Source organism: Episyrphus balteatus, chromosome 3, assembly GCF_945859705.1.
Source record: "Episyrphus balteatus chromosome 3, idEpiBalt1.1, whole genome shotgun sequence".
Classification (NCBI taxonomy): domain Eukaryota; kingdom Metazoa; phylum Arthropoda; class Insecta; order Diptera; family Syrphidae; genus Episyrphus; species Episyrphus balteatus.
The window spans coordinates 74,357,780-74,429,868 of record NC_079136.1 but is presented as its reverse complement, the minus strand read 5'-3'; the positions used below and the strand labels follow the sequence as shown (position 1 = coordinate 74,429,868).

At 30.2% G+C, this 72,089-nt stretch overlaps 3 protein-coding genes and 2 long non-coding RNA genes across 7 annotated transcripts; 1 reads left to right on the top strand and 4 right to left on the bottom strand.

Moving 5' to 3' along the window:
* Positions 1-34,627: 34,627 nt before the first annotated feature.
* LOC129916890 (MICOS complex subunit Mic60) lies at positions 34,628-46,319 on the bottom strand. 2 transcript variants are annotated; one of them, XM_055997088.1, is made up of 12 exons: positions 46,126-46,319; positions 42,397-42,521; positions 42,138-42,319; positions 42,038-42,081; positions 41,791-41,981; positions 39,477-39,625; positions 39,251-39,417; positions 38,664-39,192; positions 38,576-38,596; positions 35,366-35,524; positions 35,020-35,308; positions 34,628-34,962 (listed from the first exon to the last, which is right to left on the bottom strand). In XM_055997088.1, exons 1-12 carry the CDS (start codon positions 46,168-46,170, stop codon positions 34,785-34,787), a joined length of 2,079 nt encoding a protein of 692 aa, XP_055853063.1. In that variant the 5' UTR covers positions 46,171-46,319; the 3' UTR covers positions 34,628-34,784. The 2 variants fall into 2 exon arrangements, with proteins under 2 accessions (XP_055853063.1, XP_055853064.1); XM_055997089.1 differs by lacking the exon at positions 38,576-38,596 and having other exon boundaries at positions 46,126-46,316.
* LOC129916902 (uncharacterized) lies at positions 36,799-38,299 on the bottom strand. Its single transcript, XM_055997113.1, has 3 exons — positions 37,924-38,299; positions 37,415-37,863; positions 36,799-37,307 (listed from the first exon to the last, which is right to left on the bottom strand). Exons 1-3 carry the CDS (start codon positions 38,031-38,033, stop codon positions 36,835-36,837), a joined length of 1,032 nt encoding a protein of 343 aa, XP_055853088.1. The 5' UTR covers positions 38,034-38,299; the 3' UTR covers positions 36,799-36,834.
* A 3,848-nt stretch (positions 46,320-50,167) lies between the features above and the next one.
* Positions 50,168-51,556, top strand: LOC129916913 (uncharacterized). Its single transcript, XR_008772561.1, has 4 exons — positions 50,168-50,362; positions 50,444-50,514; positions 50,566-51,115; positions 51,200-51,556. It is a non-coding gene; the product is annotated as an uncharacterized LOC129916913 (long non-coding RNA).
* A 371-nt stretch (positions 51,557-51,927) lies between these two features.
* Positions 51,928-53,265, bottom strand: LOC129916915 (uncharacterized). Its single transcript, XR_008772562.1, has 5 exons — positions 53,134-53,265; positions 52,824-53,081; positions 52,335-52,767; positions 52,116-52,276; positions 51,928-52,054 (listed from the first exon to the last, which is right to left on the bottom strand). It is a non-coding gene; the product is annotated as an uncharacterized LOC129916915 (long non-coding RNA).
* Positions 53,266-55,325: 2,060 nt separating this feature from the next.
* Positions 55,326-71,068, bottom strand: LOC129916893 (transcription factor cwo). 2 transcript variants are annotated; one of them, XM_055997093.1, is made up of 4 exons: positions 70,662-70,817; positions 63,099-63,294; positions 61,276-61,600; positions 55,326-57,962 (listed from the first exon to the last, which is right to left on the bottom strand). In XM_055997093.1, the coding sequence occupies exons 3-4, from the start codon at positions 61,550-61,552 to the stop codon at positions 57,010-57,012; spliced, it is 1,230 nt and encodes a 409-aa protein (XP_055853068.1). In that variant the 5' UTR covers positions 61,553-61,600; positions 63,099-63,294; positions 70,662-70,817; the 3' UTR covers positions 55,326-57,009. The 2 variants fall into 2 exon arrangements, with proteins under 2 accessions (XP_055853068.1, XP_055853066.1); XM_055997091.1 differs by having other exon boundaries at positions 55,328-57,962; positions 63,099-63,222; positions 70,662-71,068.
* Between the last annotated feature and the right edge of the window lie 1,021 nt (positions 71,069-72,089).

The following is a 72,089-nucleotide window of genomic DNA, read 5'->3' as shown; positions in this document are numbered from 1 at the left end:
TGGCATCCTTACTTTTATAAAACAAATTTAAGCCTTGCTGAAAAAAATAAATAAATTGTGTGCTTTTAGTTCTAAGTTGTATGGAGAACAAAATTTTAAAATGCGTTTTTCTCGAAAGGAGTTGGAATGGACTTGTGCTGTTTGTCCCCTGATCCCTTCAATTGCATTAAAAAATTGAAACTCAGTTGCATCAGTTTTTAAATAAATATCACTTCTTTTCCCAACTAAGTATTCAAAAATTTTAGATGATTTTAATTCAAGCAAAAAGCACTACGAAATTTCGGCAAGTTACGTTAAAAGTTGACGTATTCATTGTTCAATTTTCATTTCAAAATCGTATAACATTGTTGAGAAACAAAAATATTTTTCCGACTTTTTTAATTAGGTAATTTTTCCATATTATTTAATTTTTGTACGCTTTCAGAACTGAATTTGTATTTTTTGCAGTAGTTAAAAGCTGATTTTTTTTAAGATAAAAGAAACTTAATGAAGGCCACATTTATTTTAATTATTATTTATAAAAACATTGGGTTTGTAAAAAACAGCTCTAACGTTTTTTTTAATTTTTTTTTGGAGCTGAATTTTATTTAAAGAGTTGTTTTTTTTTTCATTGAAAAAGAGGTTTTATGTTTTTTTAAGTTTTTAAGAAGTAAAGTGTATGAGTTACTGATGAGACCTTTCTTCACATAATTTGTGAAACAAACAAAATAGACACAGTAATATCACCATTATTATGTTTATGATGAATAATGTTTTGTTTCATTTTTATGAAGTAAGAAAGACAGTACCTACCTAAAATAAAAAAAAACATATATGTATACCTAGTTCTAATAAACTAAAATTTAGTATTAAATAGAACATCCTTGTTTTTTAATACAAAAATATTTCAATAAATTTTGTATTTGATTTAGAAATTAAATGCATTTAATGCATTGAATTTTAATAAAATTCAATTTCAAACTAATTTTTTTCAAAATTTTTATGTGATTAAAAGCTAATTTTGTTTTCAAAGATAAATTTTAACATTTGTTTTTAAGGAAACAAAGAACACCCGATTCAAAAATGTCTTGTCGTTTCCGAGAAATTAATAAAAAAAAAAAAAAACTTTTTTCTAAGAAAACACTTAATTATTTGTTTTACGTGGTTGATTTAGTGTTCATTTCCTTTTATTTAACGATGAGTTTGGATGCATTTTCCGCAAATTCTTCGAATGAAAATTCTTCGAATGACAATTACTCGAATGACAATTCATCGAATAAATTATTAAAAATCAACTGTTCCCATCACAAAGACGTGCCATACCTTTTTGTAAGGCTAGTAACCTTTTCTTTTAGTTTGCATTTAAATAAAAATGCTTTATTAAAATCCTAAGTCCCGAAATGACAAAAAAAAATGTCTTAGTCCAAAAATATGAAAAAAATTTTCTATTTCATATTTCAAGACTAAGAAAATTTTTTCAAATATTAGGACTTACAATAATTTTTTTATATTTTTGGACTTAGAATATTTTTTTGGGAGCGGGTCATAATTCTGCTTGTCAAAATTCTGTACGACAAAATTCTGTGGGGTCAAAATACTGTAATACCATAATTCTGTACGTCATTATACTGTAAATACAAAATTCTGTACGTCAAAATACTGTATGAACAAAATACTGACATGCAAAATTCTGTTTTGTAAAATTCTGTACGGCAAAATACTGTATATCAAAATTCTGTAAAAATGCTGTAAAAAAACATCGTTTTGATAGAATTTTGATGTACAGAATTTTGAAATACAGTATTTTGACCAACCAGAATTTTGCTATACAGAATTTTGACTTTCAGAATTTTGTTCCTACAGCATTTTGCACATACAGAATTTTGACATACAGTATTTTGGCATAGGTACAGTATTTTGAATACAGAATTTTGCAACATACAGAATTTCGACCCCAACCCTATTATATTTTTAGACTTAGAAATATGTATTTTCAAAATTTTTAGTTTGAAAAAAAAAATTCTTAAAACATTTTTATTTACCTAAATGAAAAATAAAAGTAAAAGTTACTAGCTTTACAAAAATATATGGTCATTGAATGAAAATTCTTCGAATAACAGTTCCTCGAATGACAATTCCTCGAATGACAATTTGTCGAAAGCAATTTATCGAATGACAAATTCATCGAATAAATTATTAAAAATCATAGGTTGCCACCACAATGACGTGCCATACCTTTTTGTAAAGCTAGTAAACTTTTTTCGATTATCCCTCCGGTTTAAAAGTTAGGGTGGTTTTTTTGAAACAAGTCAAAAGGCGATTTTCTTATTTTTGTCATATCTTTTTTATTTGAGCTTTTTTTGAAAAAATAGTTCGTAGTAAAAGTTGTAGATCTTTTTACTACCTTCATTTATTATACTGACGTTTTTTCGATTTGACACACTGTTTTCGATCTGTAGGCAATAAACTTCAAAAAAATTGCAATTTTTTATATAGGGACAAAGATTAATAAAGGGTAATTTGCATTTGTCCATTGAAATGTTACATTAACCTTGCATTTTGGGTAGGACAAGATTTTTTTGTTTTGATGTGTAGGAGGGGGGCTAATGTGAGTATACAATCTAGTTTTCGGGGTTGAAAGCCCCCCAATTCGGCCGCCAACCTGGAAAAAGGGTTAAAAACTGTTTTTTTTTTCCATATCTTGGAAACCGTTCGTCTCACAGCAAAATTATTTAGACTTTTTTTATTGAAAATTAGTTTTTCTATAATTTTGATTAGGGGACTTTTTTCTGTAAAATTGAAAATAAAGAAGTTATTCTTCAAAATAGATTACCATTTTCAAGAAAAAAATCTTTGTATAACTTTGTCATCTTTGTCATAACTTTTTTTTAATACTATTATTGAAAAAAAATATTAAGAATGTTTTTGAAGATAAACAAACTGAGTGAATTGAAAAAAAAATAATTTTTAAATAAAAAATTAATTTAAATGAATTAAATACTTTTTCTGAGCTATTGCGGTTAAGAAAAGAACAAATAAATAAAGCTCAGAAAAAGTTTTAATTCATTTAAATAAATTTTGTATTTAAAAATTATTTTTTTTTTAATTCACTCAGTTTGTTTATTTTTTTTTAATTACTTTCAGTAGCCTTTTTTTTGAAATAAAACTTATTTGTGAAAATAAACTGGGCTTTAATAAAAAGCACAAAAAATTAATACTCATTAACGTGTTTTTTTGACTTAAATGATATGAAAGTGTAAAAAACAACTTAAAAAACGAAGAAAATTGTGTTTGATGCAAAATTGTGGAGAAACGGTTGTCCGCAGAAAAAAAAGTTTTGAGACAAACTAAAACTGTAATAAATTCTTGATTGGTAGTAAAAAAAATTTTTCAAATCAAACGTACTTTGGCAAAGATAAAGCCAGATAAGGGAAAAGAGAACAAAAATCATAAAAACCGTGGTAACTCGAAAACGGGACGAAAACGAGAAAATTACCTCTTAAGTTTTTCGACTTAAAATGACCTCAGGAATCCATGGTTTTCGTTTGGGGCGGTGACTGTGGGACACCCTGTATATGTATTTTACAAATGAGTAGAATTAAAGAGGCTGAGAACATACGTTTAGATTTTTTATTCTTACGAGTATTAGAAAGGATTATTTTTTCTGTTAATTTATTAACCCTCACGACAAGAAGATGAACATTTAATTCAATTATAAGTTCAAGTATTTATTTAATTTTGATTAGGGTGTGTAAGCATCAAGACCGAAATCGTAATTCATATTATTTGCAATTTGCCCACGTGCACTGTGGCGTATACGTTCTTTTTTTGTTGACTTTTTTTTATAAACTGCATAATGCAGGTGTAGGAGAGAGAAGACGGTTGATTAATCTAGAAAATTTAGGTTCATACAATCTGCCTATATGTCACGTTATTTTAAAATGTTTTATTTTAAAGTATTTTAATGAGACCGGAAACTACCCCTCTAATGGTACAACTTACCCCATATTTTTTTTTTTTTTTGTTATATTGAAACCTATATCTTGACATATTAATAATAAGTCTTACAGAAAACGGTTTAATGACAAATGTAATTATTGATATAACACAAATTTTGTTTTATTTTTTGCAAATTGGATTTTTTACCTTTTACCATTGCAGAAATTCCAGAGACGTCTATTTTCAACCGATTTCAATGTTCATACTTGTTAAGGTGATATCACAATGCATAAAACATGTGGGTTAAATTTAATACTGTTATTTTTTTCAACTTTGATGTCGAATTTGGACTAAAACATGATATTTTACATTTATTCATATTTTTTTATAAAAAGGATTATAAACTTTTTACAGTATTCGTTTCGGTTCTCATTCCATTTAGCATTCTAAGATACTTAAAAAAAAAATGTGTCAAATTTCCGATTCCGTGAACCAAAATTTAAAAAACAAGTCAATAAAAAAATGTAGTGCATTTGGACAACATTCAAATAATGTGCTTTTGCCTTAATGCTAACACACCATAATCAAAAATAAGGCAAGATTTTCAAGGTTTAAAATTCTGTAGTATTTTTTAAGACAAGCTTTGGAATACGGCAATACATACAAAATAAATTTTTAATATTGCGATTTTTTATAACACAGTTTTCAAATAATTTTTTTATTAATACATATTAATTGTGTTTGTATTCAGAACCTTTTTTTAAATACAAAAACCATTAAAATGATATCAAAAGTATTAATATAATATAAGAAATTAAGATTGAAATTTAATTTTGAGGCACCGAAATTGTAATAGTGGTAAAAATTGAAACTTAAATACTCGTCTTCGTTTTTATAATACAAGAATATTTAATTAGGTTAAAAATTCGTGACATTTTGTGTAGGCAGTTTAAAATCTTAATAGTCACCTTCAGATATTTTTTAATAACTTCGGTTATAATTATAATATCATTAAAAGCAAAAAAAAAAAATTAGAAATCAAGATAAATAAAAAAAAAAGAGAAGACCCTTTACTCATTTTTACCTTTTTTATTAATTTTTTTTTTTTCGATCTGAGACCATTAATTAATTATGTATGGAACTGACACCGGAAAAAAAAATTAATGAGGTGTAGTGCTATAGTTGCTTTACAGGATTGTGTACCTATTCGATAGCCAAAAAATCCCTGAAAATTTCTTTTTTGGATACTAATTTCCAAAGATGTAATGGAAAAAATTCTTTTAATAATTTGTTTATTTGTATTAGTTTTGTTTTGTGGTTTATATTTATTTATTTTCTTGTTTACATGATATTTTAAAAATAAGCAGAATTTACAATTCTAAAGAATTATTTTCAATTTTTTTAATCCTTATTTAAAAGAATTTTGGTATTCTTTTTATTTATTAACACTGACGACAAGATGAAAATTTTCTTCAATTTATTGAGTGAAGTGTTTATTTAATTTCGATTAAAGTGTGTTAGCATCGAGACAAAAGTTTTAATTCCCATTATTTGCACGATGTCCAGATGCACTGTGGCGTATACGTGTTTTTTTATTGTTTTTTTTTACTGCATGATCATGCAATCTGACCATATAATCCTTTTTATGAAAACAGGAATATTTTTCGAGTAGAGATGAGCAGGATAAGAAGTAATAGCTAAAACAAACTCTGTCCCTCTTATTACATTTTTATTTGGTATTGCAACAAAGGCTGTTAACTTGAAAAAAAAACAATGTGTCAATTTGTTTTAGAAGAAAAGCTAGTGTCATTTATTTCAGAATTGTTTTTGTTTTTCTATTTTTATTGTATTTATTAATCAAATATAAATTAGTGTCTTTTTAACAACTTTAATTGTCATTCTTATCGTCTAACTGGTTTGGGTTGTTGCCTAATTTACAGTATTGCGAGAAATCGAGATGAGGTGATTGAGTTTTCATCAATGTTTTTCCTTTTTTTGTACCTATAGTTTTAAAGTTTTTATGCAGTTTACAATGTTGCAATTATTTACTCAGCTAATCTTTGGTGATTTTTTATGTAAGTACCTGCGCCTGATTTCCGAAAAAAATTATTTTGTAACGCTTTCAGTGTCACATTGATACAACATTGAACACCAGAAAATATATTTCGAGTAAGTAATTAATTTCGAATTTTTTGTATTTGATATAATTTATTGTAATATTTTTCATTTTATATTTTTCAGATAGAAAGGATTCTTAAATATCATTATTGCCATCTCACGGGTCTTTTAAACGTGAAACTACCCGAAGTTTCTTGCACTTCAGACTTTTTGATTCAAAAATGTTCTTTGATGTATCAATAGTAAAATAAATGCATTTTTAAAATCCGTTATCTAGCTATGTATTCACTTTTGAGGGATTTATCTTTTAAAAAGGCTTACTTTTACGTGTCTTAACTCATAATAATGGATTTATTTTTCAATTTTCTCAAAACTAGAAGGCATCAATTAAGGTAGTAAATAAACGATCAATTTATGTATTGAAATCCGCAGTCTTGAAAAAAATAGTAAGTATTCAATGGGCAGGTTCAGAAACGTTAGAAACTAAATATTTAAGTAATTTCTCGGTCTCTCATTGGTCAACTGTCAAAAAAAAAATTAAATAAAAATAAAAAAAAGAAAATTTTCCCTAAAAATGTATTAAAGATTTTTTTTGTCAACATGACAGCTTATTTTTACAGAATTACGTTGATAGAATTAAATCTATTTGTTTGAAATACGAGTAAAAAGTGCGTTATCGGTTATAATTAATATAATTTATTTATTAAAAAAAAGTGAAATTTAGTGTCTACCCCATGCGATCTGTAAAATTCTTACGTAAATTTCGAAATTTTACAATAACATCATATCCAACCTAATTTAGTCAATTTACTCAAACTTCCGTTCAGAATATGACGTTGCCTAAATATCTAGTCCCTAATATTTCCTGAACGTGCCCAATGTTTTTTTTTTTATTTTTTTCCAAAAATTTTGAAATTTGAAATCGATTATTTCGAAAACAATAATTGATTTAAAAATTTAAATTAAGTGCTCAATTGGCTTTGAAAATAACATTATTCAATATTCATAACTGTAAGTGTTGTTTTTTTTAAATAATTTTTATTTTAAGACCTTATCAATAGTTTTTTTATTGACAAAAAGTGGACATGTGCCATTTTTCTTCTTGACTATTCATATGTATTTGGGAAATATGTATGTATAATACTCTTTGCCATTTAATTTAGTCACTTTAACAAGGTGTTCGTATGAAACGATCAATATAAATTAATTATAAATGCATGCAATATAAAATTTAATTATCAAAACTTAGGAAATATTTAATAATACTCTAAGATGCATAATAAAGGCTCAACGTATTTTAACCTTTTTAAAAGTATTTTCTCCCTTGAGATATGCGAGTTCAATGAGAAAAAGAAGGACAGCTATGGCGATACTGCATACGAAATTTAAACTCCAAACTTTTGCATAAACTCTAAATCGCACCTTGAAAAGCCTTAGCAAAGACGCTGCCAGGTTTTTGATTAAGGTTTTCAGCAGAATTGAGAATCGACTCGGCTGCAGTTAAACTTACTCATACTCATAAACATCGCACGAAGAGAATTTGAGATATTCTATTTACGTTATGTCAAATGTTTTGTTTTTTCAACCGCACCCTACACAGTCTTCTCTAAACTAGATTATTGCCTCCAAAAACTTTTTATACTTTTTAAAAATAACTCCTAGTCGAATACTTGTAGTTTTGTGTAACAGAACGCGGATCCATCTAGGAATGCATCGCCAACAAAAGTAACTAGGTATGTTTTTTTTTTTTTTTGTATTTGTTAAAGCAGAGGGTGAATAAGGATTTTGCTCTCCCTTAGGCTAGTCGTGGTGTTTGTGATACTTGATAAACTTTTTTCATTAATTTTTACGCACAATATATCTACCCTAACTTTACGCATTTACCATATGCAGTACCGAAACTGCAGTGTCACAATTTGAAAAATTAAAAATATAACCCAAACGGATTGCTTTTGAAATAATCTTAAGTTTCTTTTGTGTTCCTGTTGAAGGCTTTGCGTATAACTCTTTTAATCAAACTCGCATAACATAAATTTGGTGTTTGAAATGCAATCTATATTCGCATCTTATAATGCGTACAGTGGAGTAGTCGAGGAGTAGTGTTTAAAATAAGGAACATGACAACCGTGAAAATGCCGCCCAAGAATAGTTGTTAAAATTAAATAGGCTTACACAAATTCTTGTGGGTTGAACCAAAACATATTTTCGACGATGCGTGCAAAGTTTGTAACTCCATTATACGATATTTAACAGAAGGGCAAAAACAAAATTCATGTTTACGAAGTAAGTCATGTAACTTTTTTTCAAATTTTAATCATGAATAATTTGAATTGTGAAAATAATGGAGTTACACACTTTGAGCACGTCAACGACGATGATGGGCCATATGGGCTTCTAAGAAAGACTCGAGTTAATCCTATTCAAATAATATTGGATAAACCCCAGTCTAAAGTAAGCTGGGGTCTGAAAACTACTATGAATCGTTAAAGAAAAGGACTCGAGGCGTGTCCTGCAATTTTGTCTATCATTCTCTTTCTCCAACTTAATTTTTAAACAGCTTACAATTTTTTTCGAACCGGAACACAGTGTGTCGAGCCCATACAAAAGTTTATCATAAATACTTGCAGCTAAGTTTTTGGAGTTTTAATATCTTTTTTTGTGTTTTTATGGAAGGAATAGAAAAAAAATTACAAATTAACAAATTAAACAACCTATTACTTTTTTTTTAGTATAATTTATGAAATTAACATTTATTGAAGAAGCCACTTGTGAGCAAAATTATTTTTTTTTTATATATAAACAAAAATATACTTTTCGTAAGGTTTTTGGTGTGCTGAACTCGAATCCAAAGTCAGAAAAATTCTATCATATCACGTTTTTGAAATATTCCCGTTAGAAAATCTGAAATGTCGTTTTTTAACAGTTTTTGAGGTTATGTTCTTGAACGTGGTGATTTATTTTAAATAAATTTGTGACAGTTTCTAAAAGAACTAAATGTTTTCTTTTAAAGCCCGTTTAAATATCTTTTTTCTACTTTGAGAAATCTTAAGTTGAAGTCAACTTGTTTTGTTTATCTTCTCTATACAAAAAAATCGTATGTTTATTTGCGTTTCATAGCAAATCTCGAATAGTTTTTTGTCAATCGCTTTCAAATTTTGAAATAACGTTTTATTTGCATTTTCGTAAATTCTTATATCGGCGAGGTTGGTAAATACGCTATAATACACAGTAGAGCTTGACCGGGTCAAGTAATTATATTAAGAATTTAGTATGCAGAAAAATATAATTTTTTTCTTGTTGAAAACAATATTTAAAATATTTTTAATTACATAAACTGCTTTTTGTTACTCGTGTATGGCTAAAAATTATTAAAAACATCGATTTTTTCATTTTTGTGATACCCTTGAAGATGTTTCTCAAAAAATGAATTATTTTGAGTACTTGACTCGTAGCACATAAATGTGAATATCTCTGGTAATCGCAAACAGAAGCAGACGAAACTTTGCCAATATTAAGTATAGACCTAAGGCAAAATAATATAAAAAAAATTATCGATATGATTTTATATGTTTTTTTTTTTAAATTAAGTTTAAAAATTAAATTTTTTTTTTTTTTGCCATTTATCAAAGAAATTTTAATAACTCATATATAATTTTATAAATTTAATTTTTTTTTGTTATACGTCTTACAACAACACTCAAATGAACAAAATAACATTAACAAAATTTTTCAAACAATTACCAAACGTGAAATATACACTCTCAAAGATTCCCATAAATTCCTCAAACTATTTTCGATTTCCGAGGTACTCATGTTTCGGAGCTTATTTTGAATACATAACCTGGATTATTTTCTAAGATAAATATGTTTTCATATGAGTTGACACTTTTAAATTATATTTTAATAGCAAAAATATTAATTTTTAACAAAAAAAAAAGTGATTTATCATCACAGTACACATAATAAGGTAATATATTCCGAACGTTGTCAAAATTTGTTTGTCAAAAATGGGCACCAATCTGTCAGGTCGGCCTTTAATTTTTATATTTCAATCGCAGTAAACAGGAAATTTGTTTTTGTTTTAATTTTTAAAATGTCATTTAAAAATATTATAAATTGAAAAATAACAAATTTTCTTCGTGTTTCATCGCGGAAAATGGTAAATAATTGTTTAAAAATTAGTATATAGTGTGCGTGGTTTATCGGTTTTTGTGCGTTTTTCGTCGGTATTTTAAACAATTAAGAATTCGGTAGCTGACATTGGTCGCCAAAGTGTCATGTTTTGACAATCTGGCGACCAATGTCAGTTCGGAATATATTACCTTTTTATGTGTACTGTGATTTATCATAAGGGGACGACACACTGTGCGGAACCGGAATTCGGAACAGGGAATATTGAATATACATAGATCATGAATTTTTTTTATGATTATGAGTTATGACTGTGTTCAAGTAAATGAGCGATATTCAGGGTTTCCGGTAAAGAATGGATAAGTCTTAAACGGGTGATAGAAAAAAGTTCAATCGCCAGAGGACGACCTACCCTCATCGTTAGATATACCTACCAGTTTGAGAGCTTTATTTTTTATAGGTAGTGTCTTAAGATATATTTTGCACATGGGTTGAGTAGGGACATCCTATCAAGGCATAGCGTTAAGCCACCCTGATTATATGACAAGTCTTAGTTGTAAAAAAAATATTATGTCAGAGAAAATTTAATTTAAAAATTTAAATATTCAGGATTTTTTGAAAATTTAAAATTTTAGTAGTAGTAGGGTAAACAGAGGTGAATTTAAAAAAGTATCAAAAAGCTGTTTTCTTCGAATCCAAAGATATTATAAATATGTATATGAAAGTCACACAAAAAATTTAAAATTGTACAAAATCTGCAACTCGAGATATGGAAGTTTAAAAGTCAAAACCGAGAAATTCGATGTTCGAGAAATAATTCACCAAAAATCAGCATGAATGGGAATTGCCATTTTGTTGGGTATTTCAGCACGAAAATTACCAAAAACACAGAGAAAGTCCAGTAAAAACAGAGATTAACTCTGATGACAGCAGTGGGCAATCCATAACTGTAATGCTGTCATCAGAGTTAATCTCTGTTTTTACTGGACTTTCTCTGTGTTTTTGGTCATTTTCGTGTCGATTTTAAGCCAAAAGAAAATCTGTGCAAGATCGTCAAAAGGAAAATTAATCGAGAAAATGTAAGAACTATAGAAGGAGATATAAAAAGGCTCGGAATGAAATACAATTAACTGTTTTACAATAATGCCTCGTCGGTTAAAGGCCGTGATAGAAAACAAACTTTTTGTCGCTTAATATTGATTATTTTTTAATTTATTTGTAGTTGAAATAAAAATTGTAATTGTTTGTTAAAGTTATTGCTAAAAGTAATACTAAAAGTTTTAAAGTATTTACTAAAACGAAATTGAACAATTTGTTTAACATTACTTTGAGTTGCAAATGTTTTGTCCGATACTGTAGCTAAAAAATCCATTAGGAGACCAAAAATAAACTTAAATTACTCAGATAAGTTTTTCTCCTAAAAACCTTATAGAGTTTTCGAGACAGTTTTGAATAAAAAAAGGTTTTTTTAATAGTAATTTAATAAAATAAAACCAATATTATAGATAGAAACAATTTTACTATAATAAACTGTGCCATTTTCTTCTCATTTTCCCAAATAAGACAAGTGAACCTTTTCTATTGAGAAAGAACTGTTTTTGGGAGCACTGCAATAAATTGTATTAAATTATTTCAATTTAAAAGTTCAAATAACCTCAAGTCCAAAAATCTATAAAGCGTTTCGCCCAGGTACGACAGTGGGCTCATCAGTTAGATCTGTCGTACCCTTACTAAGACGCCTTATTTTGGTCGATGTTTACCGACACTATATAAAACTCACAGCATGAATATAATGTGAATTTTAATATTCTAAGGCCCAATTTATTCACTCTCCATTATATTTAAAGGCTCCATTAAAAATTATAAAACTGTCAAATCGCATACACATTTTAAAATTTCCCTTTTTTAATGGAGACTTTAAATTTAATGGAGTGTGAATAAATTGGGCCTAAGAGAATTTGTTTAAATTCAGACACTTATAGAAATATGTATTTTAATTATTTTTGTTATTTTTTTCTTCGTTATTATGATTTGATTATAGGCTCTATTGTTTTTATTGGTTTTTGGAATGCGAATAAATAAAAAACTTTATCCCACTCTTTCACCCAACGTTTCTCAAGAATTGCTTACTTCTTCAGAGGATTTCGTTCTTTTTTCAATCTGTTATAATAGATAATACATTTTTCAATACATAATATTCGTTAAAATAAATCATTTAACACTTTTTTACTTTATTAAATTATTGTTTGAAAACTTTTGAAACCTTTTTTTTTTCTTATAAATTAGTCAGAAGAAAGCTATTCTTGAATATGCATCATTTGAAAAATTTGGTCTCAAGTTTTTGTAGTTGAAAAATTCGGTACTTTTTATTTTATAAGGTGAACCATGAACCTATTCTATTGACCGGCAAAATGTTTAGACGTATATTAAATATGAAAAGAATCTACTGGAAGGGGCTTCTAACCCTTTTCATTTAAATGTATTTTATGATGTTTTTTGTAGAATTTGTACTAAAACTTTTCGTTTTAACATTGTTTAAATAAATAGAGTATTAAACATGTCATTGCAAAATTAATTTTAATTCAAATCAAAAGGAAATAGTTATAGAAAAAAAAAACTGTACAGTTTTTCATATTGATTTAACATTGTTTTTATTATTTCAATAAATATTTATGTAAGAATCCAGAAGGGTGAGTTTATCTGAAAATATTTTAATCACCTAATAGAAGCCAAAAAAAAAAATATCAAATTCAAAAATGTTGCAAGACTTTTTTGGTCTGTTATTCTCTGAATTTATTTCTGCTGCTGTTTTTATTATAGGTAAACCTTAGCAAAAAAAAAGTAGTTTTATACAACATTTTCACCTGCACATCAGCGCACGATCAAATTCTTGGTCTTCTTGATTAGCTTCTTCTTTTTCTATGTAACATAAATTTCATCAGTAGAATGGAATTTTATTGAAAAATTCATTTTTACTAAACTACACGCAAAAAAAGTGGCATGGCTACTAGAAGAGAAATACATACATACATACATACAAGCCGATGAACATATAACACATCACTATCTAGCCGGGTCCATTGGACTTTGTGAGTTACAATTACGCTGATCACATTTTCTTGTCATTTTTTTGTTGCTATCGTTCGTTTTCTGTTAATGCCCTTGTGCATTATTTAATATATGTAAAACCCATCAAATGGGCGCAGTAACAATTGCAGCCCACTAACTGCAAGCGCGACGCAGCGGCCAACCGATGCACAGTGGTGATTTTGAAAAAATAAATTCTAAAAATTAAATTTGAAATATGGATGAAATTCATTTATTTTTTCATAGATTTATAACTTTTATATGTTTTACCAAAATTTGGGATGTTTATATCAAGGAATATGTGAGATACAGTGCTCTAAAGTTACGCTACCTTCAATTTTGAAAGGAGAAGGGGAATTTTGTATGGAACGCGGATTTTGAGCGGCCAAGAATGATTTTGTCATTTATTGAGTTTAAAGAATTTTATTAAAAATTCAAACTGTTAATTATTTTGTAGCAAAATGGTGTACGAGATAAAAAATACTTTGATAAATACATTTTTCTCAACAGTTAACTAATATTTAAGTGAAAGAATTATTAAAACAAAAATTAGTAATGTACGGAGAAAGCAAAATATTAGTTAAAAGTAGGGGTTTTTAGAAATTTCCTGAAAACTGCATTTGAGCTGTTACTTTTAATAAGTGGTGTAAGTTCATTTAAAAAAAAGCATTAAGTTGATTTTTTTAAGCATATTTAAACGCATTCTCTTTGCCGAATAAAATACTACTATTAATAGATGGGTTAGTTACTCCATTTTTATATTTGATCATAAAATCCTTTAAATTATTGTTTTAGATTGAATAAATTTATTGTTTTTGAAAAGAATGCAAAATGTGACTTATACCTCTTTCAAATATAAAGACTCATTTAATCGAAAACCGTAAAGTTTTGGCAAAAACAAGTTACCGAATTCTGAAAACGCTTAAGTTGATCTTTCAGCATATTTCTTTTGGACCATTACTGATGTTTTCTACGCTGTCCAGCAAAGTATTTGTTAGAGTATGCCACTCCATACTGTTTATATATTAAAATGGCAAAGTACGGTTTTCCTGAGTGGATTCTTAGTTCGATTAAATCTTATTTACAAGCACGTATACAGTTTGTCAACTTTAAGAAAAGTGTAACTTAGCAAATGTATGTATTATCCGGAGGACCACATGGAAGACACATTGGACCACTTTTTCTTATTCTTTTTCTGAGTAATATTTCTAAGAATATTTTGTGTTATAAAATTCTTAAATTCGCTGGCGATTTCAATATTTTTTGACACTTTTACGAACCCAAATGGTTATTTATTTTTACAACACGAAATTGAGAGAGAATTTGAATGGTGCAACACAATTGGAATGGAACTTTTCAAGGAAAAAAATCCAAAGTGATGTCCTATTCCAGGGGCAGGAAATAATTGAATAATTCAATGATTTAGGAGGCTTATTTAGCCTAGTCATAAATAATGTGTTCAAAATTAATATTTGCTATTTGCTCGTCGATATCTCTAAATTTTTCGGGTTATGAAAATGCACCATTTTTAATGAGCATGCTGAACACCAAAACTCGCTTAAGACTAACTTGCAACCCTTCTTATTTTTTATAGGGCTTCAGCCAGAGTTAAAATTCACTTCAATGTTTTCGGGTAGTCTGGAGTTAATGTCGCCATTAATAACAGAATGTATTTGTACAACTATTTTTAGTCCCTAATTCAAGTTGAAAACAGTAGTGAATTTTTATATAGTTTTCGTTGATATTCTTTAAAAAGGGGGACACTTGTCCAATCGTTGTCCTTTGAAAAAAAAAATTTAAAAAGAAAAGTAAATATGTTGGTACTCGTACATTTCTAGTTTCTCAAAACCACCCTCATTTTCACAAGCTTTTAGAAATTTGGCTTTTAAGATTAAAAAAAACCAAAAATGTATATACCTTAGTGCTTTAGAAAAACATTAAAAAATTATATTTAGAAAAGAAAAGTACCTACTCAATCTTTCTACTTTCTTTTACTAATGTGTTTGTTCAGAACAAGAAAATTTGTTTTCTTGAGATTATGTTACGGCCATATTTTTAAGAGAAATAATCTCAACTGAATTATAAAGTCTATGATAACGCAAAAAAAAGACAAAGTTAGGAAAATCCGATCCCTGCTTACCGAACACTTAGAGGAGTTTATTTTTGATTTAAGTATTTGATAGAAAAAGGTTAAAAACTTTGTTCATCAGAAGAGAAATAAAAAAAAAATGTTTAAGGCAAATCATCGGATTTATAATTTTTGCAATGGCTTTTTAGGTTTATAGACCATAGTGTGCGCGTCGATGCGAAGAGCTGTAGTTGTGAAAATCAAAACTACAGCATCGGCCAGCACATCATAAACCAAACCAAAACTTAGAGTAGCATACAGGGCGATTGAAGACCACTTCTTGTAAAAGGCAGTACAACTACAACTCTACACTCCGGTATCGACGACGGACAAAAAACAAGAACAGCACAAAAAATCCCAACTTCATTCGCCATACGAAATAGTTTATCGAAGTTCCTATTTGAGTACTTAAAGAAACGAAAAACAGGAAACTCGGATATATCAGCACCAGATCAAGTCAAACACATTTGGGGACTTGATCGAACATCAAAGTACTGGAAAAGAGACGCAAATCAAAAAGGGGAAAACGGTGGTGTCCACTATGACTATGAATCAAAAGAAATAGCAGCAAAAATGTTTTACAAAAATTTGTCCATTGAAATGTTACATTAATCTTTGCATTTAGGGTTGGAAAAGGTTTTTTTTATGCTTAGGAAAGGATGGTGGTGGATCAGGGTGAGTATAAGGACTAGCATATTTGTTTCCGTGTCCGAAAACAATAGTTTTATTTAGACAATCTCAATGAAAAAACATTCATTTGTGTACCTACTCATTTAAAAATTCTTTTATGTTTAGATTCGGCAATAGTTTATAACTAAAAAGTCAGAGTTTAGTATAGATTAACCGTTTATAAATTATTATTATATAACACCCTTATTTGTATAAGATGCATACAATACAATGAATACAAAGCTATAGCTCTAAGAAATTAAATGTAAATAAAATACACGAATATCTCCAAAGTACTTGCTTATGTATTTCTTAGAATGTTGAAATTTTTATATAAAAAATCATTAATTTAATTTAGAGCCAGTTTGTTCACATCTTTTAAACAAGCATTATTCCATAGAAAAATCCTTGATTTAAAGATAACACTGGTTAAGAAGGTTTTTGCCACAACAACCAAAATATACTTTTCTAGTAGTTTTTGATGTGCTGAACTCGAATCTGAAGTCAGTAAATTGTTATTGGCCTCGGTTTTTTAAATATTACCGTTAGAAAATGTCAAAAAACGTCATTTTGGCTGCTTCCGAGGTTATGTTTTTATGTGGGGTAATACATTATGAATAAATTTGTAACGGTGGCTATAACAACTGATTTTATTCTTTCAAAAAATGTTTAAATCTTTCCGATATCTCTTTTACTGCCCGAGATATTTAAAATTTAAATAGCGGTCTTTGAATCAGAAACAACACTGGCCAACCAAATTAAACTTTTTTTGCCACAAGAACCAAAATATACTTTTCTGAAGGTTTTTGGGTTGCTGAGCTCGAATCCGCAATTAAAAAAAATTTATTAGCCTTAGTTCTTGAAATATTACCGTTACACAGAGAAAAATATGACCCGCTAAAAACTAACAGATTGCCATATTGTTTTACCGTCCATACATTTCATAAGGAAATCTTATTAAAATCAACGATTAATAAGGTTTTTTTAAGGAGATTTCTTATTATTTTTATAGAGAAAATCTTATTAAAATTTGACTGAAAAGTTGATTTTTTTTTGCAACTTAGCACTAGAACAAAAATCGCGATCATTATTTTCATGTCAGGTTGGTTCAGGTGGTAAGGCAACTAATGATTTGAAGTCTCCAGTTCGATTCCCAGTCTGGTCATCGTTTTTTTTATTTTTTTACAGATTTTAAAACAATAAGGAAAACCCGATTGTTTTAATAAGGTTTCCTTCTTGGATGAAAGCCATAGAGAAATCTTATTGTTTTTGTTCTATTTTATGTGGTCTATTTTTCTCTGTGTATAAAATGCAAAATAAAGGTTTTTTTTATAACGGTAATATTTCAAGAACGGAGGCTAATAGAGTTTTTCTGATTGCGGATTCGAGTTCAGTAACCCAAAAACCTTCAGAAAAGTATATTTTGGTTCTTGTGGCAAAAATTCTGTCACCAGTGACTTAATCTTTAAATTAAGTTTAGTTTCTCTTTGGCTTATTTACTGAAACTTAAGATATCTCGAGCAATAAAAGAGATATCGGGAAAATTTAAACAGTTTTTGAAAGTAGAATATCAGTTCTTATAATAACAAATTTGTTTATAATGAACTACCTCACATAAAAACAGAACCTCGAAAACAGCCAAAATGACGTTTTTTAGCATTTTATAACGGTAATATTTCAAAAACGGAGGCCAATCAAATTTTTCTGACTTCAGATTCGGATTCAGCACCCCAAAAAATACTAGAAAAGTATATTTTGGTTCTTGTGGCAAAAAAAAGTCAAATTTTGTTGACCAGTGTAATCGAATGGGAACAAACCGGCCTTTAATTTTAAAGGAAATTTCAATAAAATATAAAATTACTTTTTTTTACAAAAACGTGTTTTTAAAACGTTTTGACGTTTTTACTTGCTCTATAGGGCAAGTATTAGTTTCATGTAGAAACAAAATTTGAGGTTTCAATCAAAACCAACTTTACGATAATATGGAGAAGATCAAAAACGTGGTTTTCGTCATGCCGTCCGTCGGTCTGTGCATCTCTGCGTCTGGGCGTCCATCTGTACATTGAACTAGGGCCTAAACGGATGGATGGATTTGCTTGAAAATTGGTTCAGTTGATTTTTGCGTAATTTTCTAGACCGTTTTTTTTTTAGTTTATTAAAGCATATCTCCCATAATCCGTTTTCGGGGTATTGCAATTTTCTCGAAACGGCTCTAATGATGTCGATACTCTTATTGATTCTAACAAAACTGTGTTTTTAGTATTTCTCAAAAAATTCGGAGAACTGAAATATGGCTTCGCCGTTTTTCAAAAATTGATATTTTTTTTTAAGTTCATAAATTTCATCAAGGAATAAGTCAATTGAATTCAAAATTTACAGACACCATTTCGAAGTGTAAAATGTAAAAAAAAAAAAAATAAAAAAAGTTAAAAAAAAAATTTTAATTTCGATTTTTTTTTTTGATTTTTTTTCTCGACTCTAAACAAAATCTTAAATTTCCAATAGATATTTAAGATAAAGATACTTTGAAATACAAGAGCATGTACGTGCGACCCAGTCGTGCATTTTATTTCTTAATGTGCTTCAAATTATGAACCCTTTCTACTTCAGGCCAACGTTAACTTTATACAGGGTGTCCGGTAAAAAATGGATAAGCCTGAAATGGCTGATAGCTAAACTTATGATTGCACTAAAACCAAATAGAAAAAATTTCTATCGCAACTAGTTTAGAAAATATTATTTTTTTTTTCATTCAGTGTATTTTAAATTTCATCATCTTTCGTTTTCATTTACTACAACCACGAAGGAATGAATTTTATAAATTTCCTTTTTTTATAATTTTCTACAATAATTGACTTAATACATGAGCATTTAAAAATTCATATCTGTTGCACTTTTTCTTTAAAAAAATATTGAAATTTGTTTTTCGATGCAAAATCTAAAAAAAAAAATATTTTATGAAAAATTTGAAACACCTGTGGGCTGTGGTATAAAAAAATCTATAGGAACGTAGGCGGCCAACTTTTTTAAAAATATGCACGTCCAAAGGGTATTGCAGAATGGTAAAAGTTTTTATCAAATCTAGAGGTACTAGGACGTTATTGGTTCCAAAGTGCAAAAAAGCCTTTTAATTTAATAAATTATTTTAACTGTAAAATCTTTAGTTTTTCACATTACTGCCACAAATGCATGGATTCCATCAGTTTTTTTAATCAGTCATATTTTACAATAATTCTTCTAAAACATAACCATTAAAAAAAATGTTATAACCGTTGAATAGTGGCTATTTTCAAACCAGGTTGAAAGTTTAATTATGTCTTCTTGGTTTTAAATGAGACTTCATTATCTGGAACAAGAGCTAAATTTTTTATCATTCTAATCTCTTTCCCAAAGTTAAAAAGTCATCCTTCCACTTCTGAGAAGCATTTTTTGCAGCTGTTAAGTGGTTGGTAATTTCAAAATTTTTTAACTATGGGTGGGCTAACGAAAAAAAGTGATGTGATTTGTTAGTTGAGAAAGGTCTAAAAAGTACTATTACTGAAAAAGAAATCACTTCACACACCATTTTATATTTGTTGTTACTTTTGAAAAAAGTACCTTTTCTAGGTGCTCATTATGGCAATATAAAAAAATCAATGATTTTTACACTTGAAAAAATATTTGTATCCTCCACATTAGAGGATTTACTTTTCCTAAATTATAAATTAAAAAGGTCACTGTGGTGTATGCGTACTATTTTTTTTTCTGTGAGGTGATTAAAAAATAATGCTTAATTTTTAAACTAAGGGTAGGATAGCGAAAATAAAAGTTGGGCTTTCCTGGGCTAACAAGCCACGGTTTTAAACTTCACAGGAAAAAAATCACAATTTTGTAGGTTTGGAAATGAAAAAAGATTTTTTGTTGTATCTTTTGAAAAAATAGTAGAATAAAGAAAAAAAAAGTTTGTCTATCCTGGGCTAAACGAACCACAGAGCAAAACAAACAATTTTTACACTCAATAAAAAAAAATATTTTTTTCTGATTTTTGAGGTGAAAAAAAATAATTCCGTTATAATTTTAGAACTAAGGGTGGGCTAGCCAAAACAAATCTTGGGCTATTTTGGGCTAACCTTGAGCAATCGAAACAGGTTTGAAAAAAAACTATCATTTGAGAGTCCCAACTTCACATAGCCAAGAAGAACCTAACTCAACAAAAATAAAATATACTGATATTTGTATGGAATCAGGTTTATTAAAATGGGTTGGAACTTTAAATGTTAACTCTTGTTCAATCTTATTGAATCAAATTATATTTTTGAAAGTAGGCCATTTTTGAAGATTGGGTACTTTTTAAGGCAAGGCACTTTTTAAGTTAAGGCATTTTCATTATACCTTGAAAAACACCCTAAAATTAACCTAACTTCAAAAAGCCGTACCTCGAAAAATACGTTACCTTAAAAATGCACTACCTTCAAAAATTATTTCAACGACTTTGATCATGGCTTTTAACGCTATTTTAAAAAATAATCTTATCTTTAAAGTGCCCTACCTTAAATTATTTTCAAAATAGGTAGAGAATTTTTCAAATTACGTCCTTTTTGAAGGTAGGCCATCTTTTCAAACTTGGGCATTTGAAGGTAGGGCTACGGCCCTGACTCCGTCACCAAAATTTCAGTCGCGATCTATAGGTAAAGTAGCACTAGAATTGAATAATTAATAATAATAATTGTAATTATTCAATGCTTGTACCTTTTTTTATACAAATGCTACAATTTATTTTAATTTTTACAATTTTGAACAACTATCGAATATCCAAATAATTTTTCAATATTAATGTCGTTTTTTCTATATGTTATACGTCCTAGGACGCACATTTCCTTCCCTCATGCCTTATTGCTCCTAATCGGGCTAGATTGCGTTGGAGGAGAGTGAGCTAGCACATTGCTCCTTAAAGAATCATTTCCAATGATTGTCCGTATTTGCGTAGCACTAGAATAAAAAAAATATGTATTGATAGGCATTGTTCTTTTGTTCGTCCCCCTTTTTGAATACTCTGACTACATATGTATTTCTGGTTCCCTTAGTTGCATTTTTAGGTTTTAATTTTTTTTACCGAATTGTGTTTAGTTTTCCTTTTGTTGTTGCTTTGTTTGATGTTCTATTGGAATCCAAGGCAAAAATTGCTAGGATATGCGTTTCGCAGTTGTGTGAATATGCGTATTACTTTTTTTTCCTTTTTATACGCATAGAAGTTCGTCGAATGCGTATGCAAGACCAGTGACGATAAAAAAAAATATCCCTGGGGCAGGATATGTTTGTATTAGTTTTTTTTTTCTTGGGGCGGGGTGTTTAAATTGCAAATCAAGTAAAGAAAGCTTGGATAAAAGCTTCTATTTAGCCGCATAGTTAAATACTTAGCAAGTACTCTTAGTTTCTGGTAGTTTGTGTTATGAATGCAAAAAAAAAAAAAATTCAGACCAGCCCTCTTCATGGTCATCGTTATGGTAGGGCGGTGCGTTTGCTGCAGTTAGCTTTCAATCTGCATACGCACAAAATTATATTGGGGCGGAATTAAGCAGTTCATTTACATCAACCGCGATTTGTTATTAATGATTCTGATAGAAAATGGTATTTTTACTTATAAAACTATCGTTCAAGACTAATTTAATTTGTTAAGTAGTCTGCATTTGTGCAGAGTTTCCTTTGAAAATAAGATAGGATAGTAAATCAGAGTGAACATTCGTTAAACAAAGGTTAATAAAAACATATTTACTTGCGAAACATAAATTAAATATACGTTTACATAAGGGGTATATTCTGAAAAAAAAAAAGTTGTTTTACAGTTAATGTCTATCAGTTAATGTGTATAATTTATAGGTGATTTAAGAAAACACTTCCTTTGGTATACCTTGACCCAAATTAAGGCTAATTTCTTTCTTAATATATTAATGGGAGAAACATCAATGAGGACTTTATATTAAAAACAAAATACTAGAATCTATATTTTCAAAGTCGGGAATCAATCGAAATCAAAAACCATGAAATGTAAAATTTTTCTTTGGTTTATTGCATATTTAGACCTTATATTTTTAATCAAATGTCCAAAAAGTAGCTTTTCTAAATTGATCTTAAATGTAAGTAAAAAATAAAATCTTACAAATAAGACTTTAATAGAAATTTTAAATGAGTCCTTAAATTTTCTGTAAAAAGATCCGTTGTTGAGGTATTGATAGTGAAAATCAAAAATATGTTTTTTTTTGGTTTGCTGACTAATATTGTAGTCTAAAAAAGTCGTAGCAGAGTCAAATAGTCAAAATTACCTTTCTAAAAATAGTTACCATATCAGATAAATTGTTTGTACATTTTTATGAAGGAAAAAAGGACAAGAAACAAATTTAAATTTTGGGTTTGGATTATTTCTTATTATGCGAATACGGCATTTGAAAAAAAAATATTTTTTAGTAAAATCTATTAACTCAAAAAAATGTACCTTTCTCATGACTTTTGTTTTATTTTTCACTAAACGAAAATTAATAAGAAAAATCACGATTTTTTTTGCTTCTACAATTTTTTAGACTAGTGTATTTTTTTATTCAAATGTTTAAAAAAAAAACCTACTAGAAGTTAAAATGGTCACTGCAGAGCACTACTTAAAAACCATGACCCAAAAAATATGGCTATTGACAAATAGTAGGTATTATATTTTTTTTTCAAATTTAAGGTCAAATTAAGCAAAAGCATAGTAAAACAGAACCCCTTTTCCCCATATTACAAACTTTTTAGTCAGCATGAAAATGCGTACATTAGAACGATTAGGTATCGGCCGATTAAAAAATTTGTCGAGTACACGATTCCCTTGAATTTACCAAGTTTTATAAGGGTCATCAAATTCTTACAAAAAATCATATATTTATTGTATATTTGCAAAAGTCAAGTCTTCAAGTCCTTACAATGCTCCATTTTGTGTAGTTCCCAAAAATCAAGATCATTTTGGAGTATACGATTATACAAATAATTAAATGGTGCCACCAAAGACGCCCGGTTTACAATTTAAAATATGGAAGTTATGCTTTCCAAGCTAGGAAACACAAAACATTTTACAACTCTAGAACTCGCAAAAGGGTTTCACCAATCAATCCATTTAAATTGAATCGAATGCACTTTAAATTGGGCGCAAATCACTCTTTAACTCAATTCAATTAAAAAATTATTCAATTTAAAAAAAATATTACGTATACGCCATAGAACCCCAAAATTTTGTAATTCCATTATTTATACCAATATTTCATTATATGGCATCTCCAAATTAGATAAATTCATTGACAATCATATAATTTTTTGTGTCAGTTCTTAGGGAGGGAGGAGTTATATGGAGTTTGCACCTTTAAAGAATATTCGCGGCATCTCTAAAATATAGTTGTAAATATAATTGTGTACCTCCATTTCTGTTATGTACATATTTCTATTTTTCAAAATCGACAACTTAAAAATAAATAAAAATTATAAAAATTAAAAAGAACAGCAAAATGTCACAGTCCTTCTTTCACTTAACACGGATTTTCCCTTAAGAAATGAAAACGTTCACCAAATTTCGGCCTGTTCCGTTTAATTTTTTTTTCACTCTAGCGAACTTTTTTTTTTATTAAGGGCCAATTTTTCAATAGTCAGTTAAACAGTCATTTAGCACTTATTCCTAAGGATAGAGAAAAAATCAATTTTTCAACAAGCAGATATAGCTTATTCCTTAGAATAAAACTATCTGCTTCTTTCAGAGACGAATAAAAATTATTCTAAGGAATAATCTCAAGAAAAATATTGTGTCAGTTGTCAAAGCTGTTTTGAAAGAATTTTGAAAAAAATACAGTGGAACACAAGAAAAAAAAACAATCATGAATAAAAATGACGTTTAATTTTAAATATTTTTGAATTTGACAATTTTTTTTGATATTCTTTAGAATAAATTATTCTTGATTGAAAAATTCAATGTTTTTATCTGATTGTTTATGAGCCCAATAACTTTATTCGTCGAACAGTTAACTGACTGTTTATTAGAAGATTGAAAAATTGGCTCTAAAAAAAAATAAAATTTAACTGAGATATAAGTATGTCATGTATCCTGGTTTTTCAGTTATTCCAGTTCCTCTGAAGTGAAGTGTTTTAAGAGCAATTGGTAAACAATTACTCGATGATGAAAAAAGTGTTTCAGATAAGTGGGTTTTTCTCTTAGGCCGGTTAGTAAATTTTGGGAGGTATAACCACAATATAAACATCCACTTATCATAAACGTTAAGATCACAATCTCAGCTTGCGATTAAAAAAAATCAAGATATAAGGTACTTAAAAGGGCTATGTTTTGGAGGCTTTTCTGTTAAGCATCATGTTTTTTTTTTTTTTTTGAAACTCTGCAAAAGTTGAGTTCCATTAATAGCACTGTCGCGTCGATATTAAGGTCTTCAGGCTTTACAAATTGACATAGCATCAGTTCATGTAACAGTGTGAAATATCTTGAGCCTATTCTAAATAATACGAAAACTCGCATTTGTAAATCCCTCCTAAATCATATATACAGTTGTGTTCAAAATAATAGTAGTGCCTGCAACAAAATAACATTTGTTATATTTACGGTGCTTCTATGGTTAAAAATTTAATTTCTTTGATGTCAAAGTTTGTAACGGTCAATCACTAATAAAGGTATCGTAATTTTAAAATGAAAAAGAAGGTGCCAAATAATTTTTCATTGATTTTTGGTTTTTCTTTCGAATTTGACCTGTTCAAAATAATAGTAGTTAAAGTTATTTTTTAAGAATTTAAAAGCGGTTTATAACTTAGAATATTTATTTTTGGTTTAAAAGTAAGTACTCATATAATTTGAATAATTTTTCAACAAAAAACGATTTGTTTCGGTTTTAATCTATTTAAAGTTCGAAGAGCAAAACACTGCAGTTCGGATAACGGAAACTTATACGAAAGCTGCTTGAAGAAGGGAAAACCTACTTGGAAATTCAAGTTTATATTAGGATGCTCCCCTACAATGGTAGCCAATGCAATAAAGTCAACGAAAGACCCGAAACGTGCGGTAGAAAAAGAAAAAAGACCGCCGTAGATGACAGGCGTATTGTCCAGACGAGCAAAGTTGAGCCTTCTGCATCGTTGTTTCACATCCAGAAGGCTTTAAGCCTGGATTGCAGTGCAGTGAACATTCGGAGGCGAATGTTAGACACTAATTTGTACGCTTGAAGCCCACGAAAAGTTCCGCTGTTAACAAAGAAATATGTTAAAATACTTAAATTTTCGACCCTCCATGTTTAACTGTTTCCGTCGTATACTTTGGAACATATTCCGTATTGGGTGGACGTCGGACGTATTGTGGAGATCCAGTACCACCAAAGAGGACAAATTTGCTCTCATCAGTAAACAATATGTTACGCCATTACTTTGCTGGGCAGTTTATGTGGTCTTTTACAAACTGGATACGCTTTTTAACATGTTTCGCTGAACTTTTCGTGAGCTTCAAGCGTACAAATTAGAGTCTAACATTCGCCTCCGAATGTTCACTGCACTGCAATCCAGGCTTAAAGCCTTCTGGATGTGAAACAACGATGCAGAAGGCTCAACTTTGCTCGTCTGGACAATACGCCTGTCATCTACGGCGGTCTTTTTTCTTTTTCTACCGCACGTTTGGGGTCTTTCGTTGACTTTATTGCATTGGCTACCATTGTAGGGGAGCATCCTAATATAAACTTGAATTTCCAAGTAGGTTTTCCCTTCTTCAAGCAGCTTTCGTATAAGTTTCCGTTATCCGAACTGCAGTGTTTTGCTCTTCGAACTTTAAATAGATTAAAACCGAAACAAATCGTTGTTTGTTGAAAAATTATTCAAATTATATGAGTACTTACTTTTAAACCAAAAATAAATATTCTAAGTTATAAACCGCTTTTAAATTCTTAAAAAATAACTTTAACTACTATTATTTTGAACAGGTCAAATTCGAAAGAAAAACCAAAAATCAATGAAAAATTATTTGGCACCTTCTTTTTCATTTTAAAATTACGATACATTTATTAGTAATTGACCGTTACAAACTTTGACATCAAAGAAATTAAATTTTTAACCATAGAAGCACCGTAAATAAAACAAATGTTATTTTGTTGCAGGCACTACTATTATTTTGAACACAGCTGTAAACCCGCGAATTGAAGCTGCCTATATTTGGATTCTATAAAAGGACGCACAGTTACAAAACTGCGTGCCTACTTTTTGGTTACACCTACCTCACCTACCAAAATTTTCCGTGGGCGCTCGGTCTATTGTTTTTTAAGCTGCGTCCACATTATGATGATCAACACGATTGATCAATAATGTGGAGTAAAAATAGACGTGTTGCTCAATTTTATTTACCAGAACACAACCCGATTCAAGTCGGTGAGATCAAAGAATGTTGTGATTGTTGCAGCTTTTTGAAAGTTGAATTCAAAAATAACATTTAACATGAAAAATAATACATTCACATTTATTTGAGAAAGTGGATGAGAAGAATGCTGGTCAACAATTTAAAAAACGATGTTGATAGGTTGTTATCGTGCCATAGGCAGTATTTACATTTATGTTTTATTTTAAAGTTAATCAATAATATCTCTATCAGCTCTGGATCGTATAAATTTCAGCTACGTATATTAACGTAAAGAAATTATTAAATGTCCAATATTTACCAGAACAAAGTATGGTGTAAAGTCTTTTAAATCAACTGATACTATTTTATAATTTCTTCATTTAATTTAATTTTAAAACTCAAAAATTCAAACGAAGTTTCTTTAACGTTAGTATTTAACGAATTAAATAAATAAATAGTTTTACATTTAAAATAACATATGTATTAAATTTTTCGGGCACATAATTTCAGGTTGCATCTAGATTTTATAAAGATTCTGGAAAGGTTGGAAACACTACTCAAAACCATTATCATTGTTCTGACTGCAAAAAATTCCAATTCAACGTAAATGACACTAATACGAATAGTTTTGTTTCTAATGAGCCCTGTTCCCCACATTGCTTAAAGGGGGGAAATCCCTCTGGACGACAGCTTTTTCAATAATTTTTTTTTGGAAAACCGAAAGCATTTATTGCAATTTGGAAAAGTATATGATATTATTAACATTATGAAGCATTGATACAATTTTTTTGAAGTACAAACAAAAACAAAATGGCGTCTCTACAGCTCTTTAAAGTTGACGCCTCGACTTTGCGCCGTGCAATGCCCAGGCCCAGAAAATTATTTATAATCAAAAAAGAAATTTTTTTACAATAAAACATATTTATACGCATTGCATGAACCTAAATTTAGTAAAAAAAAGTGTAAAATAAAAATAAGAGACTAAAAAAACGAAAAAACACAATGTTATTTTATAAACAAATTGTTAAAAAAAATATTTATTGTAAAAATTTTATTGAACTTTTAGTTTCATGCAATGACCAATAAATTAAAGAGTAATTTGCAATTTATTTCAAGTCGATAGCTTCATTAGTTTTTGAGTTACGTTGCACGGCGCGGAACAAAACGCGTTTCGCGGAAAAAGCGTTTATAGTTTTCGTTTTCGTACTGTGGTAGGTTCGGAAGTCATGGGTTTCAAGACTATCTAGGGGCTTTTGAGGCTTAATTTAAGGCTTAGACCACTGAAAATAGTTTCTTCGGTTGATAAATGAATTTTTAAGGCAAAAAAAATATAATGCAAAAATAAAAATTTCCAGAGGGATTTCCCCCCTTAAGGTAGATTTTGTCAAGACCTTCAAATACCTTGGAGTCTAACTTGATAGTAAAATGAACTGGTTTGATCATACTCACGCGCTCAAAATTAATTTACTGTGTTGTTCGAGACAATTTTATACTCTTTGTTTTGTATTGCTCACAGAAGTTACTAGTTATGATCTACTATGGCATAGTTCATTCTAAAATTCAGTATGGAATATCTTGTTGGGTTGGTTCTTATCAAAATAAGATTAATCCTATTCCTATTCTTCAAAAACATATTGTACGAATTATTTGTAAAAAAAATCGCTTTCATAGCAGCTTCATGTTATTTGAGGAATTAAGGGCGAATTTGTTCACTAGAAGTTGAACATAACTTGAGGATTTTTATCTTCAACTTCCCAATTTGCTTTTGTTCACTGAAAGTTGACGTTTTTAACTTTCGATTTTCAACTCGAGAGTTTGTCAACTTCCAGTTTTCTCAACTTCCCGAAAAAGTAGAAGTTAGGCAACCAAACTTGAGAGTTTGCTTCAAAATAATATTTTTTTTTAATTTTTCTGTCAAAATTTTGTTTGGCAGTTATTGTGTTAACGAATGAAGAACAAATTCATTAAAAAAATAAAACATAAAACATGGAAAGAATTGCATTGTATATTTTATTGTGTATTTTTATTAAACCTTTAAATTAAAGCATTCTGTTTTAGACAACACCAATTTTTCTGGTGTTATGGATCTTGAAGTATATGATTTTGTAGTTTTTTCTTGAATTTTTTTAAGTTTCTGTTTAAGATCACTCCCGATGGAACAAAGGCTTGAATAATTTCACTTCTTTCCAATTCCATACACTTCAATTATTCCGCATTTATGTAGGTATATTATTAACTTAACAGCCACACAAAAAATATAATTTTATCAAATGAATTCGTATGCCAAAATTGGTTTGATTTGGATTTGTAATTCTTGAAAAACGGTGCACATACAATCTGACAAAAATCGATTCGTTGTTAATAACAAAAATAATTCAACATTTTGGAGACCAAATACAACACAAACCTTTATAAAATTCAAACTGACGTAAAACATTCAAAATATGATTATAAACTGACAGTTTTTGTGTTTACTGTCACAAATATCCCAAGGATATTTTCAAAACTGAAAGTTGGCCAACTTTTGTTTTTTAAACTCGAGAGTTAGAAAAAAGATAGTGAACAAAATAGATTCTTAACTTTTGTTTTAACTCTCGAGTTAAAGTCAACTCTCAAGTTTGTCAACTTGAGAGTTTGCTTCAAGTTGATCAATAGTGAACAAAATCGCCCTAAGAGTTCTTCCTGTAAGACATTTATACTACTTCAAAGTCTGAAAGGTATTTTTTATTAGAAGTGGTTATCTCTCAGCGAGAAGTAATTCACGACATAATTTACGAGTTAATATATTGAATTTGTTCAACATCCCTCGTTATAATAAATCGCATTTTCGAAGATTTTTTACAATAGTTGCTCCCTCAGTTTTTAATTAGTTGCCTTTCGATAGAGTTCTAAGAATATTGTCCTCTTTCTTGCAAAACGTTAAGTCTTGGCTTGAACAGGATCACATTGAAACTGAAAACCTGTTGTCTAAAAAAAAAAATAAAAAATAAAAAAAAATTTTAATTTCCTCTTTTAAATTCTTTTTGTTTATCACCACACAACTATATTTATGTTGATTTAATGTTTTTCTTTTTGATGCGCATTCGCCACTAGCTCTAGCTCTAGCTCTAGCTCTAGCTCTAGCTCTAGCTCTAGCTCTAGCCCTAGCTCTAGCTCTAGCTCTAGCTCTAGCTCTTAGCTTCGCTAAAGAATGTCTCATAATTAATTTGTTTTGAAACGGTTAAACAAGAATTTGTTATTCAGAAGATCACAATTTAAAAAAATTAGTTCTTACATTATATTTGTATTGTTATTATATACTGTTATAGTATTATAAAATTTAAAAAATAATTTAGTTGACATTTATTTAATTTTGTTTTCATTTTCTAAAGAATTTTTAATAAATTATCCTGGTTTACTTAAATTTGCCTTAGTATAATTTGTAACAAATTCCAATATGTTAAATTTCTTAATCTTCTAAACTTTATTCTAAATATTTATATGTGGTACCCATCAAAATTAATTAATAAATACAAAATACAATTAATTACCACGTTTAAAGCAAATTGCTTCGATGGCTTTAACTGAAGCTGGAGTTAGAGACAGTCAGACAAGTCTACAGGCAAAATTGCGGTACCCTTATTTTTTTCGCATTCCTCATAATCGTAATGTCATGTATTGAATTCTATTGAAAAATTGTCACTCCTGTAAATGGGGCATTATTCTAATAGTCATTCTCGATTCAACGTGCGTTTTTGCTTTAAAATATATTCTAATTTATATTTCAAATTGCGTATATTGTCCCTAACTCGTTGTTCGGCCCAACGTAATTGCCTGTTTTTTTTTTTTATCCACACCACTCCTAATCAAAAAAAAATATATCCCCTATATCACTACACAAAAAACCACACGGTTTTTGCCCTTTCCAAACATAAAAAAAAAAAAAATAAATCATCCTTATATGAATTTGCTTTCCTTTCCTGATTAAGAGGTTTATTTACACAAAACTGATGTGCGTATTTTTTCCCTATATATTCGCTTACTCAATTTGAGCAAAAATTAAAAATTGAAAATGCATAGATACAGGAAAAGAATAACTCTTACCATGCGTGAATCATTCCCTCGTTTTATTTAAAAAGCACTCAACAAACAGGATTTATTGCGATTGTTTCCCTGTTAACCGTTCTACCATTCTGGTAATGACTTGGCAGTATAGTTACTGACGGACGGAACTATATACGGAGACATGATATTCATATAGATGAGCTGAGCAGTCCGTCCAACCTGAGCCATTGTTGTGCATCCTTTCTTTTCCCGTCTGTAGCCTTTGCTTTGCCTAACGTCGTTTTTATTCCTTTCAATGGAAAACATTAACAAAATAAAACCGAAACCGAAAAAAGAAAACTCATTGCACTATAATCGTACAAAAAGCAGTCACGCAGTGAAAATTGACGGATGCACAAATGTGTCGCACGTACTCGCTCTTATAAACAAATTTTATATAAATTTGTAGTTAGGAACGTTTAAATTAAGAACCCGACGTCGAAAAACAAGATACAAAAATATTTTTGGGGGATTTTGGAGGCTTGAAGGGACACGTGCAAAAATATTTACCAGCTAGCCTTCGTCTCTCATCTATGCACCATCTCTTCCAACCCTTATCCTCACATACGGTAAGTCTATCCAAATACTCCCAAATTACATCGAAATTACCAAGGGTAGACCCGAGTTGTACTTGTGATACGTATCTTTTGAAGATCAAAGTTGCTGAATCTTAAGACGAAGAGTGCGTATTGATTAAACAAAAAAAAAAAAGAACATTTGAAAAAGGCTTATTCTAATCATATAAATATAAACATTTACGCCTTTGAGCTTCAACAATTTTATATGCTTTCATAATAGACAACTTTGGACCTTTAATTTACGGGACACTCATAAGGCTCTGCAGCGATTCATGTTCTGGGCAGAACAAGAATTAATTTGTCGCTCCAAATGTTTATTGAATTTTTATATAGCTCGGAAAAAATTACTAGTTACTCGTACGCGTACGTTACCATAAATTCCTCGAACCAGGATATGCACACGTGGAATGCAACTATGCCCTCATTGAGCGTGTTTTAATGTCCTTGTAAAAAAAAAAACAGAAAACTAAATTTACAAGGAAATTAAAACAATTATGAAAATTTTTAGTATGCAACATTTATTTAAACATTGTATATAAACGTGTTGACGAAATTTGCAAAAAATTGGCTGAGCCATTTTTGTGAAATCCTGAAAAAAGTGTAATGGGCACTAAAAAAAATTGATTTCCTTTTCGATTTTTTATGATTCAAAAATATATTTTTATTAATATCTTGGAACGCAACATTAATAAGGATAATGTTTAGTATAATTGTGCGAAATAAGAACAAAATCGATCAAGCCTTAAAGGAAATACATACGAGATGGGAATAACCCAAAAAACAGACGCAAAGTCCAAGTACAAGAATTCCACTTTGAAACAGGGGGAGTAAGGGGTATAATAAAAATCTGAAAAAATAGAGTTTTATTTTTATTTATTTGGAGACGTTTGAGCCGATGTCTAATATCTTCATTAATTTTCAAAAAAAAGCAAATAAGGAACAGCCTAATATACAAACAGGGTTTCCTGTAAAGAATGGATAAGCCTGAAATGGATAAGCTACACTTATGACTGTTCTAAAACCCAATAGAAAAAAGTTCCATCGCAACGAGTGAATGAATTTTGTCAAATTTCTTTTTTTTTTGTACGAAAAGTACAATAATTGACTCACTACATAAAAAAATAATTTATGAAAAATTTCAAAAACTTGCGGTATAAAATAAAAATCTATAGGAACATAGGTGGCCCTCTTTTTTTTTAAATAATACAGTAAAATTAATATAATTAAATTATAGGTCGTTTCAAATCAAAAGTCCTGACTCAGAGTTTATTTTCTTCCTTCCAATAAAATTGAGAACAAATAAACAAAAAACTCAATTTTATTGGCTCATTGCGACAAATCAACTCAAAATAACAACAAATCATGCTTGTTTGAATGAAAGAAATGCTAGAGAAAAAAATAAGCAAACGAAAAATCTGAATTTGTTTATTAATGATTTCTATGGTGACGACTCCAAAATAATTGAAAAATAAAAATAAGATATTTACTGCCCAATTATACAAATGAAAAGATGTGAATAGAATTTTAAGTTATGAATTGCTATCATATAAACTGGACATTTCTGGTCCATCTTCACCTAGTCCTATAACAATATCTTCGGCAAAGTTATCCCAACTGCCTTCAAATGATAAATAATTAAATAATTGTATGTTTTTTTGTATTGTCCGCGGATATCGAGTGATGCAAGCCCGGGAGACTTGCATCCGCTTTCTGAGGCTAACCCAGTGAATCTCACAGACGGATCAATTAATTAAAATAGGGATATCAATAACTGTTCTTCATTATTTTATCGTAATTTTAGAAAAAGTTCAGCTGCCTCATAAATGCTTCCTTCCAGTAAGCGAATGAGTTTTTTTTATTTTTGCTCAATTTTCCACGGGACTTTTGATTTGAAACGACCTATACCAGTTACTTCCTTATTACTCTAGATATGATGAAAACTTTTTCCATTTTAAGCGCATAGGTATTTAAAAAAAAAGTGGGCCATTGATTTTTTTTATATGGTCCTATTGATTTTTTTATACCACAAGTGTTTGAAATTTTTCATAAATTATTTTTTGTTTACAAACCTATTCCTTTGAAAATTAAATTAATTTTTTTTAAGAGAAGGTGCAACAGCAACAGCTATGAAAATTTTTAACTGTGTTGTGAGTCAATTATTGTAGAAAATTACACAAAAAAGAAATTGATAAAATTAAAAGAAAAAATTAATTGAATAAAGACACAGGCTTTCAAATATAATAAAATTCTAGATCTGCCACAGCAAAATAATTTTTTTTAGTGCCACCTTGACTGACCTTACTTAAAAGTTAACATCTAAAATGGATTATTCGAATAAAGACACAGGCTTTCAAATATAATAAAATTCTAGATCTGCCACAGCAAAAGAATTTTTTTTAGTGCCACCTTGACTGACCTTACTTAAAAGTTAACATCTAAAACTTTGGAAACCTATCCATCGAGACTTGCATTAAAACGCAAAAACTGGTTCTATTGGCTTACCTTTTTACTTAGGTCCCGATCGAAACATCCCAACTGAACCGAAGATGCCTTTCTTCACGTAGTGCGACCATGTCTAGGTATCACCTGTCAACGGTTTTAAGCCGAACTGCATGTCTGAGATGATTTTTTTTTGTTTCCTGAGTGTTACTTCTTCTAGGAGCTTACTAAGATTATTGAGGAGCTTATACTGTAATTGGTGATCATGCTCCTAGCGCCTTTCTAAGGGACCGCCATGATTCTTGCAGTTTTCCATTTTTGCTTTATCCGTGTTTGGTAAAAGGGTCCTTTACAATAATGCTCCAACTTCCTCTAAAAAAACCGGGTCTGCGGAAGGGTTCGGTGTGAAGTTGCCTATCTACATCCAAACTTCTTTAGTTTGTAAAGTGTGCCAAAGGTTGTTCTATGAGTTAGATGGGTTGGTGAAGCATGATAATTAACAGAACTGCTTCAAATTTGGTCCTTCGATTGTCTTTAAGGCTTAGTAAACAGAATAATAAAATTTTCCTGCACGCCTGGTTAGAACGAAGAAAAATAGATATTTTTTGCAGGACTTTTTCCTTCTTCTTCTTCTTCCTTTTTCTCGGCGCTGTTATGATCTCGATGTCGAGGGGATCATAACTATCCCACGTAACTGCTTCACACTAGTGATCCGCCTGTGGGGTTCGCAGGACTTTTTCCTGAATCCTGGAATAGACTGATCTGCATTCCTTGAAGCGTTCATCTAGATTCTAGAAGGAAAAAATAGAAAAACTTGTACCTCTCAAGCTGACATCTGAAAGTTGTATTACTAATAGTGAAAAGAGGGGTAAATCTACCAAAAAATCCAGATCTGCACATTTGATTTTATATCGCAAATAAATCAGTTTATTTTCCCCCTGTAATACAAAAACAGAAGAAATCCGTGTTTAGACAGGTTAAGAACAAAAATAAATTGATTTGTTTTACCCATTGTAACCCCATCACAGTAAAAGTAATACTTTCGAAATGAAATGAATATAACTCAAACGGTAATTCTTATCTATACAAATTTTAAGTAAGAAAACATTTTATCAACATGGATTTCAATTTATTGTTGCCATAAATAAATCATTTGCATTTGCAAAACAATCAATATCCTTTATTATATCGATACAATTTTGTCTATCTGTCTCTTTTCAAAGGTTTCGCTGCAGATTAATTTATGAACATTTATTAAATACATTTACAAATATAAAAGACCACTAGCAGCAGCATGAGCCATTAGAGTATTGGCAGCTTGTTGTGTTTCCAAAAGCAATCTAGCTTCTTTTATCCAATCACTTGCGACTTTTCTGGGAGCACCTTGGAGTAGGTTTAAATATTTAAGTGCTTGCATTAGGTTGCCACGATCCACGAAATACCTTAAAACAGATCGGTTACATTAATAAACTTTAACAACTTTATTTTATGAAGTTTACCTTGCTTTGTTCAGTATATCATATGTGTCAATTTTACTAAAGTCAATAGTTTTATTTTCTAATTCATTGTTAGAAACTGGGTTGTCTGAACTTAGAATAAATAGAGACTGCAAGTAAGATAACAAATAGATTGGAAGTCGGGCACCTCCCTCCGGTACTAGGGCAACTTTACGAGCAACTTTTTCAACATTTAAAAAGCGTTCACGCAGTGCATCTTCGGGGAAAACACCTCGGTGTATGGCAGTTGTAGGTAGATTTTGAATAACGACAGACACTAATTCATCACCCTCTAAAAACAGATATATTTTTTCAAATAATTGTAAATTAAATTTTCATTTTGACATACCGGAAACTTTAGTCACAGCATTTATTTCGGCTTTCAATGGACGCAACTTATTTCTCCAGTGTACGCCTGGTTCTCCAGTTCGGACTGTTGCCCAGAGAGCTTGGCAAGAAGCCCATAAAGCTTGAGCCTGGTGTGCAGAACGATCTGATTCTGCACGATCTGTTTTCATATATAAATTTTTTATTTAAATACATTTTTAAGCCTGAACTACATCAAAACACAAAGTCAGAAAAGTACAAAAAAGTAAACACAATGTTTTTTCTTGTTCCCCCTAGTAACTTATTTGTATATCTCTCTTTCATTTTTAAAAAGTATCCTAGTCAAAAAGCTTGAACATGACCAAGCTTTCACTTTTCAGAAAGTTTTAAAAACAAATACACTCAAATAATATTTTATATCCTTTCCGTAAGGTAGCTCTTCGATCACATAGTTCTTGTCATTTTTCGAAAAAAGCTCTTTTGACAAACAATTTAAATTTCAAAATAGTGTCAATAGTTTTGTGATAGCTATATTTAAATTGACGCTAATTGTTTTGTTTGCTGGAATGGATCCTGAAAGAACATGGAATGGTATGTTAAGTTGAATTTAAATTTTAAATTTATGCATGAAAAAATCTATATTTCAGAAGCTGACGATGAAGCCTTGATTACTATCATTCAAGAAAATCCAACGCTGTGGGATAAATCACGAAATGATTTCCGCGACTCGAAAAAGAAGCAACGAATTTTCCAGCAAATTTCTCAGCACTTTTCCGGCTTTAGTGCAATGCAAATTGAAAAAAGGTTCATTGCACTTAAAGAAAAGTTGAGAAGAGAAAAGAAGAGAGAAGATGCTCTCACAAGATCTGGAGCTGGGGCTAGGAACTGGAAATCCTGGTATTTACTCCCAAAATTGGAGTTTTTAAGGGAGACAATGAATACTCGGCCAACAGTGAGTTCCATTCCTTGTTCTTTAGTGAAATCAAAAACTTCATACCCCGGCTCATCTTTGACTGCAGCACAAAATATCATTTCGCCAACACCAAATACATTGACCCCATCTACTGCAGCAACTCCTTCTTCTTTGGAAGCAAATAATGTCTCTGAAAACTTAACGACAGAAATTTCTCAAACAGACAACGAAAGGTGTCCACCAAACAATTCGAAATCCGCTAACAAAATCCGGGAAGCATTATATGAAGAGAGTCGAGAAGCTTTAAGAAAAATAGCTGAAAGTGTTTCACAACCAAAATCGCAGTTGGTATCTGAACCAGAAGACATGAGAACAAACCACTTCAAAATCTTTGATTACATGGCGAAAGAAGCTGTTGAGATGGACCCTATCGTAAAAACACAATTTATAAAAAAAGTGTTTGATGTCTTCTGGGAGTTTAAGTTGAAATAGATTAAAAACCTGTAATATTTCTTGTTTTGCCATTCATAGAACTTAAATAAATCTCAATAATAACAGTTTATGGGTTTTGTATTTATTTAGTTATTATGTATCCATTCTTTAAGATACTCTCTATAATTTAAAGCCGTTTCTGTGGAGTTTCTCGGACCCAAGCGTAATGTTGCAGGAATTCTGTTCAGTTGTGATGAACCTACATTAGCTCTCCAGGTTCCATCAATCCAAATGCCATCCCTTTCATGCTGTCTGTCGACAAAAGCACTTGGGGCATATTTGTTCTTGCTGCTTTCACATAGCATGTTATGTAAAACAACAGTGGCCTTTATAATTTTTTCAACAGTATTTGGCTCAGCTATAATAGTACGTTGATATATCCTCCATCTAGAAGCTAATATGCCAAACGCATTTTCTACTACGCGGCGTGCTCTAGAAAGTCTCTTATTAAAATAAGATTTACTGTCTTCCAAATACCTTCCACTGAATGGTGTAATCAAATAATTTTTTAGTGGAAAAGCTTCGTCTCCCACCATAAAATATGGCAAATTCAAAGTTTCTATAAAAACAAATATAAAGTCTTATTATTTTGAAGAAAGAAAAGATCTTTAAAAAGATAAGATAATCTTTTAAAACCTTTAATAAGTTAATTTTACATTTTTTTACCTCCAGGTAAAGGAGAAGAACTTGGAAAATTCATTTGATCCCTTTCCAAAAGCATTCCAAAAGTACTATTTGTAAATATACCAGAATCGCTCTGTGAACCAAACGCCCCAATATCCACGTAGGTGAATTTGTAATTGGCATCTGCAACTGCCAGTAATACCATGCTGTAATGTTTCTTATAGTTAAAGTACAGCGATCCACTTTTTCTTGGTGCTTGAATGGAAATATGCTTTCCATCCACTGCACCCAAACAATGTGGAAAATTCCAGGTTTGATGGAAATCATGTGCATCTTGCAGCCAACCACTTTGTGTTTTTATTGGCAAATATATTGGCTTTAGTACGGTCCACAGAACTTCACACACTTCCGGTATTATAGCTTGTACAGTTGATTTACCTATGCGATACGCATAGGCCAAAGAACTGTTACTATCCCCTGTTGAAAGAAACCTATAAGCAATATTTCCCTTAACACAATTATTAGTTAAATGTATTCATTATAAAATATACCTCAAGGTTACAAATAAGCGCAATGCTACCGGAAGCCCTAACCTATTGCTGAATTTGGTCAAATGAGGTTCAACTAAGTTAAGCAGATAGTTGAATTGGGGAACTTCCATTCTTGTATAATTGAAGAACTTTTCTTCGTCGTACTCAAGAATTTCTTGTAACAAGTTACCAAAGTCACCTTGGTCAACACGGTTTTGATTAATTGGATGAACCCACCACCTTCGCTTAGAGCTCGTCGCATTTTCAAATGCGTCAACAACTTGCACTATATTTAAAATGCGATTTGCCGCATTTTGTAACCTATTTAATTCGTTTTCCTTGAAAATATTTTTAGTCAATGTTAAATAATAATCTGTGCATTATTATTTTAATTCTCTTACCATTTTCTTGAGTCGGAATTCAATTCAAGTTTTTTTAAATGATTTTAATTGATTGGAGATTTATTTTTGTATTTGAAATTTAAAACTTCAAAAACAAAAGAGCTTTTTTAATTAATTTTTTTCCAATAGATGTCAGGTAAATATACATGTGATTTTTATATTTTGAGCTTTTTTACTTTTTTGTACTTTTTTGACTTTGTGTTTTGATGTAGTTCAGGCTTTACACCGAATAAAGACAAAAGTGAAAATGAAATATGTATAAAATATTCTACCTTTCAACTCATCGTCAATTTCTTAGCCGCATGCGTTAAATTTTGAAATCATTTAAAATACAAAAAAAAAAAAACACTTTTTTCTTACCTTTCAATGCAGTGTCCATTCCACGTAGTTTTCCAAGCATTGCTGCTAGTTGGAGTTTATACGACGCTTTCTCTGTGGAAAGTTTTTCTTCCAGTTCCCGACTGAAGTTTCGTTTTAACTCAGCCTCCCTCAGCGAAATGGCATCGTTTAAATGGTCAACATGAGCTTCTGCCTGTTGTTTCAGTTGTTTTCGTAATTGTCTTTCCGCATCAGCTCGAATATTCAATATTTTGTTTTGGTTCTCGATCGCTAATTTGCGTCTTTCTTTCTCAAGGAAAAAATCAAGCTGAGCTTGTACTGCAACAGATTGATCATTTCCTCGGTACGCTTCGATTGCTCGCTTTAATCGTAGCTCTCCATCTGTTTGCAAGCGTTGCAATTCTTTTTGGTATGTCAACACATGGGAATATGCGTGTAACAAAAATAGATCAAGATCATCTTGAGAAATTTTTAATTTTTTTTCAGCTAGATTTATTCCAGGAAATATGGACTCAATTTGATCAACGAAATAGTTACGAGACGCTTCGACCTAATAATTCAAAATAATGATTTTTTTCTCATTGAAAATAATCACATCCTTTACAAACCTTTTTCCAATAATTTTCAGACAATGATGATACATCTTTTAACTTGTAAAGCTCATTTTTAACTCCATTTATGTGATCAGTTAGAGTTTTGGTCTTGTTGCGAACTTCCAGAACACGATCGTGATTTGATGCATTTGCAATTTTGCTAAGAGCAATTTGACATGTTTCTACAATTTATTGAAGTTCAACGAAACTTAAAAAAACAAAACAACTTATGTGTGCATACCAATTTTCTTAAGTGCCTGGATCGCAGCTTGTTCAGCAGCTTGAACTGATGTATCGCGAGCATTTGTTTTGTTTTTCAAAGTTGTCCACGAGGTGGGATCAATATCGTCAACTGTTTTATCTACAATTTTTCGGACATCATTGTTGAAACTAAAATAAGAGTTAAAATTAGAAGTAGAATTCTTTCAAATATTGAACAGTAAGTTATGCTCCATATGAATAAATAAAAAAGGATAAAATATGATTAATCTAATAAATTCTTAAAAAGAAACTTCAATAGCGACGTTTATTGAATTTTTTTTTAGGTTCCTTCATATTTCGAACATTAGAAGAAACAATGCAATATATCAGTTTGCTCCACAGACTTTGCCTAAATATGTGTCGGATTTGTATTTGCGTTCTTTGCTTAGAAAAAAAAAAAAACAAATCGGTGGCCTTGCTTCAATTATAAGTGATCGCTGCGCTGACTCGAAAAACTAGAATTGTGCCCTTAATTATGAAAGTGGACTAAGTCACTCCTAAAAATGACATCAAATCTAGCCTAAAAATAATTATTATTTAAGGAGTAAAGTTTATTTGAAAGCGAAATTGCAGCAAATAGACTTCTTTATTGCTCTTCTAGTGATTTCATAAAAGAAATATAATTAAATCGTTATAAGAAAATTATTATGTAAGTTTTTCCTCAAATAATGCAAAAAGTGACTTAGTCCACTTTCATAATCATAGGCAAAATTGTTTATCAGACATGGAGAACAAAATTTAAGCAGAATAAAAACGACAGGGGGAAGTAGCTCTTTAATCGAATTTAAGGGTTTTAATGTGAAAATTATAATAATGGAATTTTGTTGTATGAATATTATTAATAATACAGTGCAAGTTTTTTCAAAAAAAATTTCAGAAATCAGAAATAATAATAAAAACAACGAAAAATAATTTTGTCTACATTTTGGAGAGTTATGTATTTGAACTTAACTCGATAATCAAATTTCTAAAGTGAAGTACCTATCTTGAAACATTATGCTTCATTCATTTATTTTGGTTATTTTTTGTTAATTTTTTTAAGCAATAAAAATTTAAATTTCTTTTACATTTTTTTCACTTATAAAATTTCCAATATTTAGGTAATAGAACAATGAAAAACTAATAACAACCTTTTAATTCAATTTAATCTGAACAACCTATTGGGATACCGTTTCATTTCCAAATTTCGCTTGGAGTGTTCAAAGAAAATAGTTTTTAAAAAAGTTAAGTTAAGAAGGTAAGATTCAGTTTTAATTAAATACATAAATAGTTTCAAAGAAAATTTAACTAGAAATTTATATAAGGTTTAAGTATACAGTGGCGAACAAAAAAATGCAAACGAAAGAGGTTTAAAGAGTTTTGAACAAGAACTAAGTTACCAAATTTGGCATATTGAAACTGTTTTATTTTCATTAAACAGAGTGAATTTGTGGAATATTTTTTTTTGATCGCTACTGTAGGTACATTAAGCGATACAAAATGACTATGTTTTTGAGGAGCCAATGCGCCCAAAATGTCTGAAAGAAATTAAATAAATAGAAAAATTGCATAAACGCTCAACGGTCACATATCGTTTATTGAGGTAACTAAGTAGATTTTTGGTTTTTCATTTTCAAAGAGGAACTTTTAATAAACAATGTTGTGAACACAAAAAACCGTATGGTTTCTAATAGCGTTTTTCGTATTGCTTCACAAAAAACAATGTTTATTTTACATAACTTGAATAGAAACAAGCTCTTAATTAGATAAAAATGAGAGCTGCCAATAGGCACCACAGAAAATGCATAAATAGAAGCTAACATTGAAAATGTACTTGCATTATGTAAAATCGCGCGATATATTGAAAAATTTGCCACAATCGGGCTAGAATGTTTTGAAAATAACGTAATCTAGTTATTGAATATAAAAATAAGACAGCTGAGACCCATATCAAGGGTAGAGAAAAAAATAATTTAAAAAACTGGCTGCAATTCTCTTCACTTTGCCACTTAAATGGATTTTTTTACAACATTGTTTGTTAAAAGTTCCTCTTTGAAAATGCTAAACCAAAAATCTGCTTAGTTACCTAGCCAAAGTGCCAATCGCTTTTTTTTTAAGCAAAATGTTTGTTTCTATTCAAGTGACGCGCAGTGTATCTACATTAAAAAAAAAAAACTGAAAATACAATAAACTCTTTTTAAGTCGAATTTCCCTTTAACTCGAACCAATTTTCGTGTCCTGTGAAAATTCGAGTTAGAGAGAGTTTACTGTAAAATAAAACTTAATCTATTTTTTAATAATTGTTCACAACTTACGAATTTAAAATATTTATTGCCTTGTTGTACTCTTGAAGAGCTAAGGATGCTGCAAGTTCTACTTCTTTTTCGAGTTCAACTACATCTTTGGGAAGAGTTTCTACGGGCTTTTGTATTGTTACTGGGGCTATAGGAGCTCCTGGCTTAACTGAAGACTTAGTTTCACTGGCTTCAGTACGTTTTATAGGTAACTATTATACAGAAATATTAAATAAATAATTTAATTTTTAAAAATATAATAACTTACAGGAGAAGCTTGTGAAGTAGATTTTTCTTTAACTTGGTCGGATTCTGCAAATAAAAATTAAAAATTAGTCAAAAAATTTATTTAGTGCAATTCTTTATACTTTTGTCTGCGGTATTTCCAAAAAGATTTGTTACTGTAGATGTAACGTTGCTGATTTGGTGTGATACAGTGTCCAATTTTTTTGAAACAGTCTCAATAGGTTTATCTTCTAACACAAATTTTATAAATACCGCTGACCCTGGGACATTCTTTTCGACAGTTTTTCTAAATTCTTTGTCATAACTTATAAAAATAAAGTAATAAAAATAATATTTAGTGTAAATTTGTTTTATTATTATGTCTTTTTCTTTGAAACTTACTTCGCGTATGATATTATTCCTCCAATAGCAACTACAGGCGCTAGTAAAACAGCAACTTTTCCAAAACCTGCCTGTCTTGGAATATTATTACTACTGTGTCGTTGGCATTGGGCCTGGAATGTTCCCTGCGGAAAATTAATTATTATTAATTTTGTTTTTGCTTTTGTGTTTTAGATTCATGAATGTCTGAAAAATCGAAATATCGCCAGGTGCCTCAACGAAAAACAAAACAATGAGAAGAAGACAATAACTTCGCGGAGTGACATGGAAGATGGAGGTTAATTCACTTGTATATTTTTTCCTTTACAATACGTTTGTATCTTCTATATTCTCTCTAAAACCTAATGCATTTTTCAAATTAGAGATAAAGTTTATAAACGTGGGAGCTTCAAAACTCAAAACCTAATTCCGAATTCGGAAAATTAATACCTTCTCAAGCCTCTTTTTGATTTGGTCCTGCTGAACAAATAGTTACCATCATTAATTGGGGATGTTTAATACAAGTAATTTATTTTTTATAAAACGAAACATATTGAATTAAATAATTAATTCAAAATATTTTTAATACTTTTCTATCCTGCTAATGAGGCAGGATATATATATTTATTTTATAAAGGACAAATAATTCGTTTAAATTGAATTTAAAGCAGAAAATCGAAGAGGTAAAATAATATTATAAAATAATTCAGCAATACAAAAACGAAAAATATAACCCAAGGTAAACGAACGTTTACATAAAAAAACAATTCAACTTTCAACTTGACAAAACAAAACATAATAGAAAATTATGTTTCAAATAAGAATTCATTGATTTATCAACAAAAGACCATAAGAAAATCTTATTTTACTCAACAATTCAATTGAAGCTCGAATTTCAAATCGCAATTTTCTTACAAAATTTTGAAATTCAAACACAAAACTTGAATAAATGATTTAGCTCAAGAGTCAGCTTTTGGTGGTTTAATAATATCTAAAGTTCAGACAAAATATACCCAGAATTTTATTGCATATGAATTAAATAGTTGAAATTTAAAAGTAAACAAAATTGCGTTTTCTTTTTTGATATCGTATTTTTTTTTTTTTTTTGTGGTCAATAAAAGATTATTACTTTAATTTACTTAGGATCTATTATGGCCAGTAATTTTTTAGGCATTTTCATTAACTGCATTGTTTAATGTTTTTTTGATGATCACTCCTCACTAAATCTAGCTTTAAGCTTCGCTAAAAAGTGTCTCTTAATTTGTTTTAAAACGGTTAAACAAGAATTTGTGATCAGAAGATCATAATTTAAAATTAAAAAATTAGTTCCTACATTATATTATTACTTATATACCTGTTGTTACACTTTTATAAAATTCATATGTTATCTTAGTTGACATTTATTTAATTTTGTTTTCATTTTCTAAAGAATTTTTTAGTAAATTATGTGCTTTAATTAACTTTGCCTTAGTACAATTTGTACCAAAATCCAATATGTTAATTTTCTTGGTCTACTAAACTTGATTCTATATCTTTATGTTGTACTTATCAATATGAATTAATAAATAAAATACAAAACAATACAAATACAATACAATAGTTTAATTTCCAAATATTACCAATAGGGACTGCAAGACTTGTACATAATTTAAGGCCTTTCCAAAAATAATCACTTACACTGGAAATTTGCTTTGGGTTCTGGGTCTAATATCAATTCTAATTTCTAGTGTGTTTGTTAAGAAAAAAAAAACAAAAAAACAAAAAAAAATGTAATAATCAAGAAAAACGCATATGTATATTAAGCAAAACAACACCTATGTAAGTAATAAGATATTCTGCAATAACTCTTGAAAAAAAAAACGAAATCCATTCTTTTGATTCAAGTATTTGTGCCCTAGACCCTAGATTTTGACTAATACCGCGTCCTAACTAATACATATTACTAATTTAATTGGACAGTCCCAGGACTTAGTAATAGTATGAAGAGGTAACAATAAGTTTTAATAAGGCCGTGTGTGAATTGCGTTAAATAGTTAACCCCGTGTAGAATTACACTATTGAGGTGAATACAAAATTTTCAGCTGTTAAAAATTTAATGGGCTCTGGGACCTAGTTAAACTTTTTTGCAGATGGTTTTGTTTTTTTTTTTTTTATTAATAAGGAGTATCATGGCAAAAAAGAGGCAGAGAAAAATATTAAACAATAAGCCATACAGCTGAAATTTTTGTATACACCTCAATAGCTTCAAAAATTTTACACGGGGCTAACTATATAACGCAATTCAAACACGGCCTAAGTATTCGGTAATAGATTGACAGTCCTAGGGCTTAGTACTTGGGTGAAGAAATGAAATGATTTGAGTACAACATTATGACTATTACCAATATTAGAGTTAGGACTGAATTAAAATTTTTAAAAATTAAGGAATGGTTTTTATTAATTTTTTTAACTTTGACCTCGAACATCTTTTAAACAGTTAGATAAACGAAAAAAGTGTAAAAAGCTTTTTTTTTAGGTTGGTGAAAAAATGGAAAACTGCGGAGCGGTTAATATTGGCTGTGTTCCTTTGGGCTCAGCAAAGTACTTTTTAGTACTTTTGAATCCATTCAAAAACATTTTTTCTATAGAAGAAATGGAAATGAATACAACCAGAAGTACTTAGCAGTAGATACTTTAGGTCAAAGGATCACAACTATTTAGAGCTCATATGAGTATGTTCTAGAGGTGGGTAGCAATCGATTTTTCGAAGTATAAAATTGAAAAAAAAAAGATATTCGATTTTTTGACCCTACCTAATGAATATATGAAAAATTGAAAGCTTGGTAAGGTCGATTTTCCAAAGCTAAGCTAAAGCTGTAGTAAATCTTGTCTGAATTTAACATTTACCGATTGGAAACATTAATATATTATTCCGGCTAAGCTTTTAGAAAATATTTAGATATTGAACAACAGGGTCAAGTCAAGAAAATTTAATTTCCACATTCATGTTTATGGCTTAAGAGGGCGATATGATCTTGAGTCGTTTTCCCCCACTGGACTGAGGACTATAATAATCCGGATCTACTCTTTTTTCTGGAGTGATAGAACATAAATGAGGGTAGAATTTGATTTTTAAACTTGCCAAAAATAAATAATATACTACTCTTTCTTAAGTATTCTTTTTAAAATAATGAAAGACTATAAACAAACCTGAAGAGGCTTGCAAAATTAATATATTAGTCCTTAAGAATGGTATATTTACTCATACCTATAAGCCGTAACGTCATGTGATATGTGAATAAAATGAATTTAAGAAAAGACTTATAGCCGAAATAATAGTAGAGTTTATTATAAACAACAAACTTTAAAACAACTGCAAATAGGTGCAGATCTGACTAAAAACCTAAAGTAGACATTCTTTACCCTTTAGTGGCTTGAATTAACACAAAACCTTGAAATGTGCAAAAATAAGTTCTAATAGGGTACTCTCAGTAGTGTAAAAAAAACGACTTTAAATAGACCGCAACGAGACGAAGATACATCAGAAAATGTATCAATTTTAAGTAAAGAACTGAAAAGAAATAAATGGGATTCGCTTCCTATTTCTGCAGGAGGAAATTTCGTTTCAAAAAAAGAAGAGAAAAAGTTATATTAATATTTGAAATCTTTTAAAATAGATGACATAACACACTTCGAGAAGAAATTGTTATAGTTCAACCGATTGGTGGCTTCTTGAAGAGATCTAAATATAAATTCACTTGGTTTATTTACTTTGCGTGCACATTTGCTTCCATTATTTAAAACAAGGCGATACATTTTTTTAGTTGAAAACTTCTGCAACCGTTAACAACACGTTTTTCTATTGTATTTCAACAAAAATTAAACTTTTTATTCGAGAGAGAAGTTTTTCATTTCCACGATTCCACGAATACCCAGTTGACAGAAGTATAATATATTTGACGGTTTTCACACTGGCTTCATTGTGCCGACTATTTTTGACATTTCTATGTTGTTCTCTCGCTTGCACTTAATAGTGAAAAAGAGATAGCAATCTCATTTAAAATATTCGACTGACATACCATGTTTATAAGGTAGTTTCAATCCGAGTTGAATCAGGAATTAGGTGTATGTAAACTAGAATCGAGTTGAATCCGGATTAACTGATCCGAACCGAATTTCTGAGCTGAATCGAATCGAAAACACAAAACAGGTGTTTTTACATTTGCTTGTACCAGGCTAATGAACTGATTTCTATAGAAAACTATATAGAGATAGAGGTTTCATATAAAAATGTTATAATCCAGTGTTCATCTCATGTCTTCTTTTGCGAAAAGTGAGATAGTCACTGATCTCTATCAAAAACTCGATAGTGGATTCCCTCCTATAAAGTACAACTTTTTGAAGAATTGAAGGAATGAGATGAACTGATTATAACAGTGCTTTAATTGAAATGAACATTTTTATATGCATATCCTCTGATTATAACAATGCTTCAATTGAAGTACACATTTTTGTATGCATCCACTGTCCTATTTTTTGTAAACATGATACAACTAAACAAATAGCGCTTTCGCGTTCTTTAATTTGTTTCGTTCTGCGCTTATACGTCACGGGAGCTCAAAGGGTTTGACGTTTCTCCTTCATCATAGGAATTAAGAGCAAATCATGGCAATATTTTCGGTTTGCAGTTTTCTTTTTTACATTAAAATGCTAATATTTATTTGTAAATACGAAATGCAAATACAACCTTTGTATATAAAAACCATAGTACTCTCACGGGGAAAAAATACACTACCGCCGCCGTACGGTTTAGACACAAGTGCTCATTTAGCAGAATGGATTCCACAAAAAAGGGGAGGGATACGGAGGCAATGAAGGAATAGAACAAAATTCAAAAGTAGGGGGGATACAAAATAAAGAAAGAAAACAAAACTAGTTTGACATTACCAGCTGATTTATAAAAAAATATAAAATAATAAATGAATATAAAAAATTATGGTTTTGTAAATGTGTGCGAATTTTTAAATTTGTTGCCTTTTGAAGCAAAAAATGAAGCAAGGGATTGAAAAATAAAAATCTAACGCCATGATTGCCGCTGATGTAAAAATAAAGTTTTGTATATTGATGTATAAAATAAAATTTTCAAATTCATGTTGTTATTGTCTTCATTTAAAAAATTAAGGAACATGGTTTTATTTTAATTGTAATAAATGGTTTTATTCCATTTTATTTCAAATTTTCAGAAGAAAATGATTTATAAATTATGCATTATTGTGCATAAAAACGCTCAAAGTTTGTTACGTTTTAAAAGTTTAACTGTATAGTTTTATTTTGTATATTATTAGTTTAAAAAAACGAAATTTATCACATATTAAAAATATTTACGAAACTATTTAAACATTAAACCTAAAAACAAATTTCCAATGTGGTAACCATATATCAAAAAGCGCACTTTATAACGGTTTTTTTTTTCCGTTGAAATGATAAAACCATCTCATTGTATGATTAAGATTAAGACTTTAATTATAATTAACTGTAGGGTTCATCGTGGAAAAGTAATAATACTTTTTTTTTTGCAAAAACAAGGTGAACAAAATACCATTTTTTTTTTTTTTTCATTTTTGTACGATTCCTACAAAAAGAGTTGGAATTTTTTGAATGTAATCAGCTTTCATCAAGAAACCAAAAAAATCCAAACCTTTTTTCTTTCATAACCCTTTTCTTCATTTTTTTCATAACTATACGTACAATAAATTTTATATCATTGTAAAGGTTATCATTTCAGCTTTAATTATATGTCCCAATAATATCTGTAGGACGCCTATAAAAAAAGGTATCTATTTTTAAAGCGAACCATGTCGAAATGTAAAGTTAAGATTACGATATCTTTTTACGGTTATATCTGAATTTTGACTATGAAAATGATTAAAATAGAAATTCAGGGATAACGTCCTAGAAATTTTTTATTAACTCTGTTGATTTCAACCATCTATGTATGAAAATAAAAAAGATTTGCATTAAAAAAGGGCTAAAAACTATCAAAAATGTTGAGATAAAAAAATTGTTTTTCCCATAATTGACTCAAAAATCATTTTAGAAATCCAATTTTTTTCACATGCATGCACCTTAGTAATACATATAAGTCCTGTAAGTTTGAGATTTTTGGAAAGCTTAAAAAAATTTTTAAAAATATAAAACCACTCAAAAATACCCTTAAAAAACAGGTATTTTTCGAAAATTCATATCTCGAAAATTAGGGCTTAAGAAAAAAATTCCTTTTAGACGCCTAATTTTTTTTTTCTTAAACTTTCCAATGGTATACCTAAAATTTCCATAAAAAATTTTCCTAACCCATAATAACCACTTTTTCAAAGGTCTACCTCATGCTTAGGTTTTAAAAAACCGTTTATAACTCTGTATTGAAATTTTTTAGAATTTTTTTCAAAACTTATGCCATTCTTGCAAAAAATTTGTCTTTAGATTACAAAAAAAATCAACTCTCTAGGACTTTCCGTTTAAGAAATGCATTTTTTTGGTACCATGTCGTTTTACCCTATTTACCCTAGTTTTTATATACAAAGGTAGTTGTATCATGCATTATAGAATATAGATTATCAGTGATTCAGTTGCTGGTCATATTTTTTGTATAATAGTTTAATAGATTATAACAGATTTATGGAGTTCACTACGTTCAATTTGGTTCGCTGACCTATAGCTACGTTCCTTTGGGAATATTTATATCTGCTGCTTAGTACTTAAAGCTGCTTTGAATTACTTTTTCAAAACAGCAAAAGAGGTCAAAGTAGTTTTAAGTACTTATCAGTATATAAATATTCCCAAATAAACGCAGTGCTTAAATAGAAAACTATATTAGCTGTGTTTTTTTGTTTATCTATATAGATTTTGTGCAAAAAAACGACATCGAGATTTTTGAAATCCATGCAAACATTTGGCACCACTGTACATATACTTTGGCAGCTGTCTGTCAAAAATGTTGCTTTTGTTTTTTTTTATTTTAACTCCGAAGTGGAAAGGCCATTACATCCATGTTGGATGCAAACAAAAATGTTCATATGGCCATGGCATCCATGTTGGATTCAAAAATTATCTGTATATTCTTAGCTACATTTCAAGACCATGACCATTAACATTAGTTGCGTCGTTCTTGTGTTATAAGCGTTTGAAGGTAGCCACATTGAATTTTTTTTCGATTTTTTAAAAATCAAATGTGAAAACTTTTTTATTTTTATTTCTAATTTTTCGAAAAAACTTTGGTAATTTTATATACATATCTGTTCAACAATCTTATCAGGATCCATTTAAGACTTTTATCTGAAAAGTGCATTGCGTATATCTCGAGATATTAACATTTCAATGCAACCATGTCAAACAAATTTTTGATTATTTTTTTCTATGAGAGTTTTTTTCAAACCTCGTTTTCTCCGCTTTTTTTTTTTTGTTAATATTTTCAGATATTTCTGTATGAACACAACAATTAAACTACCTTGGCACTACTGTTTTTATCGAGAGAAAGTAAAATCTGGATAATTATCTGGATTTTTCAAAAATCTATACAGATAAAGTTTTTGTTGTTTTTAACACGTAAATTGTTTTGATTTCAAAAATCTCAATGTAGTTTTTTTGCACAAAATCTATATAGATAAACAAAAAAACACACCTATTAGGTGTGTTTTTTTGTTTATCTATAGGTGTGTTTTTTTGTTTATCTATATAGATTTTGTGCAAAAAAACGACATCGAGATTTTTGAAATGAAAACAATTTACGTGTTAATTACAACAAAAACTTTATCTGTATAGATTTTTGAAAAATCCAGATAATTATCCAGATTTTACTTTCTCTCGATAGAAAACAGTACTGCCAAGGTTCATTACACTTATTAAATGTCAGATTCCAATAAACGACAGCTGCAGTTGACAGATATATGACAAAAAATATTTAATATTTTAAATTGAATTCAATTAGGAATAACAAACAACACAAATCAATGTAAGTATAAGCATATTTTTTGGAAAAAGATGAAAATTGTACGATAAACTTTGGTTTTTTTTTTTAATTTAATAATTTTAGGATTCACGTGTTTGCAAGAGTGCGATATCTTCCCCAAAATTAAAGAGAAAAACCTGAAAAGGAGATGGAAAGTAAATCAATTTATTCTTAAAATGAGCTAGCGTATTTATCTTTTTTTCTAGGAATTATTTCACAAAAGAAGAATTCTGTGTACTGTGCGCTTGGGTCTTATCGTGTCGGTACCTTCAACCCTCACAGCCAAAATGTAATGTAAAATGCTCTTGGAATGCCCGCTCGTTTGCGAAAACGTCTATTCTTAGACGATCAACATGAATAAATGATAACAAAGCTCTTGTTGTTAGTAAATTGCCTCATTAGAATGCCCACCACAAAAACAGTCTCTTACATTTTTAAAATGATACACGTCATGTATGTGCGCTGCGAAGAAAAGCAAATACAAACATACCTCCCGAAAAATATTCCCCCAGAAAACACTTTTCAGCCCAAACAGCAGACAGCAACAAGCAAGACAATCCTAACATTGCATTATGCAGCTCATTCAACACCCAAAAATCCTTCAGCTCCCGTTGATGAAAAACCATTTTATAAGAGATCGCTTCACTGCGTTCAAACTTGGACGACATGTGCATGATAAGTGAAGTGTGGAAACAAATGGCATGTTGAAAGTGGTAATTGTTTCAGAGCATCATTTAGCTCCCCAATTGGTTGCAGGTAATATTTTTATTGATTCTCCTTTTTTGGTTCGATATATTCCTTATGTACTCTGCCTGCATTGATGTCGTTTTGTTTCTGTAGGACATGTCTTCTACAAATGGGTCTAAAGCCCCCATCGAGATCCCGAGAAAATCTGCATGAATCTTCTTCGCAATTGCTTTCCCCTCCTAAACAGTTATGCAGAGGGAGGAATTGAGGCAAAACACATGGATTCCCAACCCAACTTAACCAACCCTACAACTGGACATCCGGGTCTGAACAACTCGAGTACAGCAGACTTTTTAAACTAAGTTTATCCATGTATTATATTTGTTTATATTTTATAACTTTGTCATTATTATTTAACGTTAGACCCCCTTTGTGCCATCAAAATTTTTAATGTATCTTAGAAATAAGTTATTTTATTATTAAATTGCAAATTGCAAAATTAAAACGTAATCCGTTTTGCTTTTTCTCATTAAGATTTATCTGACAAGTTTCCAATGCGATATGAAAATTAAATGAACAAATTTGTGCGCGCCTCACTGCATAATCTCGGAACTGCACTTTTACATCAGACTTACAAAATGTTTCCATACAAAATTCAACACATAACTTTGTATTAGTTTTAAGAAATAAATAACATACTCAAAGAAAGAATTACTCAGCTTTTGACAAAATTTACCTATATATTTATTTAACATTTAACATTTTTGTTTCATGTTTTTTTTTTTTTTTTCATAAGTAGGTACCTACTCAGTAAATACTCTTTTACTAATTTTCATTATCATACATACACAAAACAAAAAAAAAAAAACAATCACCGATGCCGAGGGCACTTCGGTATTCCATAAATCAAGGCGACCACTGCCGTCGACAGAAGCGAACAAGGCGGGATGAATTGGAGACCATAATATAATTTGAATTTTCTTCAAATGAATATAATGGTTTAGTGTCCTACAAGTAAATACAAAAAATGTAATACATATTGGTCGTTATAGTAGATATTAAATTTCACCTTAAGACTCCATAACTTAATTGTCCAATCAATGGACGATGTAAGAAACAAATCACCAAAATCTGTTGTAGATTGATTTGGATGAGTTGATATTCCCGTCACTGGACCCAAATGTTTCTCATAGACTTCAGACACACCCGAACGTATTCTATGTCGATAAGCTTGAGTAGAAACAACAATTTATTTATAAGCAAATGGAAAATCACAACAAACTTTTACCATAATAAACATTGCCATCTTCACATGCAACTGATAGCAATTGGGTTCGATTGCCGTGGCTGCATTTCCAGTGTATCTTGCGGCATCGACAACATATCTAAACTCCATGAGCAAAGCTTGCCATCGGATGAGATCGATAACACATTGTCTGCATTCTGTGTGCCAACCATTTGCAAACAATACACTGGATGCGTATGTGCAGTTGCACTTAGAGGTGTCCTCTGGTCCTCTGGATGGGTGTGCGCTTTTCCACTCGATTATTCCATAATACAATATGACCGGAATACGTTCCACAGAGTATAAGGTTTTGATTGAATTTAGCAAAGCATGTTGACATAACGGCACTTTGACAATGGAATACATCTTCGGGTGCTTGTTTTTTATATTTTGTGTTCCAGACCATTACAACACCATCTGGTTCATTGTGACTCTCCTTAAAAAAGTTATTGGGTTTTAGATAGAATCGTAGAAAAAAATACAAATGCAAACCTCATTATTGTGATATGAAACAACAACCAGTTCAGGAAAATGTGTTGTTGTCGGTCTTCGTGGAAATCTCGATTCAATGACAACCTAGCATGTGTCCTCTCATCGTTTGACTCCTATCACCACCTCCAATGTATTCGGTGTAGATGTCGACATTCTCAGATAGAGCCCTTTCGATGACACGACCAGCGGGTAAAACAAACCTTTGAAAGTCCGCCGACAAGATGATCATCTGTTTTTGTTCTTCCGATAGTTCCTTAACTGAAAGCACAAATGTTAAATTAATGTAAAGAGAGAGAAAAAATTCACTTACTTTATTTTTCTCTTCAGGTTCTTTTTTGTATTCAAGTGGTGTTATGGCTGATGCAACTTCCTTCATAGTGGGCAAACCATGTGGTAGAATTCCTGGTGGTAGTTTGGAATGGAAACCATTGTCGATGTGTGGCAGCGATCTCTGTTCGTCATCTCCTTGGGCATCATAAGTAAGCATAGGTAAAACAGGAACAATTCTACGATTTTTTTTGTTTGTTTTTTTTTTTCTCTCATTTTGTTTAGAGCTTTGTTTTATTAAATTTTAATTTAAAAAAAAAAAAACAAAAGCAAACTTTTTGACAGACAGTTGTCAAAGTTAATGTCCAGTGCTGCCAAACTTTAACACGGATTCCAAAAATCTCGATGTCGTTTTTTTGCACAAAATCTATATAGATAAACAAAAAAACACACCTTATATAGATTTTGTGCAAAAAAACGACATCGAGATTTTTGAAATCCATTCAAACATTTGGCACCACTGTACATATACTTTGGCAGCTGTCTGTCAAAAATGTTGCTTTTGTTTTTTTTTTTATTTTTACTCCGAAGTGGAAAGGCCATTACATCCATGTTGGATACAAACAAAAATTTTCATATGGCCATGGCATCCATGTTGGATTCAAAAAAATTGTTTTTTCACAAAAAACCAAAAATTATCTGTATATTCTTAGCTACATTTTAAGACCATGACCATTAACATTAGTTGCGTCGTTCTTGTGTTATAAGCGTTTGAAGGTAGCCATATTGAATTTTTTTTCGATTTTTAAAAAATCAAATGTGAAAACTTTTTTATTTTTATTTCTAATTTCTCGAAAAAACTTTGGTAATTTTATATACATATCTGTTCAACAATCTTATCAGGATCCATTTAAGACTTTTATCTGAAAAGTGCATTGCGTATATCTCGATATATTAACATTTCAATGCAACCATGTCAAACAAATTTTTGATTATTTTTTTCTATGAGAGTTTTTTTCAAACCTCGTTTTCTCCGCTTTATTTTTTGTTAATATTTTCAGATATTTCTGTATGAACACAACAATTAAACTACCTTGGCACAACTGTTTTTATCGAGAGAAAGTAAAATCTGGATAATTATCTGGATTTTTCAAAAATCTATACAGATAAAGTTTTTGTTGTTTTTAACACGTAAATTGTTTTGATTTCAAAAATCTCGATGTCGTTTTTTTGCACAAAATCTATATAGATAAACAAAAAAACACACCTATTATATAGTTTTTCAAAGTCAGAGAAAAATATTCGATTGTCGCATTTTCGAAGTATTAGTGTTATAAATTATAATTCCTAATTCGTTCATTGTATTTGAACTGTTTTCCTTCTTTAAACTTCTTTTTATTTGAGGTGTTGTCTACATGTTGTGTAAATTTTAAATAAAGAAAAATGAAAAATTAATTTTATAAAATAAATTTAAATTTTATTGAATACTTTTATCCCAACATTTAATAATTTTTTTTATAAAAGCGACGCATTTCGGAAACTTATTCGATCTTCGGGCTAATAAAAAAATATTAAATGTTGTGATAAAAGTATTCAATAAAATTTAAATTTATTTTATAAAATTAATTTTTCATTCTTCTTTATTTAAACTTCTGTTTAAATATTTCTTATATCTTAGTCCGATATATCTTAACTTAAAAGAAGTGTGTTTGGCTTATCCTTTAGTAAAATAATACGCCAAAATATGAAATTTTTTTCGGACAGTAAAAAAGATATCGATATTTTTAAACAGGTTTTGAAAAAAAGGAAAACTGTTCTTATAGATACCTTTACGAATTAGGTATATTGAAACAAAATTTCCTTCAAAACAGTCTAAACACAATGGGCCACATTCATAGTTGTTGTTTAATTTAAACTGGAGTTTAACCAATGCAATTGAAATTTAATAAACTCGAGTTTTTCTTAAAAGCAGCTTAAACAGTGTTTATGAATACGCCCCAATTTCACTTGTGCTTTGCATTTATCTATATGTTTTCACTACAGCCTAAATGAGATAGTTTCGCAACTTTTGGTCAGTTTGAATTTCAAATTAAATAATTTCCTATACAATTTGATATTTGAAAAGATATAATTTTGCGATACTATCTCATTTGGGATCTAGTGAAAACAAGTTCTTATGTAACTTTGATTTCGAATTTCAAAAAGTTTTTTATTCATCATTTTATTTTTTTCATTTATTTTCAATATTCCATTTATTAACAAAAACAAGAGGAGGCAGACACTAAATAAATGCAGTCCATTTTTTTTTTATTAATTAAAGTATTATATCGTTCTAACAAAATATCAATTTTTTGTGTAGCACATTTACTATCTTTTCTATTTTCACTAACACAAACATTACCATCTGAATTGAAAATTTCCATCTGAAAATCGTAACTAAATGTCAAAAAACGTTACCAAATGTCACCTAACTTCTTACGTCAAGAATTTAGAATTTAAAACCATGGCATAACTTTTCACTATAAATTCTCACCAATCGTAATATTTCTTTCTTAATCTTTACATTCTTTGCGTTCGTGGCAACAAAAGTTGAAAAGCACTTTTGAACACATGTCCACATTTAAGAAACTCGAAAAGTAGGAAGGTTAACGGTAGTGGCATGGTTATTAGTACAGTTTGTGTACTTTTATTTACCACTACAGGATTACTTACCGTTGTACTGTACCTGTACCTCTACGTTAACGTTAACCTTTCTGGTGTGGCCGTACCTTTACTCTGTTCACTGATCAAGCGAATTGATCATCACAATTCGACATATGTAATGTGAAACGACATAATGTGTAAGAACAAATAGCAAGGATAATAGGGAGTAGAAGTATAACAGAAATGTGCTCGGGTATTGTTGTGAAATTTACACATGCTATACAGATCAGAGCGCACGTCATATTCTTAACGAAAGTTTTCCAATCACGCATATGCGCATTACGGCTGGTCCCATCAAACTTGTGTGCGTTCGTTTACTCGCATATGCCATTTTTACAACGGCAGAACTTTAATTGGCTGAATGTTGCGGTAGCGAATATACAGGATTTAACTGAATGGACTGTAATTGACGGATAGGACTTTATCGTTCAGTTGTTTCAGCTGAAACGGAAGGGAGCAGCGCTCGCAATCGCACTTGACTGAAGAAAATTTATCAAAGTGTCAAGACAGAATAGATTTGCATCCGTTTCGTTTATTTTATAAGGTAACTTATGCTTTTCACTTTTCGGAAAGAAACTTGACGAAGGATTTTGACCTAAGCTTTCGACTGCTTCCTTCAATAATGTAATTCTGCCTTGTCCGCTAGTGAATATTATAGCTGGACCTTTAGTTATTATAAAAAACGTACTTTAAAAGACTATCCACGAATTTATATGGTTTTAATTCCAGCTGATATTTTGAGATACAGCTGGTTTTTACAAGGTATACAACATATAATGTTTATTCTCACACATTACACGAATGAAATATACATACAAATATACATACATACAAAAACAAATGTATGGGAAATTCCGAATTGGGGAAACGGGAGTAGGTACTGAGATTCAGAAACAATTTTTGATATCATTTACGATAAGAAGATTTAAATTTTCGAATTTAAAAAATTAGGACTGTATGATCTTAAAACTGAATAATAATGACTGTTAAAAAAGCTTAGTTTATAAACAGTTTTTTTTTTTTTAAATCATTTCAAATGTTTGTGTTGAATTTGATACATTATAAATAATAATTTGTTAACTATTCAGTTCACTAAAAAATCTAGCAAATATAATTATTTTTTTCTTTTTTTTAATTTTAGTTCATAAGTGGATGTTTTCTTTTAGGAAGTAACCTGAGGTATTTAATGCCGTGTTATTAGCACGAGTCTTCTCCTCTACCACCCATTTCCGTTTGCTTCAATTTTAGTTTTATTAATTTGGTGCCTTGCGGGTGCAAAGTCAACATTTATATTGATTGGATGAAGGGCTGGCATTGGTACACAACTCTTCTCTAGTAGATCAATTCCATTAAGACATGGACGCAGACTATTGTAATCTATGTTCAGTGGAACGTAGTAGGTACCTTGACCGTGTAGAGCAAATATAGGAACAGTAAAGGGTCGACTGGGTAAGGGAGTTGAAGGAATTAATGGATGTTTTGCAGTTACGATAAGTGTTGTACTATTGTTGCTCAGTTCAGATTTAATGTTACTGAATGAAAGCTCCTTTATTTCGCTAGGTGCTGTTGTGGCTGCTGGCACACGTATAACTTCACCATTTTCAGTTTTACGTTTTTTATCCATCGAACTTTCAATCTCAATATCATCTTTCGAGTGGTCTGATAAATCACTTTGGATATGCGTAGGAGTACAGTGTTCACTTGATGTTTCATCGTGCAGATGATCCTGGTTGAATCGCTCTTTAATGTGGTTTTTGTACTTGTAGTTGTTGTTATGCTCTATATCGTGGGATGATTCCGAAAAATTGCGCATACGAGCCGCTTGTATCAGTAAGTTGTCATCAGAGTTGTTTGGGTTTGGGGGCGGCGAGTGCATATTTGCTGTTTCACTATGTATAAGTGGCTCTCGAGACCATTCGAAATCATGATTGCTGGAATCGTGATGAAGTGATGGCGGTGCTGTTGATGTTATCAAAGGAGTTTGGTGGGAATGAGAACAGCGAAAACTTAGATCTTTGATGTCGTTGTGGTCTATGCTACTGCTATGCTCCACGTCAGATGCTAAAATATCACGTAGTTGAGACAAATGGGTGGGATGGCATCCATTGTGTGGACTATCACTAGTCGCGCTAATATTATCTGGATGGCAACGTCCTTTTGAATAGTTATCTGAAAAAAGTACAATATCGTTGATGCTTAGTTCTTTTTTTATTATTCATTTATTTTTTATTATTATATATTTATTATTATTATAATATGGAAGTAACACCGATAATTTCCCAAGCGCTTCCAATTTATTTTTTTTCGGCAATCGGATGTACTAAAAAAAAATCCCTAAAGAAAATGGAGCTTGTTCTAAGTAATTTTTTTTTCAAAAATTTGTCTATACAAAATTTTTATATAGAATGTTTAATGCATATTGATATTTCTAAATATCTTCTAAACATGTAAGAAATTGGCTGAAAATTGACGCTTAAACTTTTGCAATGGCTGAAAATCAACAAATTTTCTTTGCTTCAAATTTGCTGTTTCGGATTATTTTGAAAGGATTTCGTTCCTGTTAAAACAACAACAACTGTGCAATTTTCTCTTTCTCTCTTTTTACTGAATGTTTTCCTCTTATTACTGAAGGCTTGATCACATCGAAAGGGTCAAACTGGAAACATCAATATTAGGATGTGGATGTGAATTTTTTTCTTATAAGTACTCGTACCGCTTCCGCATACCTTTCGGTGTGGTCAAGCCTTGAATTGCGTACAATTATATTTATAAGAATCACGGCATAAGCCGTGAGTTGAACCTGGAATACTTTTGCTTCCGAACAAGACTTGCAAAACGAACAAGGTTCTCTCTTAATCGTAAATGACTTAGAAATGATGTATACCAATCTACCAATTTTTTTTTTTCCTTTTTGTGAAAAAATGTGTTCTGGGAAAGAAACCAAAATGAAAAATTAGTAAGAACCAATCTTATTACTCCGGAAACAATTTATTTAAAAATTAAATTTACGAAAAGCCAAAATTCACACGTGTGTCACATGAAACACAACGGTATCTCTTTTGTATTAGAAGGAAAACCAAAAATACAAAAACCAAACAAAAGTTACAAACCTTTACATTACTAAGTCTACTCATTTGCAACTAAACGAAAAGAGCCAATAGCTATCCAAAACACGAATATTTTTCTCTCTCACGGAATTCTTAATTCTAAGCGGAGTAGTGTTTTTTTAGGCTGTTAGAGTAACAGTGTAACTTCTTACTTTTGTTTCTTCAAATCCTTCTCACTTCTACTTAATAAATATAATAAACTTTTTTAGACGGATCGTTTTGGGTCTCATTCCTTTATTAAGCATTATAAAATACTTTGAAACAATGTGTCATATGGCCAGCTTGCATGAACTTTAACTTTCTTGCTTGATTAACTGTCTTATCCCCTCTGTACTTTTGCTTATGAGGTTAAAAGAAATAAAAAAGGGCACGTATACGCCACAGTGTACGTGTACAACGTGCAAATAATGCTTACTACAACTTCGGTATAAAAAAAACACCGTCGCGTCGTCGATTATCTATGTTCAAACCCGTGTTTTAAGCAATGACTTGCACACGCACCAGTGATGCTGTATAGGATGTATAAACCTACAAGAAAAAGATGACACTTTTAATAAATCGAGTGCGCTGATGATGGTAGACAAGTTCTATCGGAACGCGCCTCATGGTAAGTTCAGTTTAAATGTAAATTCCTTTTGTGTTTATATTGAGAAACAACAAGGTGAATAAAATGTTTAAAATACAACTTTGGCCTAGATTCAAACAATAATTGAATAAAATATTCATCTTATTTTCATCAGTGTTAATAAATAAATATATATTTATATATTGTTTTATTGTAGCAAAATCTAATACTATTTTAATTCTTAAAAATATATTGCAAAATTAACAGAGTTATGTTAAATAAATATGAACAAATCAGTGCTTTACTTAATTATGCTTGGAGAAAAATAATTAAAAACACCTTAATTTAAAAAATAATTATAATCTCTGAATATTCACTAGATTGAGAAGGGGTGGTTTGAAGTACAAAACCACCAATGAGTTTTTAAAATCATCTTTAATCAGTCTTAAAAAAGTTATAGCTAAAAATAAAGGAATCAATAAAAATATCAATTCATAAATAAGAAAAATAAATAAATAAATAAATAAGCAAATATTTAAATAAATTAGTCAGTGTATAAACAATAATTAGGAAATATATTAATATTTAAGAAACAAATAAAAAAATAAATAAATAATAAACTAACAAATTAATTTACTTTGAACAAAAATATACATATGTATATTTCGACTGATACATTTTGGACGTGGCAGCTTACTCGATCTAATAGAAAAGCTAAGATTTTGAAAAAAAAAATCGTTTAAAAGAATGTCCACAATATAGTCCAGTGAAATTGTATTCAGGCTCATACTAAAGTGGCAAGTTCTGATGTACATTTAAATGATTCGAATGGGTAATTTTCGTCTAAGGAGTGTTGGACGCATCTGAATTTGAGCCAAAAAATTATTCAGGGCAACTATTAGGTGACATTCCTAAGAAAACTTTAAACAAATCAGTAGGTATACTTTGAAAAAATAAAATCAAAATACTTTTTTCAGATATTTTATTCTGTTCAAAATTTTTTGAAACTTAACAGCGGCAGTATTGGAATAAATTGGAGATTTTCGATTTATCACCAAAAATATAAATTCAACAATGGAGTGCCAACAAGATGTGTTTGTAGAGTTGTGACTTAATTTCCAAGCGCTTTTCTTCAAAATTAAGCGAAAATATTGAATTTCAAATTTGAGATTTATGTGGGAAATTATGTCATTTAGAAGCTAGTTTGGAAAATTTTATCAAAATCATCTCATTTGCCTTATGGCGTTTTCGATTGGAAGTCTGGAAGCGTCCGGAATCATTCTGAAAAAGTTTTATTCACACAAAACTATTAGTTTTGTGCGAATAAAACGCTTTCAGAATGATTCCGGACGCTTCCGGACTACCAATCGAAAACGCCATTAGTAGAAAAAAAATCGACTTAAAAGCAATTTTTTGTTCAGTAAATAATGTTCGGAACATTGCTTATGACAAGTAAATCTCCTCAGGATACTTCTTTTGCGGAGTTGTGGTAAGAAAATTTTCTGTTTGAAAAGAAATGCCAATGGGATTAACAAGTAGCACCATCTAGTGGTCACAATTGTAAAACCGTATGGTATGAACTAAATGAATTTCTGTGAGTGAAAAGTATACCTTACTTCAATCGCGTGTACACACGAAAATATTTTATTCGTGATTTCGTTGTCATTTTTTTATGGAATCTTTTTATTGAATGAAAAATTATAAATAGTGAAAACCCCTTAATTAAAAAAAAAACTCAACATACTTCAGTCTCCCTCTCAATGTGTGTTATTATACATTAATTATTATTTTTATAAATGAAAATATTTACTTTTCAGAAGGGTTTCGTCACAATGCTCTTGCAGACGTGTTAGCATACGGTAGCAAAATTCCTGCATTTGGCTATCACATAAAAATTTTGCAGCTTCTTTCATACAATCCGTATATCCCAAACGATACTCGTTCTCCTTTTGTTCGCATTCACTTTGTAAGTGCTTCAAATGACGGATTGCCATTTCAATAATTTCTGTCTTTTCTATTCGGCCACGACCTTTTCGCTGATATTGTGGTGGAATAAGTCGAGATAAATCAGCTAGACAAGAATTCATTCTATCGCGTCGTCTCTTTTCAATTATTCTATGTGAAAGTGGGTCTTGCTGTAAAAAAGAATTTAAAGGGCTTTAATAATTTGTAGTTCAGAATAAAATATAATTTTAATTTAAGATAAGTATTTTATACTTTAGTTCAAGGAAGGTTTGACTTGTATTTTGTATAGAACACATTTTAAACAGAAGAAAAAATCATTGAAGGCACCAAGAATGAGGCTACTCATATTTCATATATCAGAAATCTCGTTATGGGCTTGGTTACTATCTTGTTTTTAACTTTCGATGAAGGTATTATAAGGGCAAGTGTACGATTCGGAAAAAAAATGTACTCGAGATGGCAATCAGACAAGACATTACGATAGTAGAGAATGCAAAAAGAGTGAGTTTCGATATTCTTTATCACGAGCAAGTATTTATCACGAGCTGCAGCCTAAAGCCTAGTACGTAGCTGAAGCGAAACGAAAAATGTTCAAGTCTCCATCAAAAAAAAATACAAAAATTCAAGAAAAAACATCAGAAAATAAGTTTTAAAGCAATAATCAAACAAAATTAATTTCGTTCAAGATTTTGCTAACGCAATTTTGTATGGAAAATTTCGTTTCGCTTCAGCTGCGTACTAGGCTTAAACCACTGAAGGTAATTACTTCAATCTTTGTAGATAAGGGTTCTTGTTGATTCCCTAAAAAGCACATGGAAATTTTTGTTTTAGAACCAAAATTAACGTAACTTAACATATGACTCAAATGGAAAAAGTTGTTTTTCTCAAAAACGGCTCTAACGATTTTTATTTCAAAAAATGCATGTAATGTCGGCCTTTTTAGGACCGCTATACACAGAACTTGCCATAAAACCGTTTTCTTGATTTCTGACTTGCTCGTAAACGAAACAACCGATTTCAATGAAAATTTTTATACAAAAACGTTTTAGTTACTAGGTATATTAATAGCGCAAGTATGAAATTGCATTTTTTGCGGGACAACATTTTTTCATGGAATATGTTCGGGTGTATGTCTTTATCATAAAAATTCGTGGAAAAGATGTTGGTACCGTTTTTATTTAATTATTCACAATAAAATTATCTAAAATAATAGCTGTGTTTTATTTTCCTCATGATCCAAGTCCAAATCATCCATCTCTACATCAATAACATCAAAAGACAACCGCTAAACCTCAGCTCATGGAAGCGTCTCAGAAATCAATAGGTGCTAACTCAGAAGTGTTGCCATCTTGGGCTCGCAGTGTTAAAAGTACTAAAAAGGCATTATTTCAACTTACCGAGAATTTTGTCGTTATTTGACCAGTAAATACAAATTTACAGAGCTGACACTGACACATACTTTACACCCAAGAAATTTTTTCTATTTTAGATTTGCAGCGTTAAAAAGTATTAAATACAAAAATCGGGTCTGCCCAGGCGGCCCAAATGCACGCTAGACCTCCTTATATTTGTATAAAACATTCTTTTAAAACACATAAGCCCGGTACTTAAAAAAATCTTGTAAGTTTTTTTTTAAATAATAGTATTGTTGCTAAAATGTATATTTACCCTCGACGTTTTGTTTCGTCTTCCGATTCCGTACTCTGCATCGTCCTCACTGTACGCTGTCGCTGATGTTGAAAAATTTAAACTAGATTCACGGCAATAAGGAAAACTGGATACTGCTGCTTCACTACAATTAGGAAAATAGTTCCGATCAGTAAGTGTTGGTCAACATATTTAGTATGGATTGGAAGCAGATTCGCTAAAATATTTAAACTTATATAAGAACTATGTATGTATATATCTATTTTCAAAAAACAAAAAAATTATTTTAAAGAGCAGCTTTTTAAACAAATAACACATTTAAGCCTGCTTTGGTAAATACGTTGTTAGGCCAATGTAGGCAGAAATGTACTTTGTACTAGGTATCACTCATTTACTTGAATACTGTCATAACTCAAAAATCAAGAATTTTGAGTTATTAATAGGTCCGTTCCACACTCAGTTTGCAACTGCCGAATTTAGTAATTTTTGGTTATTTTTGGTCAGAGTCTGTTCCCAACATCAAAAATTGTGTAGAAGAGAGCGCTCACGAGAGAGTAAAAAATTTCCCCACCCTGACAAATTTAACCCAAAGAATTTCTTCCGGCAGAAATATGAGTTCTGTCAAATGAAAAGTTGACGTATGTCAAACAAATAAATAGAGAAGAAAACAAATCAAATTGTAGTGATTTTTTAAATTGAATCGCGTTTACGTGTTTTTTGCATTAAAAAAGTGTTAATGTTTATCGAATAAAGCATAAAATATGAAATTGTGTTGTGTAATGGTGTTCAACTTGTTTCAGACTTTTTGGCAGTCTTTCGTAGTTTTATTTCCTACTGAGAGAATTCTCTCCCAACTCTCATTAATTTGACAGGCTTCCTAATTTAGTGCACAAAAAGTCTGGAACAGACCTAATGCAGATGTGATTGCATTACAGTAATCTTTAATCATACAGAAAGTCATTTCTTAGGTTTTCAAACTGACGGAGCACTTGTTTTGTTTTAGAAACTAACTTTTTACATACAAAAATAGATCTTTACTAAATTTAAAACTTGTTTTCTGAAAAAAAAAAAACAGTTATTTTTAGTTATGACAGTGTTCAAGTAAATGAACGATAACCATGATAAGAATTTGAATACCTCCTTAAAACGAGTTATACTTGCAAGAATTCAACGATTTCATTATTAAATACAGTAATTGTAAGTAATTATATTGTGAAAATAAATAGTTTAGTTATGGAAAAATAGGTAGGTAACTGGCAAGTTTGCACTTCTGTAAAATAAACAAAACAAAAAATGTTTAGTGTTTTCTCCAGTTAGTTACTTCGGTACTCTTAACAGAACTTCACTCCTTTTTTATTACTGAACAAAATTAAAATGGTCTTAGAGTTCTAGTGAAAAGTTCGATGGAAAAACTTTTCATAATTTTAATGATTTAATGGTGGAAAATTTATCATTTTAATTCGTCATAGAAGTGAAATAGGGTTAATGATGAGAACTTTAATGGAGCAACCCACAATCTCATCACAATTCCGAAATTCTTAATAAACTAAAAAAAAATATAATAGAGGTGATCAATTTATTGACTTTTTGTTCAAAGTATTGTTTTTATTCGTCTGAGTATGGATTAAACTAATGTTTTGCAATGATTCGAGCTGATATTTTGCCAAGCAGTTTAAGTTCTTTGACATAATTTTGTTAATGTGGACAATCTCCGGGTCACGATGCATCCCAAATGCTAAAATTTCCTCCTAAATAACATCTACTTTGAAACGCGAGGGCGCTATCAACGACAATTTTATTCTAGAAATTTAACAAATTCCAATTGCCAAACTCAACTAACCTTTAAAGAAAAGTTGGAAAAAGGAATAGAAAACAGGCTTTTTAGATAATATTATAAATTATGTATAGTGTTTTTTTATTTTTTTAATCTTTTGTTTATTTTATTCAACAATATTTTTTTTTGTAGATAATAAAAATTGATAAAATTTGATTTTTTTAAGCCAAGTCCGAAGTGGTTAGTATATGATACAAACTGAATTTTATTTTTATAAAATATTTTTGAAATCCCGGGACTATCCCGGGATCCCGGTATCAAATTTTTGAATCCCGAAATCCCGGGATTGGAATACATTTCGGGATTGCAATTTATAGTCCACCAGGGCCCCTGTTCTGTAACTTTATTACTGCCGGTAAACGTTTTTCTACGTTTGATATCACAATGAAACTCATAGCTTTCGAGGAATTTTGCGATGAGTTTTCATGGAAACAGTAAGGCCTTATTGCAATTTATAGTCCACCAGGGCTCCTGTTCTGTAACTTTATTACTGCCGATAAACGTTTTTTTTACGTTTGATATCATTCACAATGAAACTCATAGCTTTCGAGGAATTTTTCGATGAGTTTTCATGGAAACAGTAAGGCCTTCTTGCGAGTGTCGATTCCCAACTAGCACAACAGCTTCTATAAATTGTTATCTCGCAGGTACTACTTTTTATACAGCTTGTATTGAGCTTGCTTCAGAATTTAATTGCTTATAGAAGTTCGAACTTGTTTAACAACTTCTAATAAGTTGTTTAAATACTGTTAAAGAAACTTAAACGAAAAAAGCTTGTTTTCGCAAAAGCCTGCTAAGTGAATTTATAGAAGCCTTACAGAAGTTACCAAGTTTAGTAATTGATTTTTGGTTTTGATATTGAATAATCTAGCTTGGACACTTTTTGGTTTTGACATTGAATTATTTAGCTCGGAAATTTTTTGTTTTGACATTTCTGCTATTTGAACTGATTAAGTTTTTGAAAACATTAATAAATATACTAGGATGGCCGAGTGGGTAGAGTGGCGGACTGCCACCAAGCAGATACGAAGTTCCATTCCTGGGTGTGGTAAAAAGTTTATATACTTTTAAAATTATTATCAATAGATATACTAAAAACTAATGGAAAAATATATATAATTTCAGATCCAAATATAAAATTCATGATTTGAAATCAAATAAAAACCAGTTAAAAAAAATTCTTTTTTGTTTTTTTAATTTCGATAAGACATGTATTAAAGGGCTATACAAGCTCTTCCGAAGCTATCTGTCAAATCTCAAAGCTTCGGTACAGCTTCGTTTAAACTTCTTATAGAGGGTCAAACTTGTTTAACGTTCTCCTTTTTCCATGCCCAACAACCTTACTAAAGTTTAAAAGAAGCTGAAATATAGCTTTTGTAATACCTTAACCAAAGCTGAAATGTTAGTTGGGTTGTCTATCGATAAACGACTTTTGTCAACAATCGATCATCGAAATCAATTTTGGTATTGCGAATCTCCATTGTGACATCGTTTTTACCATTGCTATGTAATCCCGCATTTTATTAAGATACTAAGAACTTCCGAATTGTGCTTCAACAAGTAAATTACAGTATACCTCGTAAAGTTATGAACAAGATATCTTTTGCCACTTCGTCGCCCGAGAGTTGTTTTGTCGTAAACGCCAAAATGCACTTTTTTAAACTGGATATGTCATAATAGGTTTTAGAACGTTCTCTTTTCATTTCTGTTATCAGATTTGTCCTATCGTTTACCGTTACTGAGATAATTAGTGTGCATTTTGTCGTATATCCACAAAATAAGCATCGGATTAGCGTTGGTTTGTCGTAAGCGCCAACTTTTGGCGTTTACGACAAAAATTCTATGTATTTTTCAGCTTTTTTTTCTTCAGTATTGGTTTGTCGTACGTCGTACAAAACAGATAGGGTAGAAAATTTCGAACTTGTTTTGTCTTACATGTATGTAGGTATATGACCCAAATAGAATATAAACAAATATAATAAACCTACTAGAAAAGTATTTATTAAAAATAAGGACTTCATGTGCTATAAGGACAATGAAATTAAAAACTAAGGGCTGCATTAAGCTTTGCGCTACTTGAGGTTTTGCACTATTCCTAGAGGTGCAAGGAAGAAAAATGTGCATCTGAGAGACATCTCATATGTATTTAATTTTGTCATGGTTCTTGTCGTTTGTTCCTGCCGCTAGATACTTGACCTCATCCTCGGTCACAAGTACCGCTTATAAATATGTACACTGGTTGATCTTCTATCGAACACAAGATCAAGAAGTCGACCGTCGGTCGCGGGCGCCGCTTCGTTCAAGCGCGTTGTCTTGAGCGAAGTGAAAAAAGGTCGCAGTTTTATTGTTTTATTGTTGTACACTTATTGATCTTGTCACTTCGTTCGCGCGCGCTGTCTTCAACGAAGTAAAGTGAAAAAAAGGTTGCTGTTTTATTGCTGTATACTTATTGATCTTGTATCGAACACACAAGTTCAACAAGTCGACTGTAGTCGTGGGCGCCGAGCCCGTGGCGCCTTTTCGTTCACGCGCGTTGTTGTGAACGAAGCGAAAAGGGGTTGCTGTGAGTTTTGTTATTGCACCCGCTCGCAAAAAACACCTGCTGGTCGAAAATTATTTTTGTAAGGCGCCATTGTTCTTCGCTAAATTTGCGTTATTGTTTTGCAAATTGATGATACTGATGATACTTTTACACTATTTTATAAAGCGAGCGGTAGAAAAGTGGAATATAAAAGCTCATCAATATTTAAAACATATAAAAAGTCTACCATTGCAACTCCTGTAAATTTGTTCAGCCAATGTCTTCAAATTACTAAAAAATCTAACTCGATAACTAAGGATAAGATTATTTATATTAAAAGCCTTTTCATATTTATGCCTAAATCAGACCAAGAATATTATGAAGCGTCAAATCAAAAAAATTAGAATAAATTCTTTAGTTTGATATTTATTTAATTTACTTTTATTTATGACCATATATTAATTTAACCAAACTTGGTTTATTTTTATTTTATTTCTTTCATATTTCATAGCCATAGGATGACTTTTATTTTTTGTTAAGACAGTTTTTAAATTTTTTTTATGTTTATGGTCATATTTTTTGGTTTTTATTTATTTTAGATATATTTATTTTAATAATTGAGCCTCTAAGTCAAACCAATACTACTTCTATGTAATAAGAAACTATTTTTTAAATATTTAATTAATAAATAAAAACGAACTGTGAAAATTTTTTAATTTATTTTTTAGTATTGGAATTTTGTACGTGCGCCTACTTTGTCGTACGTGTACGGGATGGAAAAAAAAGTTGATTTTGGTGGCGTTTACGACAAACTGATTTTGGATAAAAACCTTGATAATTTGAAAACTAAAATAGATGTGACAATTTTGACAACATAAATATAAAGACGATATCGCACAAAATATTCTATTAAAAATTGAAAAAAATCTATCGACCAGTTTTTTTTTTATAAAAGCTCAAACCTTAAAATGCGATTTCCCAAAAATCCAAAATTGGCGTATACGACAAAACAATTCTCAGGCGACGACTTGTCGATACCGTATGCATCGGTTCGCAGATATCTCTTGTACTCATCTTCCGGATAAGCCTTAAAAGTCGTTTGATGCAATTTGAATAAATTGGATTTGAGATATATTGATATATTTTGATTCGTGCAAAAATTTACTATGAGTCTGCACACTAAAATGTTAACCAATAGTGTTTTTCCACTGCCATTTTTGGGGCACTTTTTTGGTTTTTTTGCACTTCTCTCAAAAAATCACGTGTATCCCTATCAAAAAAAACGATGTCGTCCTGTTTCTTTTCATAATTTCGGTTGACCCGGTGTTTTAGCATTTTATTATAATATTTTGAACCGGGAATAAACTTATATTTACTTTTATTTACTTCCACTGATTTCTTTGTACTATAAACCATTTTGGTGCAAAATTACAGCTTTGTTTTTAACACAACTACTCAATTCTTTAGACTTTTGCGGAGTTTCCATTTTTTTTTTTTAATTTCTAAAGCTGAGAACCTTGATTATTGGTCAAAGCACTTTAATTAACTTTTTTTGTATGAAATATCCTCCGGTATTTTAATAAGGGCTCTTATTTAAATATCAATGAGTTTTGCCAATATTTTTTTGAGGTACATACATTTTACTGTTTTTTTTATACTCTTCTTAACCTTTTAATCGAAGAAAACAAAAATACACCCAGAAGATTTGGTTTTGTTCTGTTGTTAAGATAAAAATACATTTTCGAAAAAAATGTTACAATCGCATAAAATCTAAAATAAATAAAAATGTTTTCAGAAAGTTCAGATTCAATGATACCAAATGATAAATATGGGCTTGGCCATCGCCACCACCAAGCCGCATAGTAAAAATTCTTCTCATCAGATGCATATCTTATTGCTGACGGTACCTTTTAATGGTTGCTCTTCAATGCATCGCACGTCTATTTGCTGACTGGGCACAAGCTGGTCATCTTCAACCAAAAGCCCAATAACTTGATCGTCTTCCTTTTACTAGTTTACCAATTTTTCTTTTCTAGTTTGAGTTATTGCATCATATAACCCATCCTTAATCAACATTTACTCATTTTTAAACTTCCATACCTACTGAAAAATTTCCACTGTTCAATTTCGAAATTTTAAATTTTCCTCCTTCACCCATCTTTTGTTCTTTATGATTCTTTTCTCAAAATTTAAATATATATTTATATTACTTTGATATACACTTCGCCCAAAACCTGTTAGAAATGTTCTTGAATGCAGTGTGGTTCCACTTATTGTCAATAGAAATAACTCCCCGAGAAAGAAAAGAAAATCACTTTACAAAAGAACAAAGTTGTTTTAATTCAATAACAAACAGATTACTTGAAAAATTCCTAATAAAAAATATTAGCTATAAATTTTATACAAATGAAAACGAACTACAAACTCGATCAGTTAATTCTTAAATTTCAAAGTATTTAAACGCAAAGTGTAAATGTTAATTAAGTACAAAAAATATATGTTCCATCAATGATCAATCTATAAAAAACGGTAAATCCAGAGTAGGTATACTTCACAATGCAGTGAAAGAGGAACACACCTAATATCATTATCTCAAACGTCATACTTTCGACTTTCATGAATCTACCCTTTGTTATCGGTTAAGAAAAGAGTTAATTATTTCTCTAATTAAATACATTTTCTTAAATTCTCGGCTAATATACAACTAGTAATTTTAATTAATTAAAAGCCTGTCTGTTATAAACTTTGCACCTTTGCTCTATCAAAGCAATGGTTGTCACTTTTATCGTTGACAGATTCGAATCGGTATAGAGTTGTCACTTGTATTGAAGTTGTTAATACAAAATCAACTTTGTTTATATTTACACATATTCAAACATAGTTAGAATTTTATATTGTTTCAAAATGAAAAATTAATAAAATTATTCTTAAACTTTCCACCTACTACAATGGAATTTTTCTCTTTTTTATTGAGGAAACTCAATTTTTAGATAGAAGAATTCAATAAGATGTGTTCATTGCATTGGAGTCACAAAAAGTCTCTATGTTTCTTCTTTCCTGGTCTTGTTCATTATTAAACATTAAAACATTCGTCTTTGCAACCTTGTTTATGTCGACGTAACTGTTTATAAAAATACATACCTACCTAACACTAAAGGCAACAAAATTATTTCAGGAAATAATAAACATAAATTCATATAAACTTTGTATTAGAAAATATCTTACTTACCTTTCATATTTCATTGAATGTGGAGTCTTTCTATTGGCTTCCCAATAAGGTTCCATAATTGATATGTAATTATAATTATTTTATGTTATAATTAAAATTTTCTTCTGTTTTTTTCTATCGTTCTGTCTGTTGTTGGTTACTTGTATAAGTTACAAGTTATTCTAGTTAAGGTGTATCCCTCTTACTTGAAAAAAAAATTGTTTTGCAAATGAACCAAAACAAAAAAAAAATGCTTTAAAACGAGACTTGCATTTGTGTGATTCACAACAATGTATAGGTAACTCAATATTTCACCAAATGAAGATAAAAAAAAAAAAACTTTTTTTTATTATTATTTTCAGATAGATAGGTATTTCATGTATTTTTCAGTAGCATATCTAGAACTAATATTATATTTTTCTAACATACATACATAAGTATAGGTACCTTATCTGTTTTTTTTTTAGCACCAATTTTTTTTTTTTTTTTAATTATAAATCAAATTTATATTTCTTGTTTATTTATTTATGTATTTGGCACGTTTAAGATATCACGAGTACAAAAACGATCGAAATCAAGAAAAAATAATATATAGACCCTATTGAAGTATGGAAATTCCCCACTTTCCTTTTTTTTTTTTACATTCGCACAATCACAGAAAAACAAACAAAAATTATTATACCAAACTGTCTATGTAGGTAGTTACTCAGTTGGAATTTTCAATTGAAGCAGGTTGTTAGGTAGTTGTTGTTGTTGTTTTTGTTTTTTTTTTTTTTGTTTTTTCATTCAAAAAAATGGATTCACATAGAATTTTTTTTTTGTATTCTTGTTTAAAATGTGATGAGAAGAAAAATCTCGTCAGTTGATATGTATTTTATCTGTTGCACACTTTGGGTGATGACGTTAGAAAAACATATGTGTGCATGTAGGTAATTTTTATTAACAAAAAGCCTTGACACACTGATGGATAAATACACGAGACCGCACTCAAAAAATCACTTTTCAATTCGTCCGTTTTCTTTTAGATTGAAATTGAAAAATGTCTAAAATTAAAACGAGACTGTTGTTTGTACTGGACGACTAGAAAAAGAAACGAAAAAAAAGAAGAAAATTATGTGATAAGTCCGACGTTTTAATCTCTACCAGCCAAGTTGTTGTTGAGTGCTTTAGTGCTGCTATACAATGAGCTTACACAACACAATATTATACGCTCTGAAGTACATTTACATAAAAAAACAACTCCAATATGCAGATACACACTGTATGTATGTATGTATGTATAAACAGATAGTTGTCGTACACCGGCTAGATAGACTTAAAGAAAAAAAAAATATACTTTCCTACTTTATTAAAGCACACGAAAATGTCATCACATGTGAATAAAAACGATGTTTAAGTACGTACATACATACACACGTGAGTAGACATTTTTTTTTTATTTTCAAGTAG

What these genes read in the sequence shown, in the direction of transcription:
- LOC129916902 (XM_055997113.1), bottom strand. Translation starts at nt 38,033, where the DNA reads ATGGAAGTTCCCCAATTCAACTATCTGCTTAACTTAGTTGAACCTCAT. An exon ending in CGCTTATTTGTAACCTTGAG is followed by an intron (nt 37,864 to 37,923) that starts GTATATTTTATA and finishes TATTGCTTATAG; the next exon opens with GTTTCTTTCAACAGGGGATA. An exon ending in TTCTTCTCCTTTACCTGGAG is followed by an intron (nt 37,308 to 37,414) that starts GTAAAAAAATGT and finishes TTGTTTTTATAG; the next exon opens with AAACTTTGAATTTGCCATAT.
- LOC129916890 (XM_055997088.1), bottom strand. Translation starts at nt 46,170, where the DNA reads ATGTATCGCCTTGTTTTAAATAATGGAAGCAAATGTGCACGCAAA. An exon ending in GGAATAATATCATACGCGAA is followed by an intron (nt 42,320 to 42,396) that starts GTAAGTTTCAAA and finishes TATTTTTATAAG; the next exon opens with TTATGACAAAGAATTTAGAA. An exon ending in AATTGACGATGAGTTGAAAG is followed by an intron (nt 35,525 to 38,575) that starts GTAGAATATTTT and finishes ATATGAAAACAG; the next exon opens with ATCGTGCAGAATCAGATCGT.
- LOC129916893 (XM_055997091.1), bottom strand. Translation starts at nt 70,717, where the DNA reads ATGGAACCTTATTGGGAAGCCAATAGAAAGACTCCACATTCAATGAAA. An exon ending in CATTCAATGAAATATGAAAG is followed by an intron (nt 63,223 to 70,661) that starts GTAAGTAAGATA and finishes TCCTAATTGTAG; the next exon opens with TGAAGCAGCAGTATCCAGTT. An exon ending in TGACGAAACCCTTCTGAAAA is followed by an intron (nt 57,963 to 61,275) that starts GTAAATATTTTC and finishes TACTTTTTTCAG; the next exon opens with ATAACTATTCAAAAGGACGT.